This window comes from Centroberyx affinis, unplaced genomic scaffold (genome assembly GCF_046629955.1).
Source record: "Centroberyx affinis isolate AG114_WGS23_722 - 3 ecotype Tasmania unplaced genomic scaffold, CSIRO-AGI_Caff_v1 ptg001967l_1, whole genome shotgun sequence".
NCBI classification, from domain to species: Eukaryota; Metazoa; Chordata; class Actinopteri; order Beryciformes; family Berycidae; genus Centroberyx; species Centroberyx affinis.
Window position 1 is genome coordinate 18,063 of NW_027280318.1, and position 72,089 is coordinate 90,151.

At 40.5% G+C, this 72,089-nt stretch overlaps 3 protein-coding genes across 16 annotated transcripts in view; all 3 read left to right on the forward strand.

Annotated features, from left to right (window-relative positions):
• Positions 1 to 31,657: 31,657 nt before the first annotated feature.
• LOC139653781 (acetylcholine receptor subunit alpha) lies at positions 31,658 to 50,489 on the forward strand. Its single transcript, XM_071530762.1, has 10 exons — positions 31,658 to 31,787; positions 40,349 to 40,491; positions 41,952 to 41,996; positions 42,286 to 42,395; positions 42,764 to 42,959; positions 44,238 to 44,475; positions 46,484 to 46,707; positions 47,905 to 48,019; positions 49,123 to 49,247; positions 50,309 to 50,489. Exons 1-10 carry the CDS (start codon positions 31,733 to 31,735, stop codon positions 50,435 to 50,437), a joined length of 1,380 nt encoding a protein of 459 aa, XP_071386863.1. The 5' UTR covers positions 31,658 to 31,732; the 3' UTR covers positions 50,438 to 50,489.
• Positions 50,490 to 55,800: 5,311 nt separating this feature from the next.
• LOC139653779 (tubulin beta-4B chain) lies at positions 55,801 to 59,968 on the forward strand. Of its 11 annotated transcripts, none has more exons than XM_071530750.1 (7): positions 55,801 to 55,919; positions 56,144 to 56,252; positions 57,353 to 57,463; positions 57,653 to 57,897; positions 58,188 to 58,510; positions 58,637 to 58,981; positions 59,298 to 59,968. In XM_071530750.1, the coding sequence occupies exons 1-7, from the start codon at positions 55,863 to 55,865 to the stop codon at positions 59,443 to 59,445; spliced, it is 1,338 nt and encodes a 445-aa protein (XP_071386851.1). In that variant the 5' UTR covers positions 55,801 to 55,862; the 3' UTR covers positions 59,446 to 59,968. The 11 variants fall into 11 exon arrangements, with proteins under 11 accessions (XP_071386851.1, XP_071386857.1, XP_071386858.1 ...); XM_071530756.1 differs by having other exon boundaries at positions 58,188 to 58,291; positions 58,892 to 58,981; XM_071530757.1 differs by having other exon boundaries at positions 58,188 to 58,259; positions 58,887 to 58,981.
• A 2,759-nt stretch (positions 59,969 to 62,727) lies between these two features.
• wipf1b (WAS/WASL interacting protein family, member 1b) overlaps positions 62,728 to 72,089 on the forward strand; it is a 30,097-nt gene continuing 20,735 nt past the window's right edge. For 2 of the 4 annotated variants that reach the window (XM_071530765.1, XM_071530768.1), the window contains exon 1: positions 71,107 to 71,322. The gene's annotated coding sequence lies outside the window, so the exon portion shown is untranslated. Of the gene's footprint in view, positions 62,831 to 71,106; positions 71,323 to 72,089 lie in introns of those variants that run through there. The other 2 variants (XM_071530766.1, XM_071530767.1) reach the window with 2 other exon arrangements.

Genomic DNA, 72,089 nt, shown 5'->3' on the forward strand with positions numbered 1-72,089 from the left:
CATGATACGATTTGACGATTTACGACTATGCAGAATTATGTTTATTTCTGAGCCACAAATCTTTCATTGGCTTGCTAGATTGTAAACAACAATTTAAAAATGTCAACATTACAAAGTGTAAATAATATAATTTCGATGGAGAGCTTGTGAAACTGTGATTTGTGATTATTACAGCAGCATAAAATGGAGCTAATATCACAATTATTTAATTTTTCTGCCCCACGATACATATTGTCACTTTTTAGTATTGCAATATATTGAATTTTGATATTTCGTCCCATCCCTAACGGATAAGCAATTGTTTGGTTTTAATTCATACTTATGAATTTCATTCATTATTGATTCATGATACCACTTAACCTTTAGCCAAGTTTGCATGGAGGTAACGCTGGGCACATGTGTTCATTACATTGCTATTAATGTAGTTTATATTGTTTGTAGGCTGATCTGCGTGTGTTTGCAGTGTGAAACAGAGGACGCCATATTGTAAAGCAAAATAGATTTTTAAGCACAACTTTTCTGTCTCTTGCTCTGAAGATTTATCTTCCTCTATCCCTCCTTCCCTCCTGCATTCATTCCTTCAACGCTCTTCTCACTCACAATGTTATCTCTCCTGTCTTTTCTCTCTTTTTGTCTAATTCTATGGCCTTACCTTGTGGGGTTTTTTTTCTCATTTGCTCTTCTGCCACTTAAAAGACACCACACACACACACACACACACACACACACACAAAGTCTCTCTATCTCTCTCCATCCAAGGTTAGGATCAAAAGGCCAGTTTCTACCTGTCCTTTTTTGCTCTCAAGTGCGTCTCTTTAATGTGGAACAGCCAGAGCAGAGAACACACTTACACACACACACACACACACACACACACACACGTACAGGGCAGTCAGATCAAAGGTCTGTCCAACCTGCTCTCTTTGTCTGATCCAACTTCAAACAGTCACATGTTGACAGAACAAGACTGGGTTAGAATGTTAATCAGATATTAAAGGAAGGCAACACTGCAAAACAACATTCATCTAGGCTTTAGTGAGTCTATAGGCGAACAGTCTGTGCTTCTGACTGCAGAAACCAACTCTGCCTGGATACTTTTGCTCTCCTAAATCTGGATTTTAGTGTGTTATGAGTCCTAGCACAGTGAGTTTGATAGCTACATACTGTATATGTGCCTCAACCCTGTCATGGGCGGGGCTGTTTTGTTATAGGAGTGCAACAAAATGCTAACGTTCTCATATTAGCCAGTTAGCTAGTGACCTCTGCTTATTTCCCAAAGCTGAGGGAACTTTAGCTGCAGACATGCCACTATTGAAAATATAACAGAAGACAACATTTTCACACTTCAGCTGTTCATGCATGAACACATTTTTTTTTTATCAGGGTCTTTTTATTGTAATTTTTCACTTTATATCATAGGTCCAACAGAAAAAGAAAAGGAAACTTAATCGAAGTCCCCACCCACCACCCCCCAAATACCAGACAAACACATATAAACACTATACATAGCCAGACATCCATAGAAGGAAAATAAATAACACAAATAGAATGAAATGACAGAAAAATTGGTTACATTATCATGTTGTCAGCTTCCATATCCTCAAAGAATCAACATTTTGATATTGAAGGAGCTATTTTGTTTGTGATTATATAGTCTTTTTAGTTGTTATTTGTTGCACTGGTGTATTGTTTTCTATTATTATATGTCTTGTGAGTTGTTAAATGTTATATGTATCAATTCACAAAAGCATTGTCAATAATAATCATGTGGACCCCAGGAAGAGTAGCAATACAGCAGCTAACAGGGATCTAAATAAACAAACAAATAAACAACACACTGCTGAGGAGATTTTACAAAGGAGGCCTGAACGAGCTGCTGCTGCTGTGGCTGTGTGATACCCGCAGAGACTGAGAGTATATGCTGCAATGAATGTAGCCATCATGGTTTCTGCTTGAATCCATTGCTGACAGTGCGGAACAGCATTGTGTATAAGGCCTAATCAAAGTTTAGATGCACACATGGACAACAGTGTTTTAGAAACGTTCCTCCACACAAATTAAGTTATTATTATAACTGAAGTTCGGGAACAAGACCACGCCTCAAGCACACATTCAATTTCCTGCTCCACCCTATTTAAACACGCCTAACCATGACCTTTTCTCTCTCTCGCATGTCTCAGTTCTCTCACCCCCCCCCCCCCCCCCCCCCCAACCCCTTGCTCTTCTCTCTCAGTACAGGAACCACAGGGGGATATGATGGAGCCAAGAAGACTCCCCACCCTGAGTCTCAATTCCCTGGTTCCTCGAGCTATCCATCGACCCCAACTCATTCGACCCCCTCGATTCATCCCTTCATCTCGACCCCTGATTCATCCCTCCACCCTCGACCCTTGTTTCATCCCTCCATTCTCGACCTCAATAAACCATCTAAATACATCTCATAGTGCCGTGGTCTTTGTTAGTGAACCAACAGGATAACTGGTGAAAGAGAAAGACAACAGCTGGACCAAGAAGGCAGAATACTAACAAGTCCCTTCAACTGGCTAAACTATGCTAACTTGACAAATATGATACACAACATAAACACTGGCAATAATAAGCTGTTATGTATTATCTGGCCTATATAGGGAGACCAGATGTCCCCGTTCCTAGAGACAGTCCCCGGATTTGGTGCTTTGTCACCGGCTGGCACTGCCCCCGGTAATGTGGAGGAAGGAGGAGATGGCAGCAGTATCTGTTATGTCATCCATTTTCATTCCTCCAACTGTCGAATTAGTCAGTTACCACTGTCTATTCCCCCCTTTGATCATTGGTTCATACTCATTTCTGACAAATTTTAACCCATATTTGCCCTCAAAATTTTCTGTGTATCAGCTTAAAGTTCTCACCTGTTGACATTTTTTCAGTGGTTGCCAGGTAACCACTGAACACCACTGACACCGAGGGCTAAAATCTCTGAATGACAAGATGAATCAGGAAGAAAACAATCCAAACACAACAACACCCGCCTCCTCAGTAGTGATGCTATCGCTGTAGGCAACATCAGAGAAAGTCCCCAGACTCTGTGGGTCAACTGGTTAGGACCAAGCAACATCCGACCTCTTTGGATTAGACAAGCAGCTAGTGCAGATCAGCATCCAGGCATGCTGGAAAACTGAGTATCCAAACAGTTTGAGTCAGCTGGCTCGTCTAGTCTGTTTCTCTTGGTTTCTCCTCACACTGTTAGGACTGCTAAAAGAATTGGTTCACAAGGCTGATCTGGAATTTATAGGCTTGGTTAAATGTGTTTATGTCTGTTAATCCTCCTGGTGTGACCTTCCATTAACACATCTTTAAGACATGTGATGTTGAGAAGCAACACGCTACTCTCACAGATGTGTTGAAAATAATTCAGTCTTTTAAACAGTGTCTTTGTCAGCTACAACGCTGTGAGAAGGCTTTTGCAGGAATGGGTCCCCAAAGCATTCTCTCTACACTAGTTCAGTTAATTTGCACAGTGATAAACATAGAAGCAAAGTGATAAAAACACTGATAAAATAGATATCATAGCAAAATACAATGAGACAAAACAAAGTAAGAAGAGAAACAAATTACTAATTTGTGCAGGTGAGATGAAAGAAAACCCCAAGGGCTTCTAAAAACATCTCACCTCAAAACAGACAAGAAACAAACAAACAAATCAACACATTATTCTGGAGGAATTGATATCAAAGGTTATTGAATATGTTGGCATAGCAAGACTGGGATAAAATGAAACTCAATCAAAGTCAGGGAGTAACAGATGTAATGGGATTACAGTAATCTGATCACAAATAAAATGACAGAGATTACTTGTAATGGATTGCAGTGATATGATTACAGCAGTAAGGACAGGAAAGAGGGACTTCTTTACTTTGGTTGTGTCTAAATCAGGGTGGCAGCAGAGTATAGTCAGCATCACTACTGTACCCTTAATCACAGTAAAGAAGACTATTTAGAGTGTTATAGCATACCATCACCAATGCATGTGTGCTGTGTGAAACGTTTTATTCGCAGTAGTATACCTACCTACAAATAAAATCATGAGAAAACAAGAAAGATTACTAGCTACCTTCCTGGTTTAAAAGGAACTGTCAGAGGCAATTCCATTTCCAAGCAATCACTTTCCTGCCAAATAAAAAAAAAAAATAAACTGCCAAATTTGTGTGCATGAATTAGGACGCCTCACAACGTTTCAGGAAACAGAATTCAGATATGCCTGAATATGCAGATATAAGACCATCTTTGCCATTTCTACCTGAAGCCAATCTCAAGTTATCCAACTACATTAATGGATTATTACGGAAGCCGAGAACGGCCGTGCTTGCAATTAGTTTTTTTTTAATGCCGTTATCTCGAGATCACAAGTTAATTATCGCGTTATCTCAAGAAAACGAGCTTTGTTATCTCGAGATAACGAGATAATCAACCCATTATCACGAGAAAACAAAATGTTGTTTCCTCTTATTACTTATAATGTATAATGTTATAATGCCAGCATGTCTTGGCAACTGTAATAATAATAACTGTAGCAACTGATTGTCTGCTCTAATGACGTAACTGCAGCAAACAAAACTACACATTTATGCCTTGACTTCCTGTTCAGTTATGAATCCTCCCCGACAGTCATGACAGTGATCCTGAAGGCTGAAATCAGGTGTGATCACATGAACCAGACACTCATTTTCGAGTTCTCCATAATTATCCCGTGATCTCGAGAAAACAAAAGTCGTTTTCTCGTGATAAATTATCTCGTTATCTCGAGAAATCGGCCTTTTGTTTTCTCAAGATAACGAGATAAATTAACCCGTTATCTCGACATAACGAAATAATTTACTCGTGATCTCGAGATAACAGCATTAAAAAAATAATTGCAAGCACGGCTGTTCTCGGCTTCCGTACTTGATTGAAGTACAGTCTGATGCGTTGATCAATAATGCGTACTCCTTGATCTGACATTTTCAGCTTAAATCAGTTGCTACAGTTGTCAAGACGCCATCTATGCATGCTGACATGGCACTCCTGATCTCTGATAAACATTATAAGTAATAAGACGAAACAACATTTTGTTTTCTCATGATAACGGGTTGATTATATCGTTATCTCGCGATAACAAAGCTCGTTTTCTCGAAATAACGAGATAATTAACTTGTGATCTCGAGATAATGGCATTATAAAAAATAATTGCAAGCATGGCCGTTCTCGGCTTCCATATATTATCACACATATTTTTTATTTTTTTATCTTTATTTATCTAGAGAAAGTTGACTGAGCATGTTTGCTTTTCTAGCGCTCCCTGCTGCACATTCACACCCGGGAGCTGTCCAACAACCTGTACAGCCGCAGTCTTACAGGCTGCTGTTGGTCACTTCACGGCTCCACTGGAGCAGTTTGGGGTTAAGTGCCTTGCTCAAGGGCACCTCAGCAGTAGTTTTCATTCACTTTCCCCCACCCATGTTTTCCCAGTTGGTCTGGGAATTCAAACCAGAAACCTTCCAGTTACAAGCCCTCATCGCTAACCATTTTTCTCTTTTATTATCAAAAATAACAAATATTATAAAAAAAGTACCTGCACACAGTATATTGATTGTGCTTTAATAATTCCACACCAAACAACAGCAGTGTTTTACCCACAATAGCCTTCGTCAAATAACAAGTAGCAATATATTTTTACAATATTGAAAAGAATAACAGAAAAACCAATACAAAACAAAACACTACACAACCTAAATGTTTAATGCATGTTTCATGTGATAAATGTTTTGTTTAATGCTTGTTTCACAAAATACTGATAAATAGGCACAGTTAGTGTTGTAAAAAATAATTATATAGTCAATTTCATTCATTCATTAATTTCCACAAATGGACATATTGATATGCTGGTAGTTATTAATATGAAAAAAATGAGTCACAGGTCGCTATCAAGATGTCAAATTTCCCTAATAATTGTCGTGAGGAGAGGAGGCAAAACTGCCCCACTGAAGGAAAAGCCCTGTATTTGTAGGCCCTCTGTGTGACAGTCTGGCCGGGCGCCAGGTGTCCAGCGCTGCCTGGTGTCCCCTGTCTCCCAACTAATTGTCAGGGACAGCCTGGTAATTCAGCAGGTAATAGCAGAGCAGCCCTCTGCTAATGGATTCCTGCCCAGGAAATGAGACTTTGGAACTGCCATGACAAGATGACTGACAGCTAGATTAGAGCACAGACAGAGAGAGGAGAAGGGTAGGAGAGAGAGGGAGAGAGAGGGAGAGAGAGGGAGAGAGAGAGAGAGAGAGAGACAGAGGGAGAGAGATGGAGAGAGAGAGGGGGGAGAGAGAGAGAAAGAGTAGTGGTAGTAGGTACAGTATTGATGGTGTCTGATATCAATATAATTTAGAGTTAGCTTCAATGAGAATTAAGAACGGGGGACCAGAAAACAGACAGCATCAACAGGTCTTATCTGAAGGAGTGAGTTCTCGGCATGTTTGAATTTAAACCCACACAATGAGCACAGGAGGTGACTTTATGCAAAATAATATATTTATTACTAAACTAAAGCACACTCAATAATCAGGTAAATACAAGTGAATATAGTACAGTATATACAAGAGGTATACCTATGAATTGTGATGAATCAATGGCAATAGGAATAGATGATCATGTGAATATACAATACTGATAATTAAACCAACATTTCAGCAGACACAATCATGGAAGATGAGCAGTGGAAAACATGAGTCAGCAACCAAATAACCAATAAAGGGGCGACAGTATAACTACCTGGAAAACTGACTTAAATGAATCCTTGAATAACTGAATGGTTACTATAACTATAGGGAGCCGTAATAAAGTGTGTGATATGTGTATTTTCTGGAGAAAATGTGTGTGATTGCTGAGAGTGCAAACTGTGGCACTGGTGCAGTTTAGTGTGGGTACAGCTCACCCTTTCTGTTGGCTGTCTGTGACAGGTCTATCACTCTCCTCTTTCCCTCTTTCTTATCCTATGGTCTGTCTCCACTTGTTGTCTCTGTCTCATCTGCTTCACTCTCTCCCTGTTCTTCAATTGCTGTCTCATTCTCTTGGTAAAACAGGGATAGGTAACATCAACTGACTGCATCTACATACTGGTGCTGATACTGGTCCTATATATGTACCAGTGGCTGTGTGTTGTGTGTTTGTGTGTGTGTGTGTGTGTGTGTGTGTGGGTGGATGTGTACATACCAGCAGCTGTGTGTGTGTGTCTGTGTGCGTGTTTTTGAACATGACTGTGGATCGTCTGTTCAAACTGAAACGGCTGAAGCAAAGTATAATATGTGTATTGTTAAAACTGTGAGAAATGTGGCAGTTTAAAACATTTCTGTGAAGGAGCTGTAATGACTGTCAAAGTAATCAGTAATAATGTTAGAAATGTAGTAAAATTTCATAACAGTAACAAGTACAAAAGTAAGAAAATATGTAGGAAGGCTTATGTGTAACAGCTGGAAGGTGGAAAGAGTTTGAATACTATTTCTTCTAAGAAATAGTAGGAAAGTTATTTTGTAAGAGGGGAGGGGTACAAGGAGTATGAAGAGTAGGTATATATTCAGTAGGAAAAAAAAAAGCAAAGTAAGAAAGTGACTACTAAGAAGTAAAAAGGTATGGAAATATGTAAAAGACATGTTTAAATGGAGAAGAGTGAAATAAGCAGAAGAGCTGAATGTGTAAGAGAGCAGCAGTGCAGCAGAAACTAGTGTGAAATAGAGTGGAACACTAGTGTTGAACAAACGTTAATATCTCAAAAACTATACATCGCATCGCTTATATATTGACATTGTGAGTGAGAGCAGAAGTAGCTGAAGGGTTTGATGTATTATATGTGTATGTAGTGTTAAAGTTGTACGAACTGTCACAGTTTTAAAATTTGTGAATTTAGTAAAAAGGTACAGCTTGTACAGTCTGCTAGAGTGTGTTATGACATCACGCACTCTAGGCTGGCTCCATAGGATCCCATTATAAAGCTTGAAAAAAGTATAAAACTTAAACTGTGATTTCTCAAAAAGTACAAAAGGTATCAAAAAGCTGAAGAAGAGTAATAAAGTACTAAAAGTGGTGACTCGTTTAAAGTTTGAATTGAGTGTCTAGCTTAAAGTATGAAAGAGTAGTTAGAGTTCAAAGAGGGCATGGTTTGAACAGTCCTCCCACAGACTTGCATTGTAAAAACAGGTAATAAAAAGTTGAATAGTTCAAAAAGTATAAAAGATATAAAAAAAAGTTGAATACATGTAATAATGTCCTCAACAAGCTGAACAGTTTAACGTTTGAATGAAGTTTCTAGCTGAAAGTATGAACAAGTAGTTAGAGTTCAAAAAGTGCTGACTTTGAACATTCCGTCCATTGACTTCCATTATTAAAAAAAAAGTGGAAAAAAGTAGAATATCTTAAAAAGTAGAATAGATATCAAAAAGTTGAATACAAGCCCGCATGTCCTAAACAAGCTGAACATTTAGAAGTTTGAATGGAGTTTCTAGCTTAAAGTATGAAGGAGTAGATAGGTGCCAAAAAACATACAGAAGAAAAATAAGAGCGAGAAGATTATACCTGTGATTGCTGACTCAGCAATCACACAATAATCCAAACTCATTTTGGGCATTCAATTGGAACCAATCAGAACACGGCTTCACTTCGGCATGCTTCCATTCTGACCGATTATGACATCATTGGAGCTGGACTGTGCTCTACCAATCAGAGCCTGTCTCAGCTGCACTGATGACATCACAATCAGAATTCTGGTGTTTGGTCACAGCAGCCCAGGGGATAAAAGGCCGCGTTCGAGGTCTTGAGCTTCATACCTTACCTCGGTAAGGTATCCTCCCCTGGGCGCTGGTAAAGCTGATGCTTGGACCGCGGCAAGAGGCTCTCTTTGGGAACCTTTTTACACGGCCCTAATTTCAGACCAGTGGCTATTAGACGCTTTATGGGCGTGTTTGGAGACTTTCTCTTTATTTGTTTTTGGTTTTTTTAGCTAATTTTGATAGTTTGGACCAGGTGGCGTGGCGGGTAGTGAACGCGGTTCGTTGAAGAGCTGGTGGTTGGCACGAAGAGGCGCCGTTCGTGTCCCGCTGAAGCCAACCTGCCAGCCACTCCAAAGGTGCGGTCTGACGGTTAGCGATGGTGGTTCGTTGAAGAGCTGGTGGTTGGTACAAAGAGATGCAAACCCGCCACCCAGTCCAAACTATCAAAATTAACTAGAAAAAAACAAACAAATTCTAGTTCATTTTGATAGTTTGGATCGGGTGGCGTGGCAGCTAGCAAACGCGGTTCATTGAAGAGCTGGCAGGAGCCTACAAAAGATGGTCTGACGGTTGCGATTGAGGTGCGGTTCGTGTCCTGCTGCACCTGCCAGCTGCTCTAAAGAAGTGCTCTGGCGGTGGCGCTTCGTTTAATGCTATCGTATCTAATCTTATAGAGTTGTAGGCCCTTGTCAAAGTCCACAGTAAGAGCTTTACCAGGGGCTCCAGGGAATGTGGTGGGTACCACTGCTGCTGCTGCTGCAGCAGCACTTTTAAGCCGCGTGGTTTTAGTCAGTAGTGGCAAGCAACAACACTGCTGCTGCTGCTACTACTACTACAGCTGCTGCAGCAGTATAGGCCTAGCAGTGGTTATTCCAGTAGTTCTCATTACAGATATCTGAAATATTTTAAAGTAGCATTTTGGCTAGTCATAATGTAATGAGCGATATTGTACATTAGCATTTAGGATATCTCTCATTACATTATGACCAACCGAAATGCTACTTCAAGATATCTCTAATTACATTATTACTAGTGAAAATGCTAATTTAAGATATCTTTTTTTACATTATGACTAGTCAAAATGCTAATTTAAGATATCTCTAATTACATTATGACTAGTCTACTTGAGGTATCAAACACAAGGCAGAGTCCAGTTTGGGATGAGGTTGGGATATGACTGGCATGCTTGGTGATTGATGACATATGTGGTTTCGATAGTTAATGTCCTGTATCACAAACAACCTGAATTGAACAACATTGAACAACTGATTGAAAATTAGATTAATTTTGTTTTGTATTGCCCACATTACCATGATTTGAGAATGAGACTGTTTAATAAAGTGGAGCATAAAGATGGAGACAAAATGAAAAACCAAACAAAACATGGATTCTCATGGATTATCACTTTAAGTGCCTACAAAAAGCTGCACATGAGAGTCATGGGTAGAGTCTTGCCAGAAGTTTAAAGGCCTTAAGTACTATGGATACCTTACACAATGCATTGATATTGCAGACAAATGTGGCAGTTTAAAACACTTCTTTGAAGGAGCTGTAATGAGTGTCCAAGTGATAAGTAATAATGTTAGAAATGTACTAAAATGTAACAATAGTGAGAAGAAAAGGGTAAGCAAATTTGTAAAAGACACTTTAAAATTAATAATATTAAGAAGAAAAAATAATAATAAAGAGCGAGAATATTATACCTGTGATTGCTGACTCCTGATTTTGGACACATTCCAATGTGTCTCCTTTCTGACTCTCTGTCTCCTTGGGGATTAACAAAAATTGGGCTGAGTGTTTTATGGTTATTTACCAGGTCTGTTCCTTGATACCAGCTCTTAGGCGTGGAAATTAGGTATTTTACATTGAGGTCAGTGCCCTTTCCTTTCGATCTCACAGTCTTCCCCCACCATACTGATCTGTTATCAGGGAGGAGGCTCACACAAAATGCACAGGGCCTTTCCAGATGTGAGATGACAATGATGATGTGGGTACAGTTACTACAAGAGAGAGAGAGAGAGAGAGAGAGGGGAGAGAGAGAGAGAGAGAGAATGGTAGCAAAGAATGAGAGAGGGGAAGAGAAGGGAGGAATACAGCTAAACAAGAGAGGGAGAGACAATAAGATGAGATGAAAGCCAGGAGAGAGAAAGAAAATGTGGGGAGGCTGAGAGAGAGAGATGAAATCTGAGAACTTAAAAGTCTCTGCTGCAATGTTGCTCCTACCAAGAGAGGAGTTCAGAAATGTTTCTTTTCATTCTTTTCAGCCATCAGAGGGCACAGATAGGTGGCCATCTATCTATCTATCCATCCATCTAACTATCTATCTAGTCTCTTTCCGTATATCTGTCTGTCCTTCAAACAGACGGAGAGAAACATTAAGTCTATCACTTTCTATCCATCTGTGCGCAAATTGATTTGTATGCTCCTCATTCAGACAATAAAATCCCTGGATTGGAGCTTTAACCGCACAGAATAATCTGCTGCCATTAGAGATTTTATTAAAAAAATAAAACAAAATAAAATAAAACCTTCTCATTCCACCTTAAAAAATAAGTTTAGGCTAATTCCAACACCACCTTAATATGAAGCTTTATGCAAAAGAAAACCCTCATTCCACCTTAAGACAAACCTTTATGCTTAAAACCAGCCGTATTGCTAACGCATGGCTCATCCTACCTTAAAATTCCACCTCATTCCACCTTAATAAGAGGCTTTCTACAAACATGTTTATTCCTCGTTAATCTCTGGGCTGACAGTCCCTGAAAAGCCAAATGCCACTCAGACAGTTTTAGTCAGCCTCGGTGGGTGAAGGCTATTACCGCTCAGACATCATTTGACAACATCAAATCCTTTACATGGAAAGGTCATTGAAGGGGAACAGCGCTGAATTTAAACAATCAACACGCTCCTCATATGCCTTCAGACAGTCCAATTTGTATCGGGGAACGTTCACTTCTCTTCCCAGGAGACGAGTTTGTCCCACCCTCAAATCTGTGATGTCATGCTGATGTAGAGCTCTGTGTAAAAATAATAAGAGAAACAAAAAAAAAGAGAAACTAAGATTATAACCTCTTCCTCCCTGCCAAAAGGCATTAAAGACATGACAGGTGCAATGTGTATATTTTTTAAACATTAACATTTCATTTCAAATTAATTATGATACCTTGGTATAGTTACTGTAAACAAATGAGACTGTGGTCAAGACGATAGGTAGCTTCTATCTCAATTGTTAGCGTCTCTCAAAATTAAGACCACATTTCCCATAAACCCTGTTGCTTCCTGTCCCAAAGGGGATGCTCCCCCTCCAACTCCCTGGCATCACTCCACATGTTCTCTTCAACTTTACTGAAGAGGACAACACCTGGGAAGTGATTTTTTTCCACACAATGCAAAATACAGTGTAGAAAGCTGGTGATGATCTTGTTTGCTTACAGTAATTAGACTAATGAACCATTGCTATTGATGTCACTCTTCCAACATGTCATGTTTATTTATATAGCCCTTTATTACACGTATGTCTCTAAGGGCTTTACATACATAACATACTACATCATATATATTTAACATTATATACCATTTTGCAGACAAACACACTCACGTCTATGGGCAATTTAGAGTCTATGTGTGCATGTGCATGTTTGCATGTGTTTGGACTGCGAGAGGAAAGCAGAGCACCCAGACGGCAGCGTATCTATGTTCCCAGGGTCCTATGTTCCCCAGTTCAATATTCTGTTAACACACAGTAACCCTCCTATTGTGTTCGGGTCAAATTTGACCCGTTTGAAATTAAAATATTTCATAAATATTATCCAGTTTTTTTTTTTATTGGAACAAGGCTTCAAAACAGCTATATAAACACAACAAAACCAATGGTTATCATTTTATTTGATTTTGAAGGTCTCTAACCCTAACCCAAACCCTAACCCAAACCCTAACCCTAACCCTAGAACTGGGGAACATAGGACCCTGGGAACATAGGACCCTTTGTCATGTTCCCATTATGTGCCATATAAATCTGGGGAACATAGGACCCTGGGAACATAGGACCCTTTGTCATGTTCCCATTATGTGCCATATAAATCTGGGGAACATAGGACCCTGGAAACATAGGAATGACTCCCACCCAAACAGGGGGCAAACATGCAAACTCCACACAGAAAGGACCAGATTCAAACCCAAAACCTTCTTGTTGTCAGGCGACAGCACCAACCACTGAGCCACTGTGGCGCCCAACATCACGGCGTGCCCGTCGTAAAAACCACTGGCCAGTATTTTCCAAACACTCTGTGACAAAAGAGGGGAGGATTTTCTGGGGATTGCTTCAGTGAGCTTCAGAGGGCGAACGCTATTACTGCCGGGACATGGTTCGACTGCAACAGATGGAACAAGCATTACAGCAAGGCACACTACAAGGGTTGACTTGGTTAAGGCTGTTGTAACGGTGATTGTGGCTTGATTGCTTTCATCCTGCAACAAGTAAATTACAGCCAGGAGCAGTTGTACGTCTCATGAAGACATCAAATATGGTTGCTTTCAGATAAAATCCTCCTTGCACAAAAAAAAAAACATGATCATGATCGTGTTTGGATTGACCACCATCTTTTGGCTGAGCTGGATTTGATTTGACAGACAATTTAACAGCTTCAGAAAAGACAATCCATTTTTTTCCCCCCAAGTATTTGACAGGTTTCAACTGAATTCTATTCTGGTAACGTACCCTCTCTCTACTTCTTCTGTCCATCTTTCTCTTTTCTGTTTCTCTGCCTCTATCCATTTGTCTCTTTTCAGTATCTCTCCTCTGTGTGAGTCTCTCCCTGTCTCTCTTTCTTCCTCTGTCTCTTTTCTACTTTTGCTTTGTCTCTTTCTCCCACACTCTTCCTCTCTGTTTTTCTTCTCTATTTCCCTGAAGAGAATATAAAGGGAGTGGATCACAGACAAGGGAATCCATTGTCTGTTCTTTTTGTTGTCTCTCTGTTTCATACTGTCACTGGTTTTCTGTCATCCTCTCCTTTTCTCTCTATCACCTCTTCCTGTCCTCTTTTTGTTCTCTCTCCCACTCTCACCTTCGCTTTAGAAGCTCGGCTGAAATCACCGTCTGTTGTTTGCTGTCTCCGCTGTACGAGTTTCTGCCTCTGTCCATGTGTTTCTTTTTGATCCCTCTCTCTGTTTTGTGTCATTCCTCATCTGTCTCTCCCTCTTTTCTCTGTTGTCGTTCCTCTCTTTCCCCCTCTCCTTGTCTTTTGCAGCAGAGAGGCGAGGACTCTGTTGTTTGTTATCCTTGCTCTAAGGGTGGTTGTCTATCTCTTTGTCTGTTTTCTTCCTTTGCTTTCCGGTCCGTCTCTCTTCTCTCTCTCTCCCTCTCTCTCTCTTTCTCTTTTTACCGCGCAAAGATGAAAAGATCACTCTTGTCTGCTGTTTGTTGTCTTCGCTCTAAGAGTTTTTCCTCTGGTTCTCTGCCACATGCTGGTAAGTCTGACGGCTCGGGTCAAATGAACTGACCCGCCGTGCATCGCTAATGTGCTCCGGGGGAATCAGTTAAATTATGCTCACTGCGGGGGTGAAGACATACATAACGCTGGCGTCAAACTCCTCAAGGTTACACAGTATTTAGCCCTCCAGTTTCCAGCTGTTTACAGAGGATGAAAGATGTTACGGCAATTGACATACACGCGTGTTCTGCGGTTCGCCCGTGTCGGCAGAGCGAATGTCACGGTCGCTGGTCGGCCTGCGTTGTCCTCCAATGTTTTTAGGAAGGATAAAAGGTGATGGTTTGTTGGGAGGCATCCAGCATCCAACAAAAATACATCACCAAATCATTATCAATAAGGGTTTTATTTTGAAAATGATGTTCAGAAGTCCTATCATTTTAGTCCGGCTGGCTTGACACAGGTGTACTTTGCTCAACACAGAATCTAACCGTCTGGCAGGTTCTGTGCAATGCTAATAATAATCACAATAATATCAACAATGCTGCGTCAATTCATCATTTCTGTTAACTCCTGCCCCCCTTGAGGATAAATTATAATTCTGTGTCGAATTGCCGCCATAGCAACGGCATAGGTGTCTACGTTGGTGCGAGCATTTATTCTCGCACCACCTGCGTCGGCCGTTGTGTGCGTAGACGAAACACTTAGACGGCAGTGTGGTACTTTGTTAACAGGGAAGTAATAACGGAAGAAGTAGTAGTGTTCTCTGAAGCTTGTGTTCCGGGATATTTCTCACCACAAATTCAGTGACATCTGGTAGTCTTTATAATTTGGAGATGTGGTGTCCTACGAATTAACACATTTGGTAAACTCCTCAACTCGTCTCTCTTCGACCTGCTCCAGTGTCTTCACTATCGGCGGACATCAACCGGAAACAGGTAAGCAGGCCAATCACAGTTCTTGCAGTCTTGTGTCACCCTACATGTAGTTAGCATTTTTGGAGAGGTGCATGTAAGCCTCTGCGTTCTACACCAGTGGTTCTCAACGTGGGGTCCTTGAGGGGGTTCCAGGGGGTCCCCAGCAAATTGATGAATTGTTAAACTTCAGCATTATTTCATTTACAAGAAGTTAACACAATTAGAGAATGTAGAGGAATGACCATTTTGATCATAGTTTCACTGTTTTCTCTCTACCTACAGTACAGATAGTCATGAGATTCTGGACAAAATCATATCTAACAATAAAAATATTCTCAGATTTGGGTCTAAGAGACAAAATGTCATCAAATGGGGGTCTGTTGCTCTAATGTGGACTAAATTAGGGGTCCTTGATATGAAAAAGGTTGAGAATCACTGGTCTACACTATACTTACGCCGTACCAACTATTTTCTTACCCTTAAGTTACTGTTGCTATGTCTGAAAAACTTTGAAGATGGACGCTACCATAGACGCTACTATCCACCTCAGCGGTTCCCCAACAACACCTTTTTACCGTCTTTTATGTCCTTGTCAAGAGTCAAACCGCTGCAACAAAGGCCAAACTCCAATCCCCTCTCACGGTGTCGGAGGCTTTGTCGGACACTAAGCACGGATTGGTGGCTCGCTGTGTCAATCATTAATTCACAAGCGGTCAGTCAAACATTCTTAATCAGGTGATAAAAAGTATCTTCATCTGTATCGTCATCAACAGTGAATCAAGAGCATGGAAGCTTTATTAGATTTTTACTGTCCCATTTCACAATTTTGACCATGGCTCGATCGGGCTGCTGATCAACACCACCAATGGCTCAACAGTTACTTTGCCAGGTGCTGTGATTTCTGGTTTTAAAATCCTCACTTTGCAGATACAGTAGATAGGCAGGCAGGGGGACAGACGGAGAGATAAAGAGAAACAGATAAACAGACAGACAGAGGAGAGCAGACATGTGAAGCCCCAGGGAGATGTTGCGTCTCGGTGAGGTAGAACATCACAACAAACCCATATCAAACATCAAGAGGAACCTTTAAAGCTTTTCTCTCTCTACCTCTCTTTCCTTTCTCTCTCTCTCTCGCTCTCTCTCCCTTACTCTTTCATGCTCTCTCTATCACTCTTCCCTAAATCTTTCTACAGCCACTCCCTGTCTGCCACCATTTTTTCCCCATCATATCTGTCTGTTTACTACATATCTTACTTGAGTAGAAATGCTGTGACTTTGCAGAGACTTTACTTGGGTAGAGGTAAAATTACTGGTGTAAAAATGTACTTGGGTAAAAGTGAAAGGTAGCTCAATTAAAATGTACTCAGAGTGTGTTACTGAGTTACTTTTTATGCTTAGAAACAGCAAGCAATGACAACAAGCTGATGTCACCAAGAGGCTGTAGGATTTTCATTAGGTCCTTGTTGAACTGAGCGTGTCTGATGGCCTGTAAGTTTGCACTGAGCACTAGACGTCATTTCAACATTGCATCTCTGCTCTAGCTGTCATATCGCAGGATCTTTTTTGGTTGTTGATCAAGCGGTAAATACATTATTACATATTTAAACAACGCTTAAACAGCTGTAAATATCAAAAATATGCACCAGGGAAGTACAAGATAATGCTTCACTTTTGTCATTTACCCCAGAAGATGCAGTCTAAGACGTAAACGTTGCTAAACTTTCACTTTTAAACCCTATGTAGCCTAATTTTAGCCAAGACGTCTATAACCACTTAATAATCTATCGTAATAATCTTTTTCCATTTTTTCAATTTCACAATTCTCTACAATTCAAAATGCTTGTGGTGGTGTTTGACTACCTAGTAGAAGATTCATTTAAAGCTCCCCATGGTTTCCTGATAAGCTCATGAGCTTAAGTCATTTTAGAGGATTTAACGTCATAGTCAGCCATGCCAAGTGCATATTAGCTGTAATGCTAGTTATTTTGTTTTATTATTAGAAGTGCTTTTTTTTAGTTAAATTAAGTTCTTCTTTGTCATACTTTTACCTTTCTTTCCCTGTTTATTGTAATATGTTGCTCAGTAGCTTTTGCTGTATACTTTTGTCAATAAAAAATAAAATCCCAATAAAAGAAAAGGTCCTTGAAAAAAAACAAAAAAAGACCAAATATGTATCCAAGGTACTATTGAATTTTAATATATATGTTCCACTATTCACCATAAAAAAAAAAAAAATACCTACTCACAAAAATACCCACAACCAAACAACAAAATTCTCGCTGGCAAGTAAAGCACAGTGTGGTTTACTATTGACGTTTTGGGTCCTCTTGAGACTTGAGACCTTTATTTACAACATGTATGTATATATTTACAACATTTGACGATTGAATACCCTGTGCTTTCTGAAATACTGACGAGAACTTATGTTGACAAAATCCTTCCAAATGAATCTGGTTATAATTGGTTGGGCTTTAGTGCGCTGAGCCTGTGACCAGATGGCAGGGGGGACCTTTCTCATTCCTCCGCTCTTGGCACTGAAGGGCTTTTAAAATGCTAGGAGTGAGTGCTGCCGCTATTTAAGTAATTGGAGGATTCAATGGCTCATATGTGGCGCGAGTACGTCTCTCTTCTTGTCCTCTATGCTTCCCATCTCTCCCTCGACAGCGTGTTAATATCTCTGCCAAAACAGAGGTCACAACAAGGCGAGAGAGAGATAAATAGAGAGAAGGGGAGAGGCCAAGAGAGGGGAAGGGAGAGGGATGTTGACAGTACAAAGAGTAAGATTATAAAGAGGAAAAGAGAAAGGCAGAAGGAGAGAGAGATACAGAAATAGAGGGGGGAGAGGCAGTGAGAGGGAGGAAGTCAATAAGAGAAATACACATGGAAAAAAGCTGTTTCCCCCCCAGAGAAAATTTTCCTCCATCCATGCTTTGAGTGCTACATTAAAGGAAGGGAAAGAGAAAGAGAGATGATGAAATGGAAAAATAAAACAACGGCATTATTTGAGTTCAGAGGATGTGCCGTTCTTTTGCAGTGAGCAGCCAGTGTATGTGTGTGTGTGTGTGTTTTCATACCCGGGACAAGGCTGCGGTCAGAGTGTGAAAGAGTTGCTTCAGGAGCTGCTGCACTACAAACACACCATGACAAGGAATGAAATGTAAGAAAATGACTTAGTCTGAAGCCAAATTCTTGCCTTCAATAATCACAACATACAAGGGGCACATAAACTTTGAAACAACCTGCCTCAGAAAATAGGATTACCAAACTCTTGTCTTGTTTTTCCCACGGTGCAGCTGAGGCAAATTAAGGTCAGGCAGTCAGTCAGTCAGTCAGTCAAGTCAGGTTACAGTGAGATGATGCACTTCGTCAGATGGCCTCTAGAGGGCGTCGTTGACTGTGAGATGCAGTGTTTCCCATACAGAGGCACAAAATCAAAAGTTGGTCTGTATATCTAAATCGATCTCTAATGCACCTGATGTCGCATCACGCCACATCTGTAATTTGGAGATGTACAGACAGCAGACCAGCAGCATTGAACTCAATCCACAGAGTCTCCTGATGTGAAACAACCCGGTCTCACAGCAGTTCGTGAAGTAGTCACGAAATTTAATCTATTGATTCGTGTACATGGACACGATTTTTAAATTTTTTTCGTGACGCTCAGCACGACTTTCAAACTAATGTATTTCAATTGGAAGTATCTTTCGTTACGTTACGTTTGCTTTCGATGCCGATGACCGGGGTTCGGTTCCCAGCATGCTCAAAGTACATTTCAACCGTAAGCCACATTTAAATTTTTAATGAACGCTTTTTTCTTATTTAACCATGACCAAACCATTTCTCTAACCTTAACCAAGTTGTTTTAGTTGCCTAACCATAACCGTAACACAAGTAGTTTTATTTGCCAAAACTTACGTTTTCAAATTTGTGGTGGAGGAACGTAATTCAGGTCATGGTGGAGGCACGTTTTTTAGGTCGTGCTCATTTCACAAAAAAAATGGCAAAATCATGTCCATGTACACGAATCAATAGATTACATTTTCATGACTATTTCACGAACTGCCACAGTCAATAACGGGGATTTGCAGACAGTAACTCATCTTCGCTGCCATACAGACTTTAACGATAGGTGCCTTTAACGTTACCTTGTGGTATTTAATTTGATAATTTAACCGTGTCACAGTGCTTCAGTGCATAGAATTGAACACACGCGCCATGGGTCTGTACAGGATCTGTGCTTGTTTAAAGACACAACTGTACACTCAGTTTTTTTTATAATATTAGATGTGGATGTCTAAGAGAAGACCAACAAGCCATCAGTTGAAGAGGGTAAATATAACTGTAACTATGATAATCTTTATGTGATTTAGAAAATCTAACAACACTGGTTTATACAGAAAGTGGGTTCAGCAAAAAGTCATGGAGGGCCGTTTTGAAAGCTGAGATAGTTCAAACCGTTAACTTGTTTTTCCTCCTGTTCCATTATGCTGTAGAAGTATTATGCATTTGTGTGGTGAGAGGCCAGCATGGTCTCTTTAACGAGCGATGGGAGTAAATCAGAGTCAGGAGTGCAGATCTTCCCTTAGAGCAGATTGTTTGCTCATTTTTAGGTTGAGGTGCAAATTATTTGTGAATACGTGTGAAGAAGAAAAAAAAATGCAAATTGTCATGGGTGAGATAAAGGAACTCCACAGGGCTTTTAAAAATATCGCACTCCCACTGGAGATAACAAAGATCAAAAAAGTGAAATCGGCAGCAGAAACTAAATGGCACCAAAACTCAGTGAGGAGAAGAATGGAGGAGAATCAACTAACGAAGCAATGGCAGGTAGGGGAAACAAAATGAATAAAATAACCCTGATGCAGATGATAATAATCAAAAATGAAAGTGTGGTGGTGGGTTTGTATGTGTGCACGTTTGTGTAAGTGTGTGTGTGTGTGTGTGTGTATATGTGTGTGTGTGTTGTCATTTATGGCCCATATAACATATTATGATGATGTAGCAGCATTTATGATCCATCTCCATGTTGTATACTATAAAACGGTGACCTACTTCACTGAATTTGTGTAATCATGTGACAAGGATCTATCTCTCTATCTATCTATCTATCTATCTATCTCTCTATCTCTCTATCTATCTATCTATCTATCTATCTATCCCAGTCAAATTACTGTTGAGTGGTCTTTGCTGGTGTTGCTACTGTAAGATTTCTGCAGTGAAACTTGGGACATTTCCAGTCTTATGATCTTCTCAGTGCCGGGTAAAGATTGATTTGCCCTTCTCTATCCAATCATACCCAGCAGGCAGCACTCATAATCACACACACACACACACACACACACAGCATGGTCCATATACCACCAGTCCTCTGGGGACTGAGCTAGCTTGTGTGTGTGTGTGTGTGTGTGTGTGTGTGTGTGTGTGTGTGTGTGTGTGTGTGTGTGTGTGAAATCATGCATCCATTTCTAACCATCTGTCTGTGTATGTGTTTTTAACGTTTCTGTCCATCTGTGTGCATGTGTCTTGAATATGTGTGCATTTTTGTGTGTGAATGTGTGTGTGATTACTGCAGCTGTCAAGTGTGTGTGTGTGTGTGTGTGTGTGTGGTTACCAGTGCTGTCAGGTGTACTTAGCTCAGAGCCAGTGATGAGTTCTCCACAGTGGCTGGAGGGGTCACGACCCCATTATACACAGGTCACACACTGACCCCCAGTGCGGGTGTCTATGGGAGTGAAAGTCCTGTTGTGGTCTGATTGTGTATTGTCTGAATTATAGATATAGTGTGTGTGTGTGTGTGTCTGCGAGAGAGAGAGAGAGAGAGAGAGGGAGCCAAAGAGATAAAAGAGAGAAAGTTTAACAGTTATTGAGCTAGAGTTACATCTAATTTTTAGTTTTCATGTGCATTGGCAGTTTGAATTCCTTTTATTTGAATTGAAAATCAAACACAGAGGAAAACAATAGAACAAGAACAAAACACTGACTGAAGAACTTTTTTTTTTTATGCCAGGACCTTTTGTTTCCAAACTGAGTAAATGTAGTCTCCCACACACATAAAAACTCTTGTTAGTACTCTTGTCATGTAGGGACCCAAACTGAGTAAATATACTCTTTCACCCCGGGAAAAGGCTCATTAAAACATACTAGTACTCTTCCCATATAGGGACCCAAACTGAGTAAATGTATTCTCTCACTCTGAGACTCACAGTTCATGCGCGTTCACACCAAGCATGTTTGGAGCGGTTTAACTGAACTGATCTGGAGCTTTTATTCCTTCAGTTCAGTTTTTTTGGGCAGGTGAGAACAACGCCATTCAAACTCAGGCGGCACCGAGTTCACAGAGTGAGAGCATGATCTGAACCAGCTACAGGAAACGACCCCAAAACACAAGGTTTTATGGGTGTAAGGAGACTGATTCTGACATCTGACAGCCAGCAGTCACATTTTTAAAGCCTAGCATAACAACATGAGGTGAGGGCAAACCGCAATCTGGGCTAAAGCTCATGTTCAGCTGTTTCTTCACGTGTTTTTAACCGGTGTGCAAACCAGAGAAGGTAAATTACAGCACAGACAAGTCCAGCATACTTAGCTAAAGTTACAGGGACTGGAATCAGAAAAACTCAAACGCAAAGTTAGTAAAACTCTCCAATAAACGAGCTACTTGTGAGTCCATGTGACTTTTGTTTTCAAGCCCTCGTTTGCTTGAAATTTGGCATAATTGTGAACATAAATGAGCAAAATATAAAAATGCAACAAAGTGAACTTTTCCACAAGGGCTCGGACCAAAGAAAGCAAACTATAAGTTGTTGTCACACCCTTAAACATACAAGTGATTTTGTCTTGTGGGGAACTAAGCTCAGTAAATGTCGTCTTGCATCCTGGGACATTAAAACATCCTAGTACTCTTGTCAGTCAGGGACCCAAATTTAGTAATTTTAGGCAACTTGAAACACACTAGTGCTCTTATCGTGTGTGGACCTGATCTGAGTCAGTGTAGTCTCTCAACCTGGAACCCAGGCTCATTAAACTATACTAGTACTCTTATCGTATGTGGACTTTAAACTGAGTAAATGTCTCTCAACCTGGGAACTGTTCAAGGAGACAGTTGTGTTTTAAATTGCTGTATCTCCTTCCCTTCAATGACATTCCCTAAAACAGAAGAGAACATCTGAGAATCATCACCAGAGAAATCAGTAAGGGGAAGAGAAGGCAAGGGATGCGCCCAAATGGAAACAAATTAAACCTCTTTCTCTCCCTCTATACGCACTCTTTCTGCCCTCTTCTCTCTCTCTCTCGCTCTCTCTCCCTCTCCTCTCTCTCCACTTTCATGCTGTGCAGTAGTCAATACTCCATGCTGTGGAGTCAGGAGGTTGAATTATTGACCACATGTTGCTAACCAGTCCACTTTGTTCACTGTCTCACCTGGAATACAAACACCTTGCATCAGCTGCAGCCTGCTGTTAAAGGGGCGACCCACACAAAAACAGAACTTTAACATTACCTGCACTGTATTTGGATGGAGCTTAACTACATACAAATGCACCCAAGACGCATTGAAGACCTTTTTTTGAAGGGATTATTTTTTATTTTTTTAATGATGGGGGGGATGACATGCAACACGGGTCCCAGGACAATTAAAACGACAACAATTCAGAACATAGAGCACCATATGATTGTTGATCAGTTAAATCTAGGGAGGCTTGTTCTGTGTAAAGTCCTTTGAGACATGCTTGTGATGAAGGGCTGTAGAAATATAGAAGCTGGACTTAAACTAGGACATTGTGGGTACATGGTATGTGTCTTAGTCAACTGAGCCTCTGGAAGCAAATGAGAGATTAATGCCAAAATGGAAATGCAAACGAGTAACAGGAATCTTTTCACTCCCCCCCCCCCCCCCCTACACAGGGAGGTCAGAGGTCAGGGGCAGCTAGAGGACGGCACCCCTGGGTGGGTCATGATGGGTCATGTTCAGAAGGGTATCTGCCCTTTGTTCAGGTCGTGTCATACTCTTGTTTGGCCAGACTACCAGTACGCTGAGTTATAGCTCACCACAAGAGAACATCCACAGTTTCCAAATTTTATCAGAGTTGAAACCAAAACCAAGTTCATCTTTGGAAAGAAAAAAACACACATTTCAACGAAGGGGTGAGTTCAAAACAAGCTTTCATGTCTATATTTGTACATTCTATTCTATTCTATTCTATTCTATTCTATTCTATTCTATTCTATATTTGTGTAGTCAGTTACTGTTGGTGCAAAGCTAACTTAGCCTGTTGACTACTCTTGTTCTCTCAATGTTTCTATACCACAGACGCAGAAGTACTAGAGAACCTGGAGAGAGCCATTCAATTTGAACACACACACACACACACACACTTAAAATTCCAATGTGCTTGTTTCCCTGTGTTCCCCATGGTGAGACTGAGCCATTTGTGTTGACTCACAGGTGATTTATATTATTATTTTCACCATATGTAACACTGATTACTGGAATGATAATGACACTACTTGGGTGTTATTCATGCCGTCTATGATGATATAGACTACAGAGAGATTCGTACAACACACACACACACACACACACAAACTCTCACAAGAAAGACGTCACTTACACAAAATGTGGATGTCCTCTAGCCATGAGACCCTGCAGCTGGTAGGGAGTCAGTGTCTTGCTCAAAGACACTTGAGCAGGAAGAAAAGACAAAATCAGAGCACTTCATACTGTGTCCTTCATGCTCTCTATTTCACTTCCAATGCATATGGATACATCTAACTATTTCTTTGTCTCTTAAATGACTATCCTCTTTGGGCAGCGTTGCTCATACACAAAGTCACTAATTACACAAAGCTGGATTTACAGAAAGACCATGAGAGGATGAAATTGATTTTTGTGCAGGGAAAGGACACTTACAACTCGTCTAATCATGTCTCAAACCACTTGAAATAGATTTTATTCAGAAAAAATGTCATAGAAGATCTCAGGCTGCTCTCATCCTGAAGGCCTGTTCTGGTTTAGTATCTATCTGCTCTCTCTCTCTCTGTCTGTCTCTCTCTCTGTCTGTGAGTTATTAACTTTCCATATTCATCAGATAATCATTTCCTCCACATCAGGCCTATAGGGCTGATGTACATCACCTTAAATCATCTTAAAGCGTTTCACGCTGTGAACATTTTTATTCAACATATGTTAAACATATTTCTTTTGGGTCTTTTCAGATTCCAGCGATTGGTATGTAAGCGCTTCTCCAGACATCTTTTAGCCAGCTGGGGAATTTCTGCTCTCTTCTAATCTGAAACTATTCACAGTTTATCTCTGAGAATCGTGTACTGATGAAATACTACATCCACCTCTCCCTCCAGTGTTTCCTCTATCTTCGCTCTACAGCTGCAGGAACACCAGCACCTCTGCTGCGGAAAATGCTGCATTTACACTTTAGCTCTGCGATATACACAGTATTCCCCCAAATCACAAACAAATAGAATTCCAGCTATTTAAATGACTGAAATGAAATTATAACTTAGAGTGCAAATAAAGCATTCAAGACCAGTTTTGGCACTTGATATCTGCGGCAGAGCCAAAACAGGAACATGAAATGGAGCCAAAATTGAGATAAGGCCCAGATAAACACCAGGGCCGCAAAAACTCACTTTCACACCTTTTACTGTACAAGTCACACTTTTTACTGCATGCTTGCTAAACTACTGCTGCACTTTGGATCCTTCCCCAACGGGAATTGTTTGGAAATCTCAGGTTTTTTAAGATGTCAGACGGTACAAGGAATAGTCTGGTAACTATTAGTCAGTTTAGAGACATTTCAATTTCCATTACATTCTAGTCTAGTCTAGTCTAGTTTAGTTATAAAGACCTTTATCACAGTCAAGTCTCAAAGAGATTTACATACCATCATATACATGTCATATACCATACTACATCACACATATACTGTACATACTACATCATATACATAATTTACTACATCATATACATACTATACATCATATACCATGCCACACACAAACACACTCGGGTCAATTTAGAGTCTTCAATTCACTTACATTTACTTGTAAGTATTAAATTACAATTCAATTACCAGTTTTGTTCTACTGTATAACTGAATTGTGTGGAATCCTTCATTTTACTGTCAGGTCTTTCCTTTTCTTTGACAGTTAGCTGTATTTCTAAAGGATAAATGTCAGTTCAGACTACAGCAGGCTTAGCTGCCATATTCTGCTCTGTAAAGACTTGTTGTTAAAGACCGGTGTAGTCTTCACTCTTTGGCTGCATTTACACAACAAGAACACAATCTGATTTTTAGTCCTTTGTGGCCCAGATTCACATTTTTTAGCCAAATAACCAAGGTTTCCCAAACAGTAAAACCACCTGATTCGATGCTGTTTCTCCATGTTTAGACCGCCATGAGGGATCAGATCGGGAACCCTAAGACCCCTTTACACTTCACACCTTGGACTTACATGCACCCCGTCTCCAAGTAGTATCCAGATATGAATCATCCACATTTTCTCTACACCTGACATTAAAAATGCATTCCAGCTATCTTTTCACTATCTTCTTTATGGATTCACCAGCCTGACATCTCCCTCTCGCAGCAATTGTAAATTATTCCCTTCTGATATAAGCGTCACCTCATAACACTTTTTTTCCCCAACTTAAAAATGTGTCTTTGCCAATTAAAATACCACAGGCAACATCTGATTCTCCATATCTCAGTGCTGTTCAATAAGCTATCAAATGCACATTAAAATTATTGCTTTTCCTCTACAAGTCAGAATATATATATTTTTTTTTTTAGCAAACAGAGGGATGAATACAAAACAAAATCAAGCAATACAACTGAGTACACAATAGCAGAAATCTTAACATTTATTTCAGCTTACACAGTTTCTTACATAGCACATGGATTGGACATGCTATTACATTTACATACACTGTAAGGTAGCTGTGGCAAAATGATTTCTATGTGGTTAAGTTCTGTGTGGATAAAATCAGAATACCCATGATGCATGTAATTCCAGGTATAGAGGAAGCCAGAGAAATTTACATGTTTATTTCAGACTTTTACCTGACAAACATTCAGAGCGACTTGCATTGAGTGCAACAGTAGAATAAGTTGAAATTCCTAAATCATCACAAACATCACAAACATCCAGTCGGATCAATGACATAAAAATCAGGCCTTCTTTAACAGAGTAAATACGACCTTTGACCCGTCTCTCCAGCAAATCAAAAACACATCATTTCTGCATGTACAAGGTCTCGTCTCCTGGTTTATTGTCAGTGTGCTGCAGGATCATTTCTTTCCTTTCTACTAACAAAATTATCTGTTCATGAATGGAGAAATGAAGAGTTTGGTTCCAAAATGAGATATCTGCTAACAAAAATCATTGAAATGAAAGATGTTTTTTTAAGTGATAGTTGGTAACCTGAGTCGTTGACTGACAAAATGTTTCCACCTCTGCAGTATATAATAGAGATAGTGACTGATGAACTTCAGGTAATGCTTTTTGTCCAAAATGGGCACATATAAATGGAGAGAATGAGATCCCTGCATGTCAGTAAATTGGGCGATGTGAGGTTTCTGTAAGACAGCGACAGCAGGCTTTCATAACTCATCTTAAAGTGCTCTTTCATATTCCATTCAAAATTCAGAGCCTCGATTTTAATCCCATGTATAAGTGAGGAAGGAGGAGAAATGGAGGTCGGAGTGTGTCTGCTGAACAGACAGAGAGACAGGCAGAGAGACAGCAAGACAGATAGAGGCTGAGGGGCATGCTGACAGAAAGACAGGCAGACAGACAGACAGACAGGCGGAGGGGCCTGATGACAGACAGACAGACAGACAGGTAGAGAAACAAGCAGAAAGATATGGACAGAAAGACAAGCAGAGGGGCATGATGACAGACAGGCAGATAGAGCAACAATAAGACAGATATAGGCAGAGGGACATGCTGACAGACAGACAGGTTGAGAAACAGGCAGAGAGACATGCTGACAGACAGGCAGATAGAGAAACAATAACACAGATCAGGCAGAGAGACAGGCAGACAGACATACAGACAGGTAGAGAAACAGGGAGGAAGATGTGGACAGATGGAGGCAGCGGGCCATGCTGACAGACAGACAGGTTAAGAAACAGGCAGACAGATACAGGAAGAGAGACATGCTGACAGACAGAGAGAGAAAGAGAGACAGGTAGATGAAAGGGCAGACACAGGCAGAGAGACATGCTGACAGATAGACAGACAGACAGACAGACAGACAGGTAGAGAAACAGGCAGACAGATACAGGCAGAGGGGCATGCTGACAGACAGACAGACAGGTAGAGAAACAGGTAGAAAGATATGGGCAGCGAGACATGCTGACAGACAGACAGGTAGAGAAATAAGCAGACAGATACAGGAAGAGAGACATACTGACAGACAGACAGACAGACAGGTAGGGAAACAAGCAGACAGATACAGGCAGAGACGACAGACAGACAGAGAGAGAGAGAGAGAGACAGGTAGACAAAAAGGCAGACAGATACAGGCAGAGAGACATGCTGACAGACAGACAGACAGACAGACAGGTAGAAATATATGGGCAGAGAGACATGCTGACAGACAGACAGGTAGAGAAACAAGCAGACAGATACAGGCAGAGACGACAGACAGACAGACAGAGAGAGAGAGAGAGAGACAGGTAGACAAAAAGGCAGACAGATACAGGCAGACAGGCAGAAAGAAAGAAAGCTAGATACACAAGAAGACAGAAAGGAAGACACACACACAGAGAGAGAGACAGACAGAGAAACACATAAACAGACTGCCAGACAGACAGAAAAATAAGCAAACTGCAAGACAAGACTGGCATGCCTGTAAACACACACACACACACACACACACACACACACACACACACACACACACTGTCTGTAAGCCCTGCGTCGTACGGTGTGATTCCTCACTCTTCTACTGCCATCTAGTGGGACACCAGCTGACATCCAGTTTTTCCATTTATTCACTCAAATGAGGCTTTTGTGCAGAGCGACTTACAGGAACCACAGAAGAACAAGTCAGTGTTCCTTAAGCCGTGAATCCCATAATCACAAAGTCTAGCCTTCATAAAGAACAAGTGACGGTAATGCAGTGTGGTAAGAGAGCCGGGAAAGGCTCGAGGAGTAGACAGTGACATCATCACATGTAGGGGAAAATTTATTGTTCATGACCAGATTCCTTCAGGACTCAGAACTTTTATGTTATTTTAACATCAAGGAGAGACACAAGGCAGAAAGAAACACATCTGGCTTGGTCTCCCACATGTCGGCCCGTTGGGGCTGTTGGTGTCTGGAAAACTTGACTCATCCCACTGCTAAGAAAGGGAGTTCATACAGAAGCAATGACAAAAGGGACCAGGGTGCAATATGACCGGTTCTGATAGGCTCATTCATTGCTGTTTTTGATTAATATTCATAATGTTTAAGCCACATTTGCCAGTTTTGTATGTAAACGTTAAGCACCAATTACGTATATTAGTGACTTTACATGCATGGAGCTATTGATTTTTTTATTTTGCTAATCCTTATTTGTCAAATAATTTATTTTACAACATATGTTTCATTCAAATGTATCAGCCCCCCAAAGCCTATACTTTGTGGGGGAAAAGAAAAAGAAAAGAAAGGAGAGGAAAGAAGAAAAAAAAGCAGAAAAATAAATAAATAAACCGTGGCTTGTTATCTTAGATCTTAAAGGAGAGAAAATATTACTTAAGTTCATTATCAGGTATAGCTGATTATTAATAGTGTATTATAACTAGGTCTATATATTAATTACATGGCTATTAACCACTTTAGCCCATGTTTTTTCAAATAATGGAAATACTGGAGATACTGTTCAGTAGAGTTAGTCAGGTATCAGCTAGTCTGGAAAATCTACATTTTCTTTACACATTTTCTTTATTCATTTAGTTGTTCAATCATGTTTTTGTAAATTATTTCTTCATTTAAAGGCCTAATGTATCCCATGGTTTTTCATGCCATTGAATAGGTGTGGTGGGTCACCCTGCTGTAAAAAGCTACAAACCCTAAAAGAATTTCATTAGTCTGGGTTTTAGTGGAAGTGGAGAGTTTTAGTGTCACATGATGGTCTAAATGCTGTTTCAGAGGCTTTTCCACCCTGACAAGAATACAGCTCTAGAGGAAAATACTGGATTCTTGAAATTATTTGGTGTGAAAATGGTCAAATTCAAAGATATTTTATCAATCGCTCTATCTTCATGAAACATATACTCATTTGTGACACCTGGGAACTGACTTGCTTCTGACCTGAGAAGAGGACATGAGGAGTCGTCATGGGAAGCTGAACATCAAGTGAGGAGGCAAACAAACCAGCTCAGCGAGATTTTTTTTCCAGTTCAGGCTCTGCTGACAAGACGTCTGTCCTGGAGGTCAGAAAGTTCCCAGTTCCCCAATTGCCTTGAATGCAACTGCAACACTAAGCCACTGCTCCCACTGAAACGCTTGTGCCATTCATTTTTATCCTAGAGATTTCGTAGAGGCTGGGTCCAGTTGGTTCCACACAATTAATCAGTCCAGAAAATCAATCTGCAGCCCCAGACTGTCATAATATTTGTAACTGTTATGATCCTAAACCCTCTGCTCTGCTCTGGGCTTGGATTACTGGGTTGCTTCTCGCCATCTAGTGGACAAACAGCAGCATTACATCCTCTGTGCCTGGTTTGGCAGCAAGGCCAGGGAATGTACAAGGGCTGTAAGGGTTTAAGGCCGCAGTTGCTGCTAAAATATGTTTAAGCTTGAATACCCTGAACAGCTGGGGACTTCTAAACTAGTTACTCTACTCTACTCTAAATCCATTCAAATTGTACTGTTATTTCCACTTGCCATTATTGTATCTTACCTATTTAATCAATGTTTAGACTGATGGAATAAATGTCTTAGGACCATTTAGTAGTACTTCTTAGGGTCTTAGGTTAGTCTTAGGTGTTTTGTAGGTTTTTAAGTGTTACTGTATAATACATGCACTTTTTCAAAACTAGACGTGTTAGTAAACATATTTTAAATATCTGCTTGGTGTCTGGGCCCCTATTCTCAAGCTTCAGATATATTATCAGGGTGTCCCATTTCACATATCTCCATTATGTCTCATATGATTGTACTTGTATTTTAACTGATTTGTGAATAAACTGAACTGAACTGAGCTGTATTCAGTTTGCTTTCTATCATTATTATTATTTAACACAATCAGGAAGTGTTTTGTCTTAAAAAATGAAATATTGATGAGGTCTTGGCAGGAGAAGGTTGTCATATCCCACCTATTAAGAAAGTGAGAATGAATTCTCTATCAATAGCAAATCAGTTGGAGGCCAGCTGGCAATATTCCCTTCATTATGACTAAAGAGACAAACTGTTCGGTTCAGCACTCCAGAGATAATGTACGCTTCCAGATCCACATTAATGATGTTTATACTGAGAGGGTGAAACACTGCAGATGAAAGCAAGAACTATAGTTAGAAATAAAAAATGGAAAACATCACAGTCTCCACATGGAATCTGTTTTGTCTCTGATCACGACAGGATCAGACCTGTGACACAACGAGAGTCAAAGTCAGATTTTTGTTCTCTCTGTTCCTGTGTCCATTGCAGCCGCTGAGATAAGTAGATGAGTAATTTTGGTGCTTAAAGATTACGGCTTTTTTCCTCGGGAAAAAGGCGTTGATTGTACAACTTTTATGGAGCATCATAAAATGGAACCTTAAGATGGAGTGAAACCTTTGCACAGCTTTAGTCGTGCTGTCTTGGGAAGATGAATAACTGGTCAGTTGTTCGGTTAGTCTCTCTCTCTTTCTCTCTGTCTCTCTCTCTCACACACACACACACACACACACACACACAGTGGTAAGTTCCCTGTCAAGGCATTCATGCTGGCAGGGTGGTGGGTACGGTTCGCAGCTGTGTGTATTGTGTGTGTATTGTGTGTGTGTGTGTGTGTGTGTGTGTTACGGGGCAGCAGTGTGTGTGTGAACATGCCTCTCATTCCATCAATGACAGCTCTCAGCTGTCTCCCTGTCTGCCTGCCTGTCTGTCTGTCTGTCTGTCTGTCTGTCTGTCTCTGTCTGTCCTCCTGCCCACTCTGCTGTCTGTCTCTCAACACTCTCTGCTTCTCTATCTCTCTGATATAAGATGCTATACTGGAGTGATTCCCGTACGAAAACATACCGTACATATGGGAGATGATGACACTGGTGATTTGTGTTGTATGTGCCCCCCTCTCTCTCTCTCTCTCTCAATCTGCCCCCACCTACCCCACCCCCCCCCCTCCCTCCCAGCTGTCCCCCATGCCACGCAGTGTGCTGAGAGGTTCGGATGTGGGGTGGGGGAGGTGGAATGGAGTTTGCCACAAGAAACCAGAGCGCCCCAGTTCACTTACCGGCCGATCCACCTACCTACCACTCACAGCTCCACAGTTACTGTAAGAGTAGGCCTGTAGTTTGTATGTTTGTGTGTGTATGTGTGTGTGTGTGTTTGTGTGTGTAAATTCAGCAAGTTTAGTTAGATATTAAGCGGATGCTGTAGTTTTCGGGAGCGTGGTTTTCAATCGCTTGCTGGAGATATGAACCTTCCCAAGGTCCAGATCCTGCTGGCGTGGATTCTCGCTGGAGTTGCTGGTGAGTTTTCCTCTGTGTGTGTGTGTGTGTGTTTGTGTGTGTGTGTGTGTATGTATGTTGGGTCTTGCTATTTCAACCTCTTGATTTCTTGGTTATGTTGTTTGGCTTTGTGTGTTTCCTATAGCAGCGCAGGCTCTGAAAAGTTTTCAATGAAGGAGTCAATGTCGTCTCGCTCCCTGGGACCCAAGCTCATTAAAATATTCCAGTACTCTCGTCATGTAAGGGACTCAAACAGAGTAAATGTACTTTCTCACTCTGGGACCCAGGCTCTTAATATACTGGTACTCTGGTCAGGTGCGGACTACCCACAGTTTAAGAAACCCATAGTTGAAGAAGCAACAGTCAAAGGTTTGGACACACCTGATTGAATGTCCTATGTTTCTCATTATCTTAAAGCCATTTTGATCTAAATGCTTATGCTTAAATGCTTGAAATTAGTTTCTTAGACAAATATAAATAGTGAAGTTGATCCTATGTATGAATTTCTTTCCAAAGCCTTTTGCTTTTCCATCAAGGCAAAGGGCGGCTACTTTAAAGAATCTAAAATATAAGATAGTTTTGATTTGTTTAACACTTTTTGGGTCACTGCATAATGCCATTTGTGTCATTTCATAGTTTTGATGTCTTAGCTATTATTCTAAAATGTGGAAAATAGTAAAAATAAAGAAAACTGTGGTGTGTCTAAACCAAACACACTTCTACTCAAGTCTCAATGTGACGTAAAACCTGATCATTATAAAAGCTACCTCCCAACTGAACTTTAATGAAAGATGTTATTAAGTCAGTTGGAGTTTCAACAAAAAAAGCTATGTTTTATATTTATTCACTATAAGCAATGTACTGGTTGCTTAATTCATGGGCTCTGGGGATAAACTAATGGGGCGTCAAGCTGCCTCACAGTACAGAAACAGGAGACATATGGGCTGGTAACCAGGGGTAAAAAGGACACAGCCCACTTACTGACTTAGTTACATACCTACAGGAATACCTTCACCGTTTACATTGTAATCATGAAATCCTGCTTCCTTCTGTGCAAGGCACTTAGGGAAATGAGAATGTGTTAGCATTTGTCCTTCAGGTACCCTAAAAAAGGCCGTTCATTGTTGTTAGCGTTCCTCATTACATTCACATTTAAGGCATTTAGCTGACGCTCTTTTCCAGAGTGATTTATAACGAGTGAGCAGGAATGGGCTCAGTGTCTTTGCTCAAGGACGCTTCGACAAGACACATGGCTGTCGATGCACACACTGACTGTTGTGGGGATTAAACCTGTGACCTCCCAGTCACAGGACAGTCTCTCAACCCTCTAGGACGCCCTGCCACCCCAAAATGTCCAGTACTTTCCAGACCTCTTAACATCCATCTTAGCAGGTCATTTAGTCTCAAATTCAGCCTTCAAATCTTATTTTTCTTAAACCAAGAGAAAATTTCTGCCAATGAGGTGAGAGAAGTCCGCTTGTTTCCAATTCCAGTTTCAGGAATTTTCTAGAAATGAGTGTCAGTATCTTGAAACAGGTCAGAATCAGGCAGATCACTAAAAATGACACTTGATTCTACAAAATTCTCAAGACAAATTGATTTTATCCAACGCCATTGGCAGATTTTTTCTCTTATTTAAGAAAATTACGATTTTAGGACTCACTGAGAGAATAAATGACTTGTTAAGAGGGAGATTTTTTGCAGCGCACATGACTCTATAATTTTCTCTGTAATGATGTTATATATTAATTGTGTGCTGCCCTGACAAGCATATTTACTCGTCACTTACATATAAATACAGAACACATTAATTAGTAGGTGCCTGCACCCAACTGTAGCCTGCAGACTCTGCTTTGAAACATAGTCAGTAAGTAGTTCATGATGTGACGGCTTTATCTGGTAAGCAGAGAAAAGCAAATTAGGTGAAATTGTCTTCTGTGACATAAATTACCCAAAACACCTCCTTAACATCCGATTACATGGTCCTCTCATACCTGCCATGAAGCATTATGGCTCTGGCAGTATCCCAAAAAAAGAACAGATGATTTAGGATTAAGTGTAATTGAAATTAGACGGGGGAAAATGAGTAGGAAAAATTCCCCCAACGCCTTCTGTGTTGATCGCATGGAGATTTACGGATCAAATAAAACGTGAGGAGATTATCTTAACAAAGACACCAAATACATGCAAATATGAGATTCATAAGATCTCGGAAAACACAGTTAAAATTGGTTCAGGACGTAGAACTGGAATGGATAGAATGGACTCATCTTGCTGTATCATGTACATCTCAGTATACCCAAAATGGCTGCCAGAGAGTTTTGATTAGTTTATTATGGAATTGAGCAATGTGTCATGTGTGGACAAGGTCACAGACACGTGGCATGTTCTTTTATTTATCCTGTAACACACTTTGGAACACCGTTTTAACAAGCGCTCTATAAATAAAGGTTATTATTAGGCTATTATTATGTTCTACACAACTGCCAAATGAATGTTCAGCCAAATTATGCATCTACCATGGCAGCTATACCTGGTTTTTGAGTCTCAAGCACTGCACCGGTGCTTATTTCTATGAGTAAAGCTCCGTAGCTGTATCAGAAATCCCATGGCTGCCATCCTAAGGGAACCAGAGAGATTATCAGTCTATTAATTTCAATAGCAATGACTGTTTTATCCTTCCCAATTCAATGATTCAGGCATTGGTGCATTTTACTGCACACATTGGTGACAAATTGATGTGAAGGCCAGACAGGAGCGGAGTGTCATGACTGGATGCAGCCTGCGGGCCTCCATTTGGACTTTATCTGCATCACTGCAGATCTGCAGTAAAAAAAATAGTGTTTAGTAAAATATTCGAAGGGTTTTATATGTCCATTTTGTAAAATATTTGCTACCTGAAATTCAACAGTCAGCATATCAAATATACAGATTATTCCACCTTCAAAAACACAAACACTAAAAACACTAACTTACTTAAGATAAAAAATAAAGTCTAATACCTTTAATAGTTAACCATACTGTGTGTGCTTCTTTCATGCCAGCAATTATTTTGTAAGTGTGTTTTTTGGAATGAACATCTTCATTTCTTTCTTCAAATATATACTGATATGGTTCGATCAATTTACCATACGATTAAAAGTAATCTATCCAGAGTGTCAAGAGCAGTTGTAAAAGAGTTTAAATCTGCTGCACTCTCCGTGAAAATAATACATTCTTAACAGCTGAAATATAAAAACTTAACTATCTTCATTATTCTGAAAACTCAAATCACTCATCAGTATCTTAGAATAATAATAAAAACAACAATAACAATAATCATCATCATTATGTAGGCCAGTGGTTCTCAACGTGGGGTCCGGGGACCACCAGGGGTCCTTGAGGGGGTTCCAAGGGGTCCCCAGCAAATTGATCTATTGTTAAACTTCACCATTATTTCATTTACAAGAAGTTAACACAATTAGAGAGTGTATTAGAATGACTGTTTTGATCATAGTTTCACTGTTATCTGTTATCTTAACAATACAGATAGTCATGGGATTCTGGACAAAATCATATCTGACAATAAAAATATTCTCAGATTCGGATTCGAGACAAAATCTCACCAAATGGGGGTCTGTAGCTCTAATGTGGACTAAATTAGGGGTCCATGATATGAAAAAGGTTGAGAACCACTGATGTAGGCTATATAGCACTTTTCAAAACTCTGCTGTACAAACGATTCCATTCAAAGCACTTCACAAACAAAACAAGAATAAATAAGAGCTAGTCAGTTAAGATTAAAGATAAACAATAACAGTAAACAAAAACAGTGATTAAAATGGACAAATACAGCAAGAATAAGTTAAATGAGTAGAAAATAAATTCACTAAAAGCCTGTCAGTAAAAGATGGCACTGACTTTGAACAGCCTGGATGTCTCAGACCCAGTCACCTTCGGTCTTTAGCCTGGACTCTGGATTGGCCAGAATGGACTGGCTGGCTCGTAGCATGCTGAAAGGTCAGAGAGGCAGCTAGGGGCCGTTCTCATTTACACCACCAGTCAAAAGTTTGGACACACCTGATTGAATGTACTGTGTTTTTTATTCTCTTAAAGCCATTTTGATCTAAAGGTTTATGTTTACATGCTTGAAATTAGTTTCTTAGACAAATATAAATAGTGAAGGTGATGCCTATGTATGAATTTCTTGCCTTGATGGAAAGGCAAAGGGCGGCTACTTTAAAGAATCTAAAATATAAGATAGTTTTGATTTGTTGAACACTTTTTTGGTTTAGTTTTTTAGTTTTGATGTCCCTACTATTATTCTAAAATGTGGAAAACAGTAAAAATAAAGAAAAATGTGGTGTGTCCAAACTTTTGACTGGTAGTGTATATTCACTTCATTTTATTCTAACCTTTATTTATACAGGGAAAGTTTGCTCTCGCTCTTTTTCTTATGGATATCTGGCCAAACATAGACCTGGTTATGACATCACTTTTACATATTTCCAGTAGAGCTACAATGGAGTTTGATCTAAAACATCAACAGTAAACAGTTTTTGGTTTCAGTCCCTCAGAATCAAAGAGCGACAGGTTCTCTCTATACACTCACTATTTTGCACCGACGTTCAACCATCAAACAGGGAGAAATCCATCGTAGAAGAGCCAGGGAGATCAATTTCATTCTGGGAAATGTAGGAAATCACTATGGTTGAGGTGACGTGGTTATACCAGAAAAGTAAATTATAGCACCGCATCATCAAATAACTCCTGGAATGCACTGAACATTACAATTTGATGATATATAACCACTATAAGAGCATCCAAGGGTGAAGTTTTCAAGATTCAAGATTCAAGATTCAATACTTTATTGCCATATCAACAGAGCTGATTGGAATTTGTCTTAGTGAGCTCACTTAAATACAGACAAACACATAGAATCACTCACTTAAAAAAAAACACATAATACATTAAAAAAAAGAAAGTATAAAACAGATAGATAACATCCAAGCCATAAAATAATCATAAAAGCATAAAACAAATGGGAAGAATAAAATAAACTCCAACACAAGGAGAACACCATGGATAAAACAATAGCACCTGTAGGGGAATTAGCAGCAACATCAAACGACCCACTAGATAAAGTGCTTCAAGTGCGTAAGTAAGTGCATAATAAAAAAAAAAAAAACATAATTTCCTTCAAATGCCTTGCTAAAGGGCAGCATGACATCATTGTTGAGGGAAGGGAGAGTGTTACTTCTTCACTTTTTCTCACACATTTTCCCAGCCTGTCCTCGGATTCAAACCAGTGACCTTCTGGTTGCAGGCCAGATCCATAATCCATGAGCCTTACTGTGACCACACCGTCACTTTTCTGTTGGGAAAATGGAGGAAAATGGAAAGAGCTGTTTTATTCTGCAGCAGGGGTGGTTCAGTATCAGTGTGTGCCATGCGGAAGCAGGGAGGCAGTGATTGACAGCTCCAAGTGGCTCCTCTGTCCTGCCTCTCTGCTATTTTCGTCTGTGGCCAGATCAAAGCATGCTAGCAGAACAACAGACGGCGAGCGGGCAGACGGCGACAGACAGACAGACAGACAGACAGACACAGACAATGACAAAAGTTCAGGGAAATGAACATCAGTACTGACACACAAACACACAAACACACAAACAAACCTCTTTTTTGTCTGGATCTTTGTGTCTAAAAGGACACCAAACACCAGAAAAGTGTGTGTGTGTCTATGGACTTGTGTGTGTGTCTGTGTGCCTGTGTATATGTGCATGTATCTGTGTATGCCTGCTTGTGTGTGTGTGTGTGTGTGTGTGTGTGTGTGTGTGTGTGTGTGTGTGTGTGTGTGTGTGTGTTGCCTGTGCTCTTGCTGGCTAACTGAAACTAGATCCCAGCCTGCTCAGTTAAGGCTGAGTGTACACAGCCAGCAGATTCCAGAAATAACATGCGAAGGATACAACTTGTGTCAGACCCTGGCTAGCAGCACTGTGCTAATCTGCAGGGTGAGAATACAGCAATAATACCAGAGAGGGGGCGCCCTTTACTGTGATTATATGAACAAGGGTGATGCAACAGCACCGAAGTGTATCAGTACACCTTTACGTCTAGCGAACCAGATGAAAAACAAGTGAAGAGACGGGTTAATTCTGCTGCGATGTGTCTGATCCTGTCTTCAGACTGGATCAACGCCGATGAAGGCCACAAGCCGAAACACGTTGGTTTTACTAACAGATATTGTTTTCAGTACTGCAAGTGCTCCTGGAGTGTCCCGTTTCCCTGTGTTAAGACTAGAGACAGACTTAATGGACACAGTGAAACTATCCGGGATGATTTCACAAACATATTTTCTGGTTTATACCTACAGAAGTGGCTAGAAATGGAAGAGCTACAGCTGGCACTACAAAGAAATAAAAGCTTTGGATGCAGAACCTCAGTTGCTCTATGAGTACACAAAGTCTTTCATCAATTCATTTGTCTGTGAAGCAGCTCTAGGTTTTGACTGCTGTCCACATTAGCTAGAGTCTGTTGGTTTTTCATGATGTTTTAATGTACAAACATAATGGCTTGTTTGGGATTTTTCCTACCGCAAAAGGTGAAAAGTGAATCTTTCGCCACAGCTTTGACATCTTGGAACCAACTTTTTGTTTTAAGACTTGGCTTTTCATAACAGCTCATGTTGTCACAGTGTCTGACAAGTTCAATCAATGTAGCGCACATATCAAAGAATGAAAAAAAACAAAAAAAACAGGAGAAATAAGCTGCGACAGGCTGTATCGCCCTGAAGAAATCTGTTGCTAGGAACCATATCTACATTAGCAGGACTGTAACCGTAGAAACCACTGTAGCTAGCAACCATGAGCTACACTGCAGCCAGGCCTGTAACCATAGAAATGTAAACAAACCTGTATAAGATTGTCCTTCAGCCTCTAACCAGCTATCACAAGTTTTGTGTTCTCTGAATAAAGTAAAAGTGGAAAAGTGGAAAAATCATGTTTCTCACCCAGGTTAACTGATATTTATCTGCAGTAACCAAGCTGTAATGTCTTTGGGAACAAGGTGATGCTCCTTAATTTGATTAGAAATTAACCAAATTAACCTTGCACAGTGATATGAATGATTATGAAACAGTGATCTGTTATTAATAAATAACACACCTCAGTACCTCAGTATGCGTCCACTGTGCAACAAGAACTGAATATTCAACAAAGCCGTGTAATAGATTTTCATAACACGCGACTCAGAGGCTCGGTGTCGTTTATGGGCTCATAAAGCAAGGTTAAAAAAGCTAGGAGACTGCTTAGCGGGAAACACCTTTTGTATAAGGAGGTGTTAAAAGCAGGTTAACTCTTCTGAACTCCAGCTGATCCGGGCTTAATGTCAAGTGGATTGGCCGGGTCCGGTTTTCCCAAACACCCTCTTAGCACCCAGATTAGGTTTGCTCCGAGGACTTATGCTGAAACAGATTTGATCGCAGCGCTTAGATAGCTCATGGGGATGCGTAGTGTGGAGGCTTTTCACCAGTATGGAATGCCAGTCGCTGTGGATCTATCTGTCTGTCCCTCTCCTCTTCCCTCTCTCTCAGTCTCTCTCCCTGTCTCTCCCTCTCTCTGGCAGTCACATTGAGGGTTTCAGGTTGCTAAGCCAGGGAAATGTTTAGCGTGTGAATCAGAGTTCGCCGCAACCTGCTGGCTCGCCTCTCGCTTCAGCTGTCGAGTCAGTTCCGGTACAAAAACTTTTGTTGGGGGGGGGCATGTGTGCCAGCTGGGTATGGCAAGGTGTTGCACTCGCCATACCTTAGCCAGAGTGAGGCCACATTTAATGCTGTAGATGTAATGAATGTGTGATAAACTGGGCTTCATGTACAGCTAGGGATGGACCATATGTTTGAAATCAGTGTCACAATAATCATAGGTTTTTCTTTCGATATTGATATATATCACAATATGGCTTACATATTAATCACATGTTAAATAATCAAATTGATGTTCATTGCAGAGAACTGCATGGTAATGTTAGGTGTGATGCCAAACCAAAGTATGAAATCTTCTGTTGTCATCAATTTAGACAACAGAATTATGTATCACGATATCACAAATCATCACAAATCACAATCACAATCACAATATTGAATTATCACCCAGTCCCATGTACCTAAATCATTAGGATTAGTTCCAAATCTAGTTCAAAACTAACAAAGAGTTAATGAGTCACACATCACTGGTCACTCAATACATATCCACTAATATGCCCAGGTTCAAATCCCGACCTGTGTGGCTCCTTATTGATCTCTCAATCTGCCAATTAAGTCAATGAACTTCAGTTAATCTCCGACCTCCATGTGCAAGATCAGTATGTTGTTCAGAAGACAAGACCAATCTGGTGAGGACTGTTTAGCGAAATATAGACTGACTGTCTGGCGGAGTGTATCTGTGTGTGTGTGTGTGTGTGTGTGTGTGTGTGTGTGTGAGAGAGAGAGAGAACATGCAGTTCAAGTATATTATTCAGAGGAAAAACATGTCTTGTAAAGAACCGTTTTAATAGCTGACTGTGTGACTGTGTGTGTGTGTGTGTGTGTGTGTGTGTGTGTGTCCTAGGCCCGGCATTGTGTTCAGAGGATGAGGCTCGTCTGGTGAAGACCCTGTTTACTGGTTACAACAAGGTGGTCCGACCTGTCAACCATTTCAGTGACGCTGTAGTCGTCACCGTGGGACTACAGCTGATCCAGCTCATCAGTGTGGTAAGGCACAGAGCGTGTGTGTGTGTGTGTGTGTGTGTGTGTGTGTTGGGAGGAGATCGTCATGTATGAAAAGCGGATGTTTCAAAAACCAATGATGAATAATCATATTTGATGATGTTTCTAGTTCAAATGTTTTTATTTTGAATTTTGCAACATACATAAACAAAAAACAGAAATGAGCACGCAGGCCCGAACATGGAAAACAAAACAACACAAATTAAGGAGCAGACCTACAGGAGAGGCTACCCCCCCCCCCCCCCCCATACCCCCCATACCCAGGGACTTCAGACATCAGAGATTGGATCACTCTAATAAGGAAGCGTTACAAGTCAGGTCAAGTTGCAGTGTCAAGATAATGGAGAAGGGGATGCCAAATCTTATCAAACTGACCAAGTCTCTCTGCCAGAGCAAATCTTAGTCTTTCAAGGTGAGAAAGTCTTGTCATTTCTTCCAGCCACATTTTAGCGGATGGGACCTCCTTTCTTTTCCAAAACTTTAAAACCAATTTCATTGCTATAATCAGGGCATAAGACAACAGTTGGTGTTGGCACCTCAGCAGAGTGGACAGGTCAGCAGATACCCAAAGCACAATCAAAAATGGGTCAGGTTTCAACACTACTTGTAGCATATCTGATAAGCTTCTAAATACGTTAGTCCAGAAAGGGGCCAGTTTAGGACATAGTACATAGCTGTGGAGAAGAGTGGCTTCCTCAATAAGACATTTATCGCACAGTGGGGAAACATCTGAAAAATATTTGATGATGTTTCAACAAAAAATTCTCACAAACAAACATTCAACTCTGTTTGCAAAGACAATTCTTGATACAAATAACTTTGAAATTGTACTTATGAGATTATGAGATGATACCTGCTACCTGCATGGCAAAATTGTTTATGCATTAGTATTAGTACACAAAGAAAAATAAAGGTGCCAAAAATGGTTCTTCGGAGTGATGCCATAGAAGAACCATTTCTGGTTCCACAAAGAACCTTTCAGACCAAGGTTTTGTTGTTTACAAAACATTTCTGCTGTCCTTTGCACCTGCATTGTGTTTTTGTTTATCATTTGCAATTGCACAATATATTCTATGGAAGGCTTTGGTATTTTCTACATTTATGCCATCACCCACCATCCAATAACTAAGAATTAAGAACCTTTTATTATCCAAAGAAAAAAACATATATAGTTCTTTCACTGATGAACCATATATGGTTCTTTGGGAAAAAAATAAAATAAAGATGAATTATAATCAATAATGATAAATATTCAATAATACATTTCAATAATATAGATTCTTGAAAGGTTCTTTGTGGAACCAGAAATGGTTCTCCTATGGCATCACTCCGACGAACCATTTTTGGTTCCAGTTCAAACCTTTATCTTTCTGTGTGTAGTAGCATTAGTTTATGTTTTGGTCTGTTTCTGACTATTTTCTGTCATCTTTCTGCGTCTCTCCCAGGATGAAGTGAACCAGATTGTGACCAGTAACGTCCGCCTCAAACAGGTAAGACTGAGCCTGGAGTTCAGGATGAGAAACTTTGGTATCCTTTCCTTTTGCAATCACCTTAAGTACGAGGGAGTGACCATGGTATGAATAGTAATTACAGCTGTAGTAGGTAATTGCAGCGTAGGTAGGTAAATGCTTCGAATTTATCGGACATTAGGACACCAATATATATATTTCAAATGGTAGATATCTAATTTTGAAATGAAACCCTTGATATTTATAATAATTACACCATAATCACGGTGTGAGGCAGCTGTAACTTAAAGGTCTCCAATCTTTACCACAGCAATGGCTGGATGTGAACCTGAAGTGGAATCCTGACGACTACGGTGGAATCAGGAAGATCAGAGTTCCTTCAACTGACATATGGAGACCTGACCTGGTCCTGTATAACAAGTAAAGACACACACACAGACACACACACACACACTCTCTCTCTCTCTCTCTCTCCCTCTCTCTTACACACATGCACATACACTATGGCTATTCCGTTACAGACAAACACAGAGGGAATTCAAAATGGCAGTTTTATCTGAGAGTTTAACTGCCCTAGTATTGTAGCCAAAGAGCACAGATTCAGCGAATCATCCTTCATTTATCTATGTAAATAAACTTTGTTCATGTTTGCAAAAAAAAACCTGCAAAAAATGTATTGTTGAATTCATGTATGGGTTATGTCTCCAAAACACTCATTCCTCTCTCCCTTCTCTCCTTAAATTTCCCTCTACTCATACGCTCTCTATCCTGTATCTCCTCCTCTGCAGTGCTGACGGTGACTTTGCCATCATCCACGAGACCAAAGTGTTGTTGGAGCACACCGGCATGATAATCTGGAACCCCCCCGCCATCTTTAAGAGCTACTGTGAGATTATTGTCCTCCATTTCCCTTTCGACCTGCAGAACTGCAGCATGAAACTGGGAACCTGGACGTACGACGGCCTGCTGGTGGTCATCAACCCAGTAAGGATTAAAAGACGTAATTTACACCATCACAGGGTTTAAATACTGCAGTATGGCACATTGCTGGTCGTGGTATGTGTTGGTATGTCATGCATTCTGTAGATTTAACTGCCACAATCATACAGTTAATAGTGTTGATATTTAAGCTAACATTAGCAATCCATGGTTACATTGCAGATACAGCTGTGATCATTATCTTCAGAATAATCATGGCTTGTTCAGTTCACTGTGGACTTTTTAAATTTTCAAATTTTCAAAGTTTGCAGCAGTAAACCGTCCTCTCAGTCCTTTGATTGTAAAACTGTAGGTAGTTGATAATTAGGCATACAAAAAGTTAAATATATCATACAATTTATCTAATTTAAAGCCTAAATCTGTCCAGAACACCAGAAGTTCACAGGCATTGTGAATTATTATAACTCTATAATTACTGCAACTCTAATCTATTCTACTCCACAATTTATCCAAGACAATGCTCAGCTAGACCTTATGAAAAGTAGCGAATGTGTGTTGAACTGTAGAAGATGATGAGTAGATGTTACTCTGCTCTGCTCTGCACTACTCTACTGTATTCTACTCTCCTCTACTGTACTAGCTGTGAGATCTTAGTAACTTCAAAGAATGTGTGTCTTCAAGTCTATTAGACCTTAAATTATTACTATATTCTTTGTCTCTACTTTAAAGGAATATTCACCCAAAAAAATTCAGTCATTATCTACTCACCTTCATGCCAGTTGAAACACAGGAGGAGTTTGTTAGTCCGTATAACACACAGGGAAGTTGCCATCACAACTCTGTAGCAGCCTTCTCCAAAACAACAGAAGTCAATGGTGGGCAGGTCTTTAGAGGTCCAAAAAGAGCAAAAAAAAAAGACCATAAAATTACTCCATGTCCACTCCAAGTCTTCTGAAGCCAAGCCTGAAACAATCGCACTGTGAGTAGAAAAGACTTATATTTACACCATTATTTAGCGCAAATCTTCACTACAGCCGTTGTTTTCAAAAACGTTGAAAACGTTCAAAAAACACTCATACTTATGAGTTCATTTTTGGGTGAACTATTCCTTTAATCTATTCTATTCCACTCACCTTGTATTTCCTCCATAGCATTGGCCAGAACTTAGTAGCATTATAGAGAGAGGAGAATGGACATGGATGGATGGATGAATGGATGTTGAAGGACATAAGAAGTTGAAATCACTTGGTTTAAATCATGTTACCCCAACATACCTTTTTCCTATTCCAATCTATTTTTCTGTTTTCTACTCTACTCTTTCAGGACAGCGATCGGCCGGACCTCAGCAACTTCATGGAGTCCGGTGAATGGGTGCTAAAGGACTACAGGAGCTGGAAACACTGGGTTTACTACACATGCTGTCCCGACACGCCGTACCTGGACATCACTTACCACTTCCTGATGCTGCGGCTGCCTCTCTACTTCATCGTCAACGTCATCATCCCCTGCATGCTGTTCTCCTTCCTCACCGGACTCGTCTTCTACCTGCCCACTGACTCTGGTGAGGATGTGTTGAGTGGCATGTGTGTGTGTGTGTATGTGTGTGTGTGTGTGTGTGTGTGTGTGTGTGAATGCATGAAACCTGTCAAAAAACTCCCTCTGAAATATGATACTAAGAGCCACATGTAGCATGTCAGAAAACAAACCCAGATATTAATATCTCAACTATTTAAGATAATATTTATATCTTAAGTGATATTTTTTTAATCTATTATCAGTACTGAAGAATGTTTTAGCCTGGTACTAGTCTAATAACCAATATCAATATGTTGGTGTATCCCAATATTGCACACAATAGGCTTGTTAATGCTCTAAGGATGTATTCCTGCTAAGCATTTTGAGTGGTTTATTAAAACTCTGGTGCAGAGGTGTGACCAAGTCGACTTTGTTCGAGTCCCAAGTCAGTCTCAAGTCAAATCCCCAGTCTAAATGTAGTCAGAACAAAGCAAGAGTCCAATATCAATTTAATATCTTAAAGAAAACTAAGAGCATCATGAGTTTGATTTCTATAATCAGTTTCAACTTCAGTAAATTCAATCATTCCATACAAATTCAGAAAACAGAATTTAACTTCAGTCAGTTGCTGGAACAAATCTCATCACTTTCAATCCAAGTCATTCACACAAACACAAGATCTCAAGTCAAGACTTTAGAAACCTTTTCAAGTCATCAAAGTACAAGTCAAAGTCAAGTCCCAAGTCAGCAGAACCAAAGTCAAGTCTCAAGTCTTCTCTTCATGCATCAAGTCAAGTCTCAAGTAATTATAATAGCAACTTGAGCCTAATGACTTGGATTCGAGTCCCCACCTCTGATCTGGCATGTTTAGTCGTTTAGTTTGGTTTGTTTGGGCAGGTGAGAACAAGGCGCACACCAAATAACAAGAAAATGCAGGTCTTGGTCCTCTTCTAAGCGAACTGCAGTGTGATTCGTTGGGAGGGAGAACAGAATTCCAACCGAAAAAAACGCAAGGCTTTATGGGTATAAGGAGACGGATGTTGACATCTGATAGCCAGCAGTTCTTCATGCTTGGAAAGCCTGACATAACAAAATCAACCAAGGCAAACCACAGGACTGCTGCTCATATTCGGTTATTTCTTCATGTGTTCTTAACTGGTATGAACATCAGACAAGGTGCAAAGACTGCAGACAAGTCCACCGTGCTTAGATAAAGTTACAGGGGCTGGAGTCAGATTTGTTTTGACTCTTCCTCGCCTCGTCTCCCCTTGGACAAGTTAACAAAACTCTATCCAGTACACCAGCTCCTTTTGAGTCCATGTGATTTTTGTTTACAAGTCCTGGTTCGCTTGTAATTGGGCAGTGTGGACCTGAATGAACCAAATACAAAAATGCAGCAAACTTTTCCACTATGGCTCAAACCAAAGGAAACAAACTACAGGTGTGAGTAATAGGGTTCCTACACAGGTCTGGAAAGTCTGGAAAAGTATTAAAAATGAATTTGATCATTTCCAGGTCGTGAATAGCTTGGGAACTTGAAAAAAAATGTCTGGAAAAGTGTGGAAAATGTTGCGGTTCAGGTCCGATACACACATAATTCTAGCTTTTATGTTGTTGTAGAGCCACTTTGAGTCCACAGTTTTTGTTGATGTGAAGAATAATGTTCAGATAGAGGGACGCTCTTATTACCCAGCCGCTGTCAGCATGCATTATATCAAATACCGACCAAAATCAAATCCAGTCAAGAACAGTCTGGGAAAAATATGGAATTTTAAAATGGAAACCGTGTAGGAACCCTGCCAATCATCTCATATATTCTGATATTTGTCGCTGTGAAGAACAATCTTCATCTATACAGTGATATGACCTAGTTAGCAAGAGCAAGATGTCTATCTGCGTAAATCATATTGAACACCAGACAAAATCTTCAAAACAAATCTGGAACAGGTCTGGAAAAAGTATGGAATTTTTTTAATTGAAAATTTGTAGGGAACCCTGGAGTAAGTCTTTCTCTCTCTCTCTCTCTCTCTCTCTCTCTCTCTCTCTGTCTCTAGGTGAGAAGATGACTCTCTCCATCTCCGTCTTGCTCTCCCTCACTGTCTTCCTGCTGGTCATCGTGGAGCTGATCCCCTCCACCTCCAGCGCCGTTCCTCTGATCGGGAAATACATGCTGTTCACCATGGTGTTTGTCATCGCCTCCATCATCATCACCGTCATCGTCATCAATACGCATCATCGCTCGCCCAGCACGCATACCATGCCCCCGTGGGTCCGCAAGGTAAGTGTATGATGGCAAAACACACATACACACACATACATATAAATAGGAGCTCACACAGCCTAATCCTAAAATGAGCCTTTTTCCATGTGAGGCCCACAAAACGATCAACACAAGTGTCCACAGGTCCTGGACCTGATAAGGGATTCAAAACACAAATCTCACACACACACACACACACACACACACAGGTGCATGCTGTTTATCCTGGTTTTCATCAATACACCCCACAGACCAGAGCACACACACCATGTTGGCACCGTTTACCCCTATGCTAGTAGTGCTAAACAGATGCATGTGGGAAATGCAGATTGTGGCAAGTGACTCTTGAAAACCGGTTTGTAGCCTGGTGCTCTTTGGATAAAAGTTTAAATAGCTCTGAAAACATGTTACACTCTCTAAACCTTGCTGTAAACCTTTCCATTAAAATGAGGATAAAAAAAAGAAGCATGTGGTGTGGAGGTTGGTATGTAGGGTCTTAGGGAGGTAGATGGGGAAACATACCTGCATACACTGAAGCATACAATATAGTCCAGTGGTTCTCAACGTGGGGTCCAGGGACCACCAGGGGTCCTTGAGGGAGTCACAGGGGGTCCCCAGCAAATTGATGAATTGTTCAGCATTATTATTCGTTATTAAGTTAACACAGTCAGAGAATGTAGAACAATGACTATTTTGATCGTAGTTTCACTGTTATCTCTCTACCTACAATACAGATAGTCATGGAATTCTGGACAAAATCATATCTTAACAATAAAAATATTCTCAGATTTGGGTCCGAGAGACAAAATCTCATCAAATGTAAACTAAATTAGGGGTCCTTGATATGAAAAAGGTTGAGAATCTCTGGTATAGTCAATGCCTTCGTGGGTTACAAGAACAACGGAAACACGCACACACACACACACACACACACTGGCTCATGGCCCTCGTTGCCTCTCACTCTCTCTCACTCTCTCCCTCTCAAATTCAGATTCAGAAAAAGCTTTATTGGCAGGAATCAAGTAGTATTGAGCATTGCCAAAGTATATTACAATAGTATAGGATAAAATAAGTTACAATATAGAAGAATACAGGAATTATAGGCAATATATGAATTAAAAATTTAAATAAAAAATATAATTAGGGAATGTACTTTAAAATTTTCATATTTTCGTATTCTCCCTCTCTCTCTCTCTCTCTCTCTCTCCCTCTCAGATCTTCATTGAAACCATTCCCAACATGATGTTCTTCTCGACGATGAAGCGTCCCAGTCAGGAGATCCAGCAGAAGAGGCTGTTCCCGACTGACATGGACATCTCCGACATCTCAGGCAAGACTGCATCCAGACGACACACCACAGTTCATACAAGACTTTTCACACGGGACAAGTGGCATTTTGGGAAGGCATTTGTAATAAGTTGCAGTCCTCAGTGATTTCAAGCCTGTGCGATTCTGTCTAAATAATTGTAAAGTATGTTATGTCACAGAACGTGTACACATTTCATTATTTTTACCAAGCAAGGATCCAAAGAAATAAGAATATGGAGCCAAAGCGTTGAACCTTGTCTTATCCAACCCCAGTCAAACTCCTGAACCTGTATCTGTTCAATAAAAAACCCTGATATACAAATATACAACCATATATACAGTTTTATCACAAAAAAATATACTGGCATATATACACTTTTGTAACATGTTCCTTGTATGAAATAGCTTGCCTAAATTAATCCAGGTGAACCCTATCTTCACTTGTTGATTTCTGCTTTGAAATCCACTTCAGTCATTAGAGGTGGTGGGGACTCAGGTCACATGACTTGGACTCGAGTCAGACTGGAGTCACAATTTTAATTGCTTGAGACTTGACTTGATGCATGAAGAGAAGACTTAAGACTTGGGTTCTGGTGACTTGGGACTTGACTTTGACTTGTACTTTGATGACTTGAAAAGGTTTCTAAAGTCTTGACTTGAGATCTTGTGTTTGTGTAAATGACTCAGATTGAAAGTGATGAGATTTGTTCGAGCAGACAACTGAATTTCAATTCTGTTTTCTGAATTTGTATGGAATGATTGAATTTATTGAAGTTGAAACTGATTATAGAAGTCAAACTCATGATGCTCTTACCACGTTTTTATCCTATTAAAACCATAGTGTATTGAATAGCCCCAGATATTTCTTTTTTTTTATAAGATATTAAATTGATACTGGACTCTTGATTTGTTGTGCATCAAGACTTGAGACTGACTTGGGACTTGAGCAAAGTTGACTTGGTCCACCTTGGTCAGTCATAAATAGATTATGTAGATGAAGGGCAGGAGATCGGTTAAAGAAGAGCTTTAAGCATTACTGCTTTGTGCAGTAAGGGGTGGAACTCAATAGTAGCAAAGTACTCATGTAAATGCTGAATGTAACTGTCCCTGCTCTCCCCTCTACAGGCAACCCCACCCCCACCAGTGTCACCTACCAGTCTCCCATCGTTAAAAACCCTGATGTTCGCAGCGCCATCGATGGGGTGAAGTACATCGCTGAGACCATGAAGTCAGACGAGGAATCGAACAATGTAAGACGAGCCCTGCATGGAGAGTGGATACAAGTTGTATGATACCATACCACCACCGGTGTTGTCAAAATGAAAACCTTGTATTGTCAAGAAGTCCATTTCTCAGGAATTAAGAAAAAACAGACTTGGTCATTTTGTGCAATGGTGCAGTAAAATCCTACTTAATGCACCTTGGTGGGTAACGTCTTTCCACAAATAAAGAAGTGCTTCAGCAGAGTTTAGGTGGATTTACCCTCCATTATGTCCCTGCCTATAACGTTTTAATTCAAGTAACACAAAAAAGAAAAACTCTACTATTAGGAGAAATTGTGAGGTTTTCATGCAACAGCCGGGAACATCACAATGCAGTGAACATCAACAAGTTATGATTCACGATTCAAGTTTCAAATCTTTATTGTCCCACCAGGGGAAAGTTGGTTGCAACCTGGAGAAACATACAAGAATAACCATAAATACATCACGGTAATGCTTTATTTTCCGGGTCCGCAATTTCCCAATAATTTCCTAGAAAGGAACTGTTAATTTCTTAGGACGTTTCCTGGAAAGAACTATGAAATTATGTACTAATTACAGGGAAAATAGAGAAAGAGTTCAATGGTAGTTGGTAAGTACCTGGTAATTTATTTTGGAGTTTCCAAGACAGCATGACGTTATGTAGTGGTAACATAGAAAATTAGAAATTAGAGGAAGGAATTCAACAAATAACTATATTATATAATTATATGAATAATGACGTGTTTTACCAAATTGACCTCCCTGCCTGTTATTTTTCCAGTAAATAGTTTATAGTTTTACAGTTCTTTCTAGGAATACTTTTTAGAAATTTGCAGTATCTTATCGACTTCACCTGACTGCTTACATTTTCTATATAACTACTGCATCATTTCAGGGTTCTTTCTAGGAAATTATTAGGAAATTGTGGACCCAGAAAATAAAGTGTTACCATACATCACAAACATGATGTGCAGAAATAGCCATGTTAGAAATCCATCCATCCTGCCTAAATCTCTCCCTCCCCCTCCCCCAACCCCCCCCCCCCCCCCCCCTCCATCCCATCCCAGGCGGCAGAGGAGTGGAAGTTCGTTGCCATGGTGCTGGACCACATCCTGCTGTGTGTGTTCATGGCGGTGTGTATCATCGGGACGCTTGGCGTCTTCGCCGGGAGACTCATCGAACTCAACATGCTGTAGTGGCCTGACTCAGACTCTCACACACACATCATCAGAATACACTTCACACACACACACACACACACACACACACACGCATGCATATGCAGATGCTTCCAAAATGTGTGTATCTTTCGAATGGTTGATGTGTTTGACAGATATAGATTTCAACATGTTGTAGAGAACTCTCTCTCTCTCTCTCTCTCTCTCTCTCTCTCTCTGTCTCTCTCCCTCCCTCTTTCTCTCACACACACACACACACACGGATGCATAATGGTAGGTATCATTGCTGGGTTCTTTGCCAGATGATTTTAGTTTTTAAGTTGTTTTTTAAATGCTGTAAAAACTTCACACACACACACACACACACACACACACACACACATAACAGTGTATGTGTGTAACTTCAGTTCAACATGCTGTAGACACAAGATTCACGCACACAAATACATACATCCATACAAACATACATGACAGGGGGCATCACTGAGATGTTGGGAGATTTTGCTGGATAATGCATCCAGCTAGGTACTGTATGTTGTATACAGACACACACAGAAACACGCACATATGCACACACACACACACACACACACCTGTACACCTATTTGCTGTCACAATCCTTTGGATGACATTTGGTTTAGCGTGTGTGTGTTTCAGTAACTTATCCAAACTCAAGAGACTGCAGTAAAAGGCTAAACCAAGACGCATCTCTAAGGTATGAGTCTCGTGATTTAGATGGGTCATACTTGAAGCAGTTCTAGTGAATAACAATTTTTCTATTATTTTTTGTTGGGTTTTTTTATAGCCTTTTATGGCTTCTCTTTGTGAAGTGTGCCGTTCATTCTGGCGGGGCTCGATAATTGTATTTTTTCACTGCTGTTTTTTGGCAGCTTGGTTTAAGGTTTGGATCAAGGCCTGGGGATTTTCTTCAAATTTCAAACAGTAAAAAATCTTTGGCATGAGAAGGTTGTCATGTTCAATCAACAGAGGAGTAACTGAGAATGAATGCTCTATCATTAGCAAATATATATACTTTGCTATTTACATTTTGAACTGAAATGAATGGAAAGTGCACCCAGGCCTGCTCTGGCATTATATTCTCCAGGTTTGATTGACTGTTTGCCTTTTTTTTTTTTACAGTCAGAATTTGAAGAATTATATGTAATGGAAGTAATGGTAGAAAATTATTATCCTCAAAAGTCACCAGAAATGAGTAATTCAACCTTACTTACTGAGGTCTTTATATAGAGTGGATGTTGGTTTATGGCGGAGCTGATCTTAGCTGCATTTGTTGGAGGATGTATTCAGCTCGTTCTAAACAAAAACAGTCAGCTAAACTGAATTTCAGTGCCAAAATTATAAGTCTAAGTTTTTAACCTTCTCCAATTGTATATAATAGCGAGTCTGGTTCATGACTTGACTGAACTCATGTTGTGCTTTGTATTGTACATGGGTATCTTTCTCTGTGAGTGCAGGGCAAGGAGTCTTCCTGCCGGGAAGGTTTATTGTTTTGTTTTCTCTGACACTCTACTGAGTTCTAACCTCATTTATTTATATTTATGGGTTCAGGTTGTGAGTTGTGTAAAATTCTTACCTTTTTTTTTTCTACTGTAAATTGTAGGTTTGCTTTGTGACTGATGATAAAAGATACAAGAAAGCACGCACATCCAAACTAAAACTAGGTGCTGGACAGAAAGACAGTCAGTTAATACAAGATCGAGTCTTTGTGACTGATGCCATGTAAATTCCTCTAACTCTGTTGTACTGTATTTTGTGGGTAGAGGTATTGGTATTAATGGTAATTTCCATAATAACATTATCTAGCGGCCATTTTAAAGCTGCACTAGGCACAGTGGCTCCTCCAAAATGGCAGCGAGAAGTAACAGAAATCACATAACGTGACATCAGTTTTGTATTTCACCCTTACGTTTTGATGTGTCACTTTCCCCCCAGTGTCCATACCCAACACCCAAATAATAATTTGAGCAAACAGGGTGAATCCACGGTTTCTCAGTTCAGGTGGGATGGGACAGTCTTCTCTGCTGTAGCCCCACTTTGTGATTTAGACTAATAAGAAGGTTGTATTCTTACATAAAACTCTTGCCTAGTGCAGCTTTAAAAGTCCAAAAACCTTTTAGAAATGTCATTTTGAAATGGATTTGGGAATTCCTATTGTATCCTTTAAAGTTTTGTGGTTTGCTTATCATCACTGCAGTGTTGCTGCCGGCGTTAAACACGACCGGCTAAAGGCAACTTGATTTATTTTGCAGGCGGTGATTCCTCAGAACGAGGGACAACATGACCATCCATGTGTTATTTCAGTTGAACGTCACAGCTGTGTTCTTCTGCTTTCATTTTGCACCAACCATTTTGTTTGCCACCTATTGTGTGTTTTTTTATATATGGAGTTGGATGTCAGATGTGGAATAGAGTGACAAATAAAAAGTAATATTAACATACAAATCATTTTATGTCGTTTTTTTCCAATTTATTTTGTATGTTGATATGAAAGAGTAAGATCAACAGGAAGGTCAACATCCCTAACTATCTTTAAGGCTCCACTGAGTGCCAGTATGGTTATTGTTGTTTGTTTTATTCATTATGCAACCAATGCAGGAAAGGAAGAGGGAAGGAGAAAGCACACTGCAAAAAATGACAAGCTGTCCAGTGATTGTATCTTGTTTCCAGACCTATCAAGCTTATTTCATGATATTTTTAGTCAAATTATCTCACTGCACTGGTAGATAATCTTGCTGGTTTCAGTAAATTTCACTTCATACACGCCAAAATTACTTCTTTCAAGAAATCATCAAAAAACAATGAAGAAAATCTGGAAACAAGAAAGTTTCTCCAAGGCAATTTCACTAAATGTCCTGAAACAAGTCACATTCTCCTGAAAAAAAATCAAATTTGTTGCAAGCGGTAAAATTGTCTGCCAGTGCAAGATGATTTCTCTAAAAAAAAAATCCTAAAATAAACTTGATAAGTCTGGATGCAAGATAAAATAACTTAACAGGCTTGTCAGTTTTTTGCAGTGCAGCCGGCCTTTTGCACCCTGGAACAGGATGTGTCTGTACTGGCCTGGGCTGCCGGGGGTGTTGTTCCGTTATTTTCCCTCATCCTGTGACTCCATTCAACAGCAGATGGAGGATTTATCAGTCTAGTTCATCTTGAAAAAATAGAGCACAGATGAAACATTTAAACAAGACCAGAAAACAAAAATATGCTGCAAGAAAACGTCCATCTTAACTTTTCATAACCTTTCCAAGTCATAGTGTCATATTTAGCCTTCAAATCTTATTTTTCTTAAACCAAGAGACAAATTCTGCCAGTGAGGTGAGATAACTCCACTTGTTTCCAATGCAGTTTAAGGAATTTTCTAGAAATGCACGTCACTACACATTGCACTACTGTCAAGAAAATTACACTTGACTCTACAAAGTTCCTGATTTGCATAGGAAACAAGTGACTTGGGACTTGACTTTGACTTGTACTTTGATGACTTGAAAAGGTTTATAAAGTCTTGACTTGAGATCTTGTGTTTATGTGAATGACTCAGATTGAAAGTGATGAGATTTGTTCCAGCAGACGACTGAATTTAAATTCTGTTTTCTGAATTTGTATGGAATGATTGAATTTATTGAAGCTGAAACTGATTATAGAAATCAAACTCATGATGCTCTTACCAAGTTTTTATCCTATTAAAACCATATTGCATTGAAAAGTCCTAGATATTTAGTTTTCTTTAAGATATTAAATTGATACCGGACTCTTGATTTGTTCTGACTTGACATTCAGACTTGGGACTTGACTTGAGACTTGTGCCTCAAGACTCGAGACTGACTTGGGCCTCGAGCAAAGTTGACTTGGCCACACCTCTGTGATCCAAGTCCACAAATTACTGAACCTTGTAGCCTATGAGAGGTTTGGCGTTACCTTGCAGGATTTGCAGAGAAACTCTTGACATCTAATTATATCATCAAATTACATCTTACTTCTCAGTCCAGCCAAATTACAAAATATTCACTCATGGCTAATTCAAATACATCATAGTGGCGTTGTACTATTTTTCTTCTCCTCCAGGGGGAGTATGACACCTACTATAATGAAACACCTCCTCTCTATAGGTTTAAAACACTATTAATGTCATAGCGGTGTCTATACAGCAGAGTGGCGCAGCGGAAGCGTGCTGGGCCCATAACCCAGAGGTCGATGGATCGAAACCATCCTCTGCTATCTCTTTTAAACGCCGACACTAAAGGTATAAAACTGATATTGTCGTGTCTCTGATGTAAAATGCATAAAATATGACTGCTGCAATAGAGGAGGTATGAAAATACTACATCTGTCAGGAACAACTCTATTCTTAAATGCGAAGTCATCGCTAATTTGCCACCATATATTGATAATTCATACAGGATTGATTCGCTGTAAAGGACTGACAATGAATGGGTCCGTTGCGTCGTCTTTTCTGCAGGAGGGTGTATTTCTCGTGGATGTATTATAGGTATTTCTAGGTGGATTTCACAAAGTTCTCCACCACCCTCTCATGGCTGAGGAAGGTACAACCCGCCCCTGTCTCGGACAATAACACTTGTTGATATGGACATGAATCACATTAAACTATCATGATATTACCCTAAAAACAGGTATAGTAAGTAAGTAAAAATGCAGTATAAAACGCAACCATCCGGTTAGATTAAATGGATCGTTTTGTCTTGAAACCACCCTTGTGTTTTCAGTCTATGCTTCTCAGGGTGACTACATTTTTGTTGGACACACGAGCAACATTTGGAGATCGACAGTAAGCTATAAATGAAATTATTGTATAACGAGGGAGAAGAAAATCAAGTTAGCCGTCAAAAATCAATGTGGATAGCACAGTGAGGAACAAAGGAATCATACTAAGGAACAAAGATATCGTGGAAAAAATATTTTTGGTAGGTGTTGCCACAGATGCCCATTCAAGTCCCCTAAATGTTGCCTGTTCAAATCAAATCGCCCAACTTTTTATTTTTGTTTGAGAGAGGGTCTTGTGGTAAACATTGTCAAAAGTTAAACGACTTCTTGATGTTGAGCCAGTATTGTATTAGAACTGACTCGTTCACACACACACACACACACACACACACACACACACACACACACAGAAAGAGAGAGAGGGAGAGGGGAGTTGTTGTCTGTGTATTATGTTTCCATTTCTGTCACCACTGGCAACGGAGTTCCCACCCCAACTAATATCCAATCACAACTACGCGTTAAGTTTCATTGACCAATGAAATGCATGGCTCACATGACTGACATTTAGTTGAACCAATTGTATTTATTGGCCGCCTCGGGTTGGCAAGCTCCTACCGTTTCAGGTTAGTCCGTTGCAGGAGTTTTGGGAAGGGAGCACCGTTGTCTTGTTCACTCGTTCAGAAGTTATTCATATTCGACCAAAATGAGGGAAATCGTGCATCTGCAGGCGGGCCAGTGTGGCAACCAGATTGGAGCCAAGGTTAGGATAATTTTGTGGTTTAAACGGTGCGCCTAATTCATTATAAACATGTTGAATTGGTTTGGGCGGGTAGGTAAGTTAGCTAACGTTAACTTTAACTTGGCGACAAAGCTAATGTTAGCTTTGGTGCCCATAGCTACCGTTGTGTTTGCGTTGCCAAGGTAAGCCAAGCTAGTTAGCCAGCTAATTTAACACCTGTCCTTCCTTCGTTTCCCCGGTTCTAGTTCTGGGAGGTGATAAGCGATGAACATGGCATCGACCCCACCGGGACATACCACGGTGACAGCGACCTGCAGTTGGAGAGAATCAACGTCTATTACAACGAGGCAACAGGTAACTAACGTTTATTAACATTAGCGTTAGTTGGATTAACGTTATCTAATGTCATTTGGAACCGAATTAACTACTACAGGGAATGGTTGGTAATTACACCATTTTCCACCAGGAGGCGTGCTTAATCCACTAGAAACTAGACTACTACTCAGAATTACTCTTGAAGTCAGTGGCTCCTTGCTAGGTTTGAATATATACCGAGTTACAGTCGTCCCGTTTCCCTGATACGAAAAATCAACAACCCTTTATATTAAATATATTTTCTGGGACGAACACGACAATTTTGAGTCAGTTTTAATCTAATAATTGCAGAATAATATAAGTGACCGACTTCGGCCGATGTATTTTTGATGTAACACTAAAAAAAATGAAGTAACGTTATATAATCAGCAACCGCAATGATAAGTAGCGCAGGAAAAAAAAAAAGAAGCGGGAAAAAGTTGGGAACACAATAGCAGGATATGTAATAAGACTCCTATCCAAACCACGAATTTTCTGTCGTCCGTTAACCAAATTTACACATTTATTTTTTACTTATTAATAGCGTGTCGTGATCTCATGTCTGCTCTATCACATTTGGCTGTCTTACTGCCAACATACATTATAATCGTAAGAATTTATAACTTCGTAATATGAACAGGTATTAAGGAACCCGGGGAGCGCGCGTTTACCTACAGAGAGCGTCTCCTACGTAATTTGATCTTGACGCCGTACGTAAACGTTACATGAAACCGTTGCCACCATCTTGCCAAATGCAACGGCAGTTTAGACCGTTGATTGACGTAACTTTTGACATTTTACATTATGTCACCGAGGTCCATGCCTTGTGAATAGATTAATGTTATATCATTACACTGGGCCAGACTTTTCAGTGCTGTTGTAATTTTATCACCTTGTCCCGGACAGAAACCATAATGTAAATATCATAGGCAGTGCAGTTTTTCCCCCTTCCCTTTATTTCTGTCTTAAACTGAACCTGTAAATCCATGTAAATCCTGATCTTTAATGTCCCCTCTGAGATTGTTATATTTTACTGTTTGTGTAAATTATTTTGTATATCCTTCCTCCAATAATTCTTAACCCTGTGTTTGCATCACTAGGTGGCAAGCATGTTCCTCGTGCTGTGCTGGTGGACTTGGAGCCGGGCACCATGGACTCTGTGAGGTCTGGTCCCTTTGGGCAGGTCTTCAGACCGGACAACTTTGTCTTTGGTGAGATTTTTTATGTGGTCATTCATCTTTATATAAGCCTGTCTCAGCTAACCCATTCAATCTTCATTGTTGGCTAAATATATTTTAATTCGTAGGAGGCAACATAATAGGCATATTTCAAGTAATATACGAGTTGGGAGGTTTTGAAATGATGGCAGTGATATATTTCTGTGTGTATGTGATCCACAGGTCAGAGTGGAGCAGGTAACAACTGGGCTAAGGGCCACTACACCGAGGGAGCCGAGCTGGTGGACTCGGTCCTGGATGTGGTGAGGAAGGAGGCAGAGAGCTGCGACTGCCTGCAGGGCTTCCAGCTCACCCACTCCCTGGGAGGAGGCACCGGCTCCGGCATGGGCACCCTGCTCATCAGCAAGATCCGAGAGGAGTATCCAGACCGGATCATGAACACTTTCAGTGTGGTGCCTTCACCTAAGGTACAGGAACACGTAATGCATGCAAATGTTACAAGCCTGTATGTCTGAGGCTAGTATTTTTCAGTCAGTGTTAGTCCAGAATTGCCCTGTAAAGAATATGGATTGAGGCTAACAGAACACACATCGACATGACCGTCATGCTAGGCGAATCATGTTCTGATCTTTGTTGTATGCCCTTCATCTGTCTTCTCCCTCTCCACCCTCCTTCCTCTGCTTTTCTCTGCCCCCATTCATTCCCTCTTTCTCCTCTTTCTCTCCCCCCCCCCCCCCCCCCCCCCCCCCCACTCCAGGTGTCGGACACAGTAGTGGAGCCCTACAACGCCACGCTGTCCGTCCACCAGCTGGTCGAGAACACGGACGAGACCTACTGCATCGACAATGAGGCCCTGTATGACATCTGCTTCCGCACGCTCAAACTCACCACGCCCACCTACGGGGACCTCAACCACCTGGTGTCAGCCACCATGAGCGGGGTGACCACCTGCCTGCGCTTCCCCGGCCAGCTCAACGCAGATCTGAGGAAGCTGGCAGTCAACATGGTGCCCTTCCCCAGGCTGCACTTCTTCATGCCAGGCTTCGCCCCCCTGACAAGCCGGGGCAGCCAACAGTACAGGTACGGAGCCCCGGTTTTCAGAGACCGGATCAGGACCTTAATGTGCATTTTAATAGCTTGAACCCTGTGTATGCAATAAAATAATTTCCGTTCCTCAGAGTGAATCTTCTCTCCTTCCTCTTCCAGAGCGCTGACGGTTCCCGAACTCACGCAGCAGATGTTCGATGCCAAGAACATGATGGCGGCGTGCGACCCGCGCCACGGCCGCTACCTCACCGTCGCCGCCATCTTCCGCGGCCGCATGTCCATGAAGGAGGTGGACGAGCAGATGCTGAACGTGCAGAACAAGAACAGCAGCTACTTCGTGGAGTGGATCCCCAACAACGTCAAGACGGCCGTCTGCGACATCCCGCCCCGCGGCCTCAAGATGGCCGCCACCTTCATCGGCAACAGCACGGCCATCCAGGAGCTGTTCAAGCGCATCTCCGAGCAGTTCACCGCCATGTTCCGCCGCAAGGCCTTCCTCCACTGGTACGTAGGAACGGCTGTCGTTCACGCCAGTTAGTTAGAGCTCCCTGTGCCCAGAACTCAGACTGGGAAATACCCACTAACAGTATACTAGTAAAAAGCTTTCCTTGCATTTATCTCATTTCACAATGCAAAATTAAATCCCTCGGTCCGGTGCATCGATGACTTTGCTGCATTCAAAAGATACAAAGAGGCTAGTAGTATTTCAACCTGAGGAGCGATGTTTTTTGTTGTTGTTTTTCCCTGCCAAACTATAATTTTGTAACATAAAATTACCAATGTCGTCATTATTAAACCATCATCCTCGACTGTGTTTCAGGTACACCGGCGAGGGCATGGACGAGATGGAGTTCACCGAGGCCGAGAGCAACATGAACGACCTGGTGTCGGAGTACCAGCAGTACCAAGACGCCACCGCCGAGGAGGAGGGGGAGTTTGAGGAGGAAGGGGAGGAGGACATGGCCTAGAAAACCAGGTCCCGAGTGTGTCTATGCAGGCGTCCAAAGGGTTTTTCTCCAGTTTTCACTGTTCACTGTTTTCACTGTTTCTATCTACTGTCACTGCTTCTCTCGTTCTGTTTTGTGTGTGAATGTTTGTAACTCCTCCTCTTTTTCACGGTTTGTATTAATCCTCAGACTCTGAGGCTGCAAGTTTGAAACAAATTTCTACTAAAAGTCGATCCGCTATAATCTGTTAATGTACCAGCGGCTAATTCTGGACAGCCTTTGCCAAATTCTACAACTTGCACTCTATGATATGGACTTACATTTTTTGCTTCCCCAAAATGTATGACATTTAGGCACAAAACTCTTCCAAGAAATTGCACTAAAAGACTGAAAGACGCAAAGAGTGTGTGTCCGAAATTGGCCACTGGTACATTATCAGAAATGTGCATTTTCTGCAATGTTTTAAAGTTGAAAAAAATGAGATGGTTTTAATAGACTGAATGTTTTTGTTAATGGTCTTTTACTGTGTGGATTAAATCTGAAAAAAAAACCTTTATCTGTAAATTTCTCTTGTTTTTTTATATAGGTTTGGCTTAGTAGATCATCATGTGTTGCTGTTGTAACCGGTACAGTCATTAGAATTTGATGTTAACATTTGTCTGTCTCACATGGAAAAGTCATGTATCCAGTCAAACTTTACAGGAACTGACAAAACTAGCTGGTGGACAGCCATCAATTCACATCTTAAAAGTATATTATCACTGGTTTGGTTTGACCTTAGTGGCATACATAAAAAAAAAATTATAATAATATAAGTATTTCTTAAATGGAGGATCCAGCCTGTAAAAGCATTTCTAATTTTATCAGCAATGGACTTAGTTATGCACTGTTCTTTAAAATTTACTGTCATTTGTTTTATTTTTCTGTCACTCGTTTCAAATGGTGGATGTCTCATTTTAGAATGAAACTATATCCCTGTCCACTAGAATCCCATTGTGTGAAAAGATTGGACATTTCCTTTACCATCATTGCTGCCAAGATGAAGATGATCATAATCATGTGGTAATGGAAAATGTCTTGGAATAGGGTTCAGCTCATGGGCTGAGAACATTGCAGTGGCTGCTGAACTCGAGGCGTTCTGAGTGTCATGAAATGTCCACAGATGGAACAAAAGCTTATTTTAATGTCAGCATCAAAATCCAGAGGCAGTCAGGTTTAGTAGATGAACACACTCCATGAGGAAGAGGCTTGTCTTGTGTGTGTATGGACTGTTATGTGTAGTGGAGGCTGGTTGTGAGGTTACTGAAGAAGCCATCTGGCAGAACAAGCTACAACTCTGATATGTCCAACATGCTGATCCACCCACTCCATACTGACTGGACAGATAGGCTTTCCCTTAACCCTTATCTAACCAGGCAAGCTGACTTACATCTTACACAGGAACATTCAGGCTGCAGAAATCACCTAAATTATTCGTATATACCATAGCAAGTAGTGTCAGATACAGGCTAAGTAACACCAGAATAGGAAGAGAAAGTGAAATCTGACTTTTTTTTGTTTGTTTATATTGGGGTTAGTATGTTCAACAGTAGCTCATATAGTTTACCCACCTTTTTATTTACCACTATATTACTCGTAGTAACATATACAACAATAGGCAAGTGGAGGGAGGGTTACCTAGGCCTACTACTATAAATGTAATACTATACAATTAACACAGAAAAATGTTCCTGTAATTACTTATAGGAGTGTTACAAGGGTCTTAGACTGATACCACAGGAGGTTAAAAAAGCATTAAGCATGATATGATCACAATAAACTCATTGTTGAGTATCACAAACACACTAAAGGAATAGCATAAGAGATAAGAAATGCCATAAAGTAAGATAAGATCACTATAAACGCACTACTGAGGACCATAGACACACTGTAAGTCCCTATGGGAATATTACAGGGACATTAGGGATTTTTCACCGGTAGTCCTGTGTGTGTGTGTGTGTGTTCTCCCGTTATTCTGTGCCACCCTTTTAAAAAGAACCAATATATCTTTGCTACACAAATATCACAACAAGACTATAAGTCCTCAAAATAATATTACAGGGATATTCTAGTAATACCATATGAGAAAAACAATACCGTAAAGTGGTCATACTGAAGTCTCCAGGAATATAATAGAAATATTACAGTTATTTTTCTTTAGGGAGATCATTGTTGTTCCCCAGACCAGACTAAGTCCTTTTTTTTTTTCCTCTTGTTCCACATCTGGAAACATTGCATCACTGCTAAAGCCCCGGATAAGAGATCCAGCAGGCGCAGCTGCATTGGTCCAGGCCAGAGCCGCACACACATACAGTTGGGCCATGACTGTAGTCAGTGAGTCAGGCAATCAGATGGCATGTTGATGTGAGAAGAGATTATTTGCAGCCAAAACCGTGCCGCATCTTGAATTATGAATGTTGTAAAATAGACCATGACGTGCATTTATACACCAAAATATCCATAGTTAAGCAATAAGGACAGGTAAGAGGCGCTTAGGCTCGCAAAGTGCAATTTCTTTTATAAAACATAACATCCCATAGTAAAATTACACAATTTGAAAGAACTCAAATGTTCAATACAAGTTTTACTTGATGATAGTAATTAAATATTCTTCCGCGAAGCAATATAGTTCGTTTCTTTTGGTTTTCTTTGGGTATTTTACAACACTTCAAACACGTGAGGACCGGAACTATCTGTTCTTGTGGTTTTTTTTGTTTGTTTGTTTGTTTGTTTTTTTTCGAAAATGTGCCTATAAGCCGTTTTAGTAGGCTATTTTAACATAATGATCATTTTAGTAAACATATTGGTTTGATAAATATACATATATAAATGCAATGTTTCCATATGTTTCACCAAGGCCATATTGTTACTCATGATAGGGAAACACAAGCTAAATATATTCTTCAACTAGATCAAACGTATACACATATGCTGAATATATTGAAAAATAATATAAAATAACCAATATTTTTTTCTAGACAAAATCACCATAATATTTATAATAGCTACTCCTGCAGTGTGTCAGTGGTAGGCTACTAAAGTTATAAATAACTTCGTAGCCTACTTCATGGTATTTTTAAAATCTCTTATAGTGTTATACAGCCTAGTTCCTTTTCCTACGGGTTTTTACCTACAGTCTATGTATGTTTTTTTTTTACACGGGACATATTTCCGTATGAGGTCTTTGCCCAACCCCCTGTGTGTGCGGCTCTAGCTGGGGCCAGCTCAGTTTGCCTGCCTGCCTGCCTGCCAGCCAGTCCTGCAGACCGGAGGACTGCCTGCACACAAGTCCTGCTCAACACCGACGGTACTGACGGTCGATGGATGGAAGATTATTAACCGTGCAAAGTATTTCACACTCTCACAGGTAGGTTCGGCAAACATTTCCTTAAAACTTGACGCTGTTTTTTTTGTTTTTTTTTGCGGGGGAAAATAGCTTTGTTGGAGCGGAAACCGTGAGACCGGAGTTCGGGTTTACAACCACAGAAGAAGTTGTCATCTTCTTGAAAGGAGTTGGGAGTGATTTCAGCAGTGATACCGTATGATTTAAGGTGAATTATTTCCCCCTAACCATCTGGGTCGACATGTACTCGGCTGCAAACGTCTTGCAAAGCCGTATCAGGCTCTGGGCAGGAGGGTTTGGCAACAGGCCAAAGCTTGTCTTTTCTTCCACCCACAAGTGATGGTCATATGGGTCTGGTTTTAGGTCGCTTTGAAAAAAAAAAATTACTGTTTTTATTTACTTCTCTGCTGTGATGATATGACACGTCTCATATAGTCTGCAGAAAAGAATGCATGTGTGTTTTTTTCTGGGAGAGCTGCAGAGAGAGAGAGAGAGAGAGAGGGGCAAGAGTTAAAGGAATGAACTACCAAAGTTTTCACATATCTGGGTTTTAATTTCAAAGAGCTTTGAGGACACACACACACACACACACACACACACGTGTATGTCAAGGAAAATAGTCCTGACTGCAGATAGACATACCATCCACATCATTAAATAGTATAAAGTCTGAAGGTTGAGTAAGACAAGGAATTTGTGTGTGTGTGTGTGTATAAGTGCATGTACTGCTTACAGCCAAACGGCATTCTGTCAAACTGGTTGCAAACACACACACACACACACACACACACACACACAAACACGTATACACCGGCTCCGAGGCTGAGCGATGCTGTAAACATTTAGCTTTATGGAGAACTTCTTGTTTTGAATATGGGAATTCAGAGTAAACAGCAGTCAGTGTGACACTAATCTGACAGGCAGCAGAGCAATGAAGCTGGGAACACTCAGAGGGCCACGAGTCCCACAAGTTAGTCTGTTATGCTTCATTTTAATAGTCAAATACACTTGACTCTATTTGGATTGACTTGAAAGAACAAGGCTTCTTCAGAGCTTGCTACCTGTTTGTGTCGTTAGAGCGGTTTGGCCCGAGACCCTGTAAGCAAAAATCTCTTCCCCTTGTGTGTGGGAGAGCAGTTCTCCTTTGGCTGGCTGGGCGGTGTTTGGACGCAGGGTTGAATCCCACCTGCTGTACAAGTACTGGATATTACTGGATATTAAGTAAAATAGAATAATTCAAGTATAGGCTGTAATCTTGATGTGGTGCCAAAGTTCATCCTGTGTGTTTACACTCTCAGCAGGGGGTCCCGACTAAGGTCCACCTTGTTTTGGATGGTCGAGAGCCAACAGTATCCAATCCAGGGACCGGTTTTCCCTAAGCAGCATAAGATCATCTCTGTATCACGCTGCCTTATGCACATAGTGATAGAATGCTACAGGTATAGATGTAGACATGTAGAGTCAAATGTGTACTATCTATTGTATGTCTAACACCATCCCCAAGTGTTTTTTAGCCAAACAATTCAACTTTGAGTCCAGAAGTCCAGTATTTACCTCATTATCTCCTATATTTTCCTCAGTAGCAAGTACAGTCTTCTGCTAGAGCACTGTAGGCTGCTTGCTTGACCTGAGCATTGTCAATGAGGAAAATATAGGAGATAATGAGATAAATATTGGGCTTTTGGACTCAAAGTTGAATTGTTTGGCTATAAAACATGTGGATTATGCTGCATGCTCTGTTTGGAGAAATTTGATGGACATTTGATGCTTTTTTTTTGGAGCTGTAAAAAGATGGCCCCATTCGTTTCTATAACTTTCTGGTCCTACCAGCTTCAATCGAGTTTCGACTTGACATGTGGGTGAGTAGATAATGACCGAATATTAATTTTTGGGTGAACTATTCCTTTAAGTCACTATGTGAGTTGTCAATATGTTTCCGCACTGGTGTCACCCAGACAAATCCCTGTACATTTATCATACTCACACACGGATAAAGAGACTCTGATTCTGATTTATCCATTAAAATGGAACAAAAATTGTTTTCAAAACTGACCCAGAGCCATAGATACATTGAGAGACTTTAATGAGGAACCCTAATATATCCTCAGTGAGTGGACCTGATGAAGCTGTAATGTGAAACTTCCCTGTATTAAAAGGCAATATTTCTTTGATATAATAAAAGAGTCTACAGACATCTAATGAGTGCCGGGTTATTCATATTTTGGACTACATTGGTTCCTGTGCTGGCTGAAAAGTAGCACTGCTCTGCACAGGGCGTTCACTAATTCTCGGATACCCTCATTGTATGTTAAGGTCTACATTTAAACATTTAAACATACACTGAGGGTATTTTAGGGTCTCATCAAAGCTTAAAATGTGTTCAATTTGTGGTAGATTGAGAGCAAGTGGAGAGCCATGTGCTGCACTGCAGAGAAGCCAGGGCCTCGCTCATGTGCTCATGTGCTGTCTCTCATTATGTTCTCATTTTGTCAGAGTGTCTCCTATAGGTGCTTTGTCACAGAACTAGTTTTCGTTCATTCTGGTTGTGAGTTCTTGGCATTCCTCAGCGGCTGACAGCGGGACGAACCCAGCGCTGGTTAGGAAGCAGCAGGGCGCTGGGTGAGTCTCCACGGTGTCTCCCTGCTCTTCCATTTATTCAAATCTATCTAGCCTCCTTCCTTGAAATGCATTCAGCTAAAGGATCTAAAGAACCTCTTATCCGTTCCTACAGTGTGTTCAGAGATGAAGAGAAAGGACGCGAAGAGAATTGAGGCTCTGTTTTAGAGTTGACTCATGTTTGTGATGTGAGGATTGCTCTCAATACCCGTGTGTGTGAATTAGAACAATGATGAAATATTCTGTCTCTCTCTCTCTGCCCCCATCTCTGTTTCCTGTATGACGCATGTGATCCAGGCAGCTCTCTATCCATGTAACATCTAACACACAACTCATGACCGTGTCCCTCATGTGTTGTTAGTGGGGTAGGCCGAAACTATCTAAAGTCAGATTCAAATGTAAACAAAAGGGATTCATGTGGGCAACAGATCCCCGTATTAGATCTTCTAGATTGGTAGAAATGCTGCACTATACTAATACAGTGCAAGATAAAGGCTAAAAGCAGAGGAGAGTGTGGTGGTTGTATTTATATTTCCACGGTTGTTTCCTGGTAGAGAGAGAGAGAGAGAGAGAGAGAAATTAGAAATCCACATTTAGGTTCATCTTGTATGGCTTACGTATTTGACAAAACCACAATCTGTGGTGAAAAGGGCGTGCTGCTAAAAAGGCTGTATGATGAACATTTATCAGTCTTGTCTTATCTTTTGAATGATGACAGCTGCCTGTTTTGCTTGGCTGATAAATTTGAAGCAAAGAAAACCATGTTTGACGGGCATGATTGTTGCTTGGATGCTTGCGGGAAGGCTAATTCAAGTCAAGTCAAATTTTATTATCCCACTAGGGGAAATTTAGTTATAGCCAGGTATTAAAAACACATTAAATCCATCATAAAATACAACATGAAAGACAACATACCAGACAGAACACAGAGACAACAATACAATACAGTACAGTGCAAGATCACTTCATGTAAAGACAAAAGACGAACAAGTTGCTGAGTGCAGAAAGTACTTAGTACAATCATTTGTGCAAATTCAGCCTTCTAATTGCAGTGCAAACAAAAGAGTCTTTGAATTTTTTAGTCCTCTGAGTTGGAACTCTGTATCTTCTACCTGAAGGTAGAAGCTCAGACTCCCTCTGCAGGGGGGGGGTCAGTACAGTCCAATATGACATGGGCCTTTCCTTACGACCTGCCGATCGTAAAGGTCAGAGAGCTGTGCTTGGTTCACCCCAGTAACTTTCTCGATATTTTTAGGCTGAATGGCGATACACGATATATATCTCGGTATTTTCTATGAAGTGGGCTAAATGTTCAGTTCTAAGTAGGGCTGGGCGATATGGACAAAATCAAATATCACAATATTTTTGACCAAATACCTCAATATCGATATTGCGACAATATTGTAGGGACTATTGGTGCTTTCACAAAATATTTACACAATGAGATTTTTGATAAATAATCATCAGTAATGTGGATATATTGACTAAGTGGGTAAAGGCAAATAATAGAACAGCTAGAACAGTCTGATAAGTTCAGAAAATTACATCACTTTACTGTAATGCAGCCTTTAAAACCAGGAAAAGGCAACACTTATGCCATATCACGATATTACGATATCCAAAATCTAAGACGATATGTAGTCTCATATCACGATATCGATATAATATCGATATATTGCCCAGCCCTACGCCACAATACAAAAAGACAGCATTGACTCAATAAAAGTTCTGTAGAACAGAGTCATCATTTTGGTGCACACATTAAAATAATTCATTTTTCTCAAGAAGTAAAGACGACGTCGTACCTTCTTAGAAATGACATCTGCATTAGCCTGAAAGCAACAACAACCTATTATCAAACACAGGACCCAAATATTTGTATTTCTCCACCAAGTCAATCTCAGTTCCCTCAATAACTGTGAGATTGTGGTTAATTTGCAGCCTAACTTGCGCAGGCCAAAGGCTTTTCTCTTGGGTGACTGAGATGGTCGCATAACAAAAGCGCATTTGAATGATATTTTGTCAGAATTCGCTCAGCGTCTGCGTCTGAATGAGATTTTTGCGGCGTCCCTGGCCGTCCTGCAGTATGTGAGTCATGTATGGTGTGGTGAGTGAACACAAAGCTTCTAAAGTGACTGACTTGCCTGCAGGCGAGCTGCGCTAACGCTCATGTGACTGTGAGATACAGGACAGAGGGTGAGGGGGGGGCATGTCAATACACTCTGTCACTTCTCTTTGTCTCTTCTCTTCTTCTCTTGTCTTCTCTACTCTTTTCTACTCTACGCTACTCTTCTCTACTCCTCTTCTCTACTTTTCTTCTCTTCTCTACTCTTCTCTACGCTACTCTTCTCTACTCTTCTTCTCTCCTCTCTAGTCTTCTCATCTTTTCTCCTCTTCTCCTCTGCTCCTCTTCTCCTTCTCTCTACTCTCCTCTACTCCTCTCTTCTCTTTTCTCTACGCTTCTATTCTCTTGTTTTCTCTTCTCTTCTTCTTCCTTCTCTTATTTCTTCTTCCTTCCCTACCTCTCCATTGTTTTCTGTTCTCCTTTCCCCTCCTCTTTTCCTCCTCTCTCTCCCTCTCCTCCTCTCCTCCCCTTCTTCCTTAGGCTGATTGTAAATGCTTGTGTTTGCCCTTTGGGTCTGTGTAAGCCAGTGGTGCGGACTGCTCTTAAACAGGAGGAGACACGGAGACAGTGTTGAGACTCGTCCCAGGCTCTGCGGTTGACTGATTTCACACAGAGAGAGAAAATATCAAGGGACTGTTGAAACTGTTGACAGTCCCTCAAGGGAAACTATTAGAGACTATTGAGACGTATATGCTGACGGCAAGAGGCGGCAACAGAGGAAATATTGAGAGCATTGAGACGCAGCCCAACTCCTGTTGCACCACCAGCCTGTGGAGTTGATTGGGTTGAAACGGAGGAAACATTCAGAGAGGATTGAGATGCAGCGACGATTAAAATTAGCCTAAATGTTGACAGTGTTTTGGTCCTGAGGAATATGGCTGACTGGGCTGAGACGGGGACACTAAATTAAAAACTATTAAGGGACATTCCAGCATTGGGGAGGCAGAGGAAAGTTTGGTTTAGGGACTGGAGTTTTTTTTTTTTCGATCCTATTACCAGTATCAGTTCCAGTTCCTTCTGTGGTTATTTGTATACTTACAGCATTACCCTATATACAAACTCAGTCTAAAGCTCCTGCTACATATTCGTTTTGGAAATAAATAAGGCTATAGGTGCTGAATTTTCCTTTGTCATGACATTTTTTAACAGTGGAAGCATTGTTTTCCAGCAGCAGTTGCCCATTGCAGTGGCTTCTATGGGGAATTCTGGACTTTCTTATGGTAAACTGAAGTGCCAGCTCAGACACTTTTCCCCCTCACACTGGTGACTAGTGCCTGATAAAGAAAAAAAAACGACTGACTAAATGCCAAGGCTTCTCTTAAAGATGCAGCTCCGGGGCTGCAGTGGGCTGGGAAGAGGAGGCCAGATGAGAGTATTGAAGTGCTGACTGTGTGTTGCGAGGCAGGAAGTGTGACACGGAGAGCACAGGAAGTGGCTGCTGTGGAGTTAACCCTTTCTCTTCTGGCAGGAGACTTAACAGCAGCAGGGCTGGGAATAATAAACGCTCTCAGTTCAATCGGTTAAATAGAGGCTGTGATTAGCATAAAGCCTTCATTTTAACTTATTTCTCAATAGCTTGGATGTATGACAAGCTTCTCGTACCAGATGTTTTTCAGTGTGCATTTTGAAGAAAATCCACTTTCTGAATTAAGTGAATTCTAAAAGAATATAGCTATTTTCAACATAGGAAAAATAATGCAGCACAACCATTTTTTTTAGCCTCTTCCCTAATTTCTTCAGGACTTGCAGGGTGGAAGAGACAAAAATACATAAGAACAGACACACATCTATATAGAAACAACATATATAGAAAATTATATGGTATAGTAAAACTGTAACAGCAACATTCACCCATTTTGCTCCTTTAGTTTTCCTCCAATATCTTCCTCTTATCTTTCTCCTATATTTTCTCCTCTTTTGTCTCCCCTCTCCTGCAGTATGTGCTGCTTCTTCTTCCTATTTTTCTATTCTTCTTCTACTTCTCCTTTGTGGTCATCGGTGTCAAAACCATGCACCGTATACGCAGTTAGGCACTGAGAAAATGATAACCAAGTTGATCAGTGTTTCTCATACTAAGGGAGTGTAACATGCCACTGAAAATTCATTCCACTAGTCCAGTGTCTCATCCTTCTGACATCATTGGCTCATCCTTCTCTTCTCCCAGGCGACAGAAGGGAAGTCCAGTTTGCTGTTTTGTTTATAGTGACTTGTTTCTTGACCTTATCCCATGTATAGACTTTTGGTAACACCCCATCACCTTTCCCCCTGTTACTATAAAGTTAGTTTATATTTCCACTATGCTAGTTTAGAACATTTATTGATTGGGCTGTCCATCAATAGGGCTGGGCGATAATTCAATATTATCATTTATCGTCTTTCATTGGAATCATAACGTGATGATATGAAGATATTTTGATATCGTGACACACATTTCTGCTGTCTAAATTGATGATGACAAGCAAATTTTACTGAAAAACTCATAAAATGAGGTATGGTAGGAATATTATTTGAATATTTCTGTTTTGTTTGACATCACACCTAACATTACCATTCGGTTCAATGAGATGAACATTAATTTGGTTATTTAAGGTGATTTTGCATACATGAACCATATCGTGATATATACTGATATCGAGAAAAATCCTTATGATTATCATGATATTGATTTCAACCATATCGCCCAGCCCTACCGTCAAGCATGATATCTCAAACACCACTGGTCTGATTTTCCTTGGCAGGTTGATGCATCTTTGCGCCGTGTCCCAGTTTTTTTTTAAAATGACACCGATTGGCCTAATGGAGACGCTATAATTAAAGGTCAAAATTTTGAACTCAAATGTATTATCTCAAACACCACTGGTCTGATTTTGGAAGATGCATTTCGGCCCTGTGTTCTGGTTTTCAACATTTTACACTGATTTTATTATTAAAGGTCCAAATTTCAAAGTGTGAAACGCCACTGGTCCAATTTTGACAGAACTTGGAGGGATGCAGGATCTCGTTACTGATTGGCCCAAGGGGTGCCACATGTTTACTTGTCTGTCATTAATTTGACAGAAAAAAAAAATCTACGGTGGAGCCTGCCATCCTTAACTGGGTTGAGTTTAAAATGTGTTTAGTGTGTTTTTCCGCTGTATAATGTATAGCAGATAGTATGGAGTATGAGCTTTACGATGCTCCAAATCTCCCCTCCTCTTACCCCAGTGGTTCTTCATGTTTTTGGTTTGCAATCCCCCCCAAAAAAATGAGGTGATACCTACTCATGACGATGTGAACTCACAGAACGTTGAACTCTGAAACCAACTGATGCTTTTAATTTTCTCCATTCGTCCCCAATATGAACATATAAAAAAAATGGATTGGATGTCAGAAATTTGCATTCAGAATGTATAACCTTGTTGCCCCCAAGTTTCATTTTAAAACCCCCTGTGGGATCCTGGCCCCACAGGAGAACCGCTGTTCACTGACAAAGAGGAAGTGGTGTGTGCCGTATATGAGGTGTGTGTGTGTGTGTGTGTGTGTGGATGTAGAAGTGTGACTTCTCTGAATGTGTATTGAGTTTAGAGGAAGAGGAATCAAGAAGTTCTACTCTGCTGCTGATCGTTTTTAAAGATTCTAAACGCTGCTAATCTTCCTCTTTTTCTTTGGTCTGTTTTTAGCTGTATGTGGCTGCTGTTGTTTTTGCCTGTTGTGTGTTTTTGTGAAGAATGAACTGAGGTGCTTCTTCTACTTTCTTCTCAACACAACTGCCGATTCTTCTATGGGCACAGCCTGAGTGAGTAGATGCCGTCGATTTTCCGCTGTCAAGACTTTACACAATTCCGTGGTCTAAAGAAATAAGTTGCTGTTGTTTTCCTATGGTGACACACTCGGTCAGGGTGTGACTTTTGCGTTTTGGCACATAATCCCGAAGCCTGGTCTGTAGGCTATGGATGATATGTTTTTGTGGTCGTTTTATTCTCATTATAAATCGAAACAAATCACCCGTCAATTAGGCTGCTGATAGCTATTGCTTCAGTTTTTCTGACCAGAGAACTCCAGCCTCGTTTACAGCTACGTCTCTGTTGGAATTAACTTTTCCTGTATATTAGAAATAAAATAACAGGGTGCAAAAAATTTTAACAAATTTTTATTTAAATATAGAATGATTCAAGAAAAAATAAATATTTGCACCCCTAAAGGTCTTTGAGTGACAGGTGCGTAGGACAAAAACCAAAAAGGTAGATGCTGAGAGAGGAATACAGTCCTTTGTGCGGAGCTATATTTCTTTCTCAAATATAGAATTATTGAAAATATGTAAAGAGGAATGTGAGACTAAATTTAAGATGAAAAAGTTAAATAACATGCAAGTTAGTCTCTTCTGTAAGGTGACTGCTGGAGGCGGCACTCTGCTCTTTCCAGGAAGTGAACCCTTTATTATTAAAGCCCAGGGGTTTCCCTGTCTGTTAACATCTTATGTGACCCGACTGAGTGTTTCTGACAAGTTAAATGAGTACTGTGATAAATAATAATAATAATAATAATATTGTGATACTTTATTGA

What these genes read in the sequence shown, in the direction of transcription:
- LOC139653781 (XM_071530762.1), top strand. Translation starts at nt 31,733, where the DNA reads ATGAACCTTCCCAAGGTCCAGATCCTGCTGGCGTGGATTCTCGCTGGA. An exon ending in CTACCTGCCCACTGACTCTG is followed by an intron (nt 44,476 to 46,483) that starts GTGAGGATGTGT and finishes CTCTGTCTCTAG; the next exon opens with GTGAGAAGATGACTCTCTCC. An exon ending in CAGACGAGGAATCGAACAAT is followed by an intron (nt 49,248 to 50,308) that starts GTAAGACGAGCC and finishes ATCCCATCCCAG; the next exon opens with GCGGCAGAGGAGTGGAAGTT.
- LOC139653779 (XM_071530750.1), top strand. Translation starts at nt 55,863, where the DNA reads ATGAGGGAAATCGTGCATCTGCAGGCGGGCCAGTGTGGCAACCAGATT. An exon ending in GCAACCAGATTGGAGCCAAG is followed by an intron (nt 55,920 to 56,143) that starts GTTAGGATAATT and finishes CCCCGGTTCTAG; the next exon opens with TTCTGGGAGGTGATAAGCGA. An exon ending in CGCAAGGCCTTCCTCCACTG is followed by an intron (nt 58,982 to 59,297) that starts GTACGTAGGAAC and finishes ACTGTGTTTCAG; the next exon opens with GTACACCGGCGAGGGCATGG.